We start from the raw sequence: 71,595 nt of genomic DNA, 5'->3' as shown, positions 1-71,595 counted from the left end.
TACTTGAATCATGAATACAACCTACTCTCGTGGTTACATAGCATAAAACAAGTGTTAAAGCATAATCACGATGACATAACATCCCTTGAACGGAAATTCCTATTCTCATGGCATTTCGGGTCAATCAAGCATAAAGGAGCTAACTCAAGTTCATCTCTCGATCCTTCGTTGAGAAAGCTTAGATAAATAGTTCTAGCAATGGCCATATACAAGAACTAAGCAATTAAACCACTTAAGCTCAACTAATTAACACCCAATAATTACCCAATTATGGCATGCAACAAGTAATTAGTGACTACATTGAGGGTTTTACCCAAACCCTAGAAATTAGACTACTCACAATCCATGGAGATTAAAGCAATTAGAGATTTCAAGCAATTCATGAACAAATTCAAACTAAGGATTAAGCTAATTAACAATCTAAACATGCAAGTACTAGCAAATAATTACCAACAAAGTAAAGAGAAATGGAAAAGCTGAGTAAGAAATGGTTACTATGAAGCTTTAAAGTGAGCAACAATGGTGGACTTTGTCTTCTACAATGATTGAAGTTGAATATTTCCAAGCTACAATTAAGAACTAACTAATGATTTTGAGAGTTTTGATGTTATAAAATTGCTAAACTAAGAGAAAGTACTAAAAACCTTCATTCCCCGTACAAATGAGCTCAAGGGGGGTATTTATAAGACCCCCAAATAAAAAGGACAGAGAAAACGAGGAAGGAGTTCGACTGTAGGTCTACACGGACATGCCAAATTTGGCACGGTCGTGTAAGGCTCAGCGCGGTCGTGCCAAGTTTCGCACGGACGTGCAGGAGGGCCAAAATGGAGGCAGAAGCTACTGCCAAGGTCTGCACGGACGTGCAGATTTTGGCACGGACATGCCATCATCTTGCACGACCGTGCAGAATGCCCTACCTAGACAGCTTAACTTTGGGAGGCTGTAACTTCTTTGTTTCTTTCCGAAAATGGACCTATGACCAGTCATTTGAAAGCTCTTGAGATGAACTTAAATCTCCAATTTGAATCACGTCAAAAGGTTGAGTAGATCAAAAGTTATGGTTGGTTGAAGTTGACGCTTATGCAAACAACCTTTCAAGGTTCTCCAAAAGCTTTTCATTTCCCTTTAAGGCATTCCTCCTTCTTCCTCCATGGCTCTATCAACCAAGCTTGCATGCTTGATCACATCCATAGTGCTAAAAATAGCTACATTACATCAAAAATACAAACAACTCGTGAAGCATGGATGGTACAAATTTTGCATAAAAATAGGTTAAAGAATGAACTTTGATGTCGATTAATAACGAAAACAAGGTTTAAAAGTACCCTTAAATCATGCCAAATAACAAGTTATCATCTGCCAATGAAGCTTATAATGATTTTATGATGGTAAACAACTTTCTGATGCATTGACCTTTATTGCAAGTGAAACAAATGCCAAGTTTTAATGATTGAGTAGCAAATCCTGATATAACTCAGCTGCTTTTAGTTTCCATCTTTAAGTTTCATCTTATGTTAAACCATGACTGACTGCTTTCTCACTTTACTACACTCATGTTTCTAGTGTTATATCAATCATTATAAGATTGTTTGAAATTTACTGGTTAGTAATCCTAAATTTCTTATCTAAGTGGATGGTTTGGGCCAGATTGTCAATGGCCAGGTTGTCAAGTTGTATAATCTAAATTTATTGTATTATAATCTCATTTTTATTTTCTTATTTTTTGTGTCTTGCTACTCATGTAATCTAATCTTGGTATATAGGATTTTGATAGTTTCTCTATGTAGCAATCAAGTGTGGCAATCAAATCTGAAATTGATATGTATTATGAGGAGCCCCTTATCCCTCGAGGCACCAACCTTGATATTATGTCTTATTGGAGAACTTGTTCGGTCCGTTATCCTATATTAGCTAAAATTGCTAAAGATATTCTTGTTGTCCCTGTATCAACCGTGGCCTCCAAATCAGCTTTTAGTACTGGAAGTCAGGTGCTTGATTGTTATAGAAGTTCTTTAAAATCAGAAACGGTGGAGGCTATCATTTGCTTAAGGGATTGGGACTTTGGGGAACGTAATAAATGACTTAATATACAAGTAATGAAGTAATACAATACTTCTAACTTTTATTTTAATACATGTCATATATTATTTTGTAATTTGCTATCTTTTTTCTTGTAGCAAATATGGATCCTCAAATGGAAATTCTAGGTGGATCAATTATGAAGCTTAAAGTGGGGGACAACGATGACACACCACGTACCTCGCCCGAACTTGAACAATTTGATGAGAATGCTTCTTTGAACATTGTTTGACTCATGAAGACTATGAAGTTTATTTAAAAACATTTATTTCTTTTTAATTGTGGTTTGTAATTTGTTAAGACTTTATCTTGTTATGTAATAGTTAATCAGGTTTTGTTAACTGTTAAGTAGTAAAAAACTCAAAATCAGGCTTAAAAATCAGGTTATTCAGGTAAAAAAAATATTAAAAAATAAGGTAAAATCAGGTCATTTTCGGGTTGACCCGAACCTGAAAATATCTGGTTCAGGTTGGGGTTTTCAACCCGAAAACTTAAATGGATCAGGTTCAGGTTCAGGTTGGGGGTTAGCTAACCCGAAACCCGAAAACCCGAACACGAATCCAACCTGACCTGATCCGTTTTCCACCCCTAGTATTAGAGAGGGGATTAGATGATGATTGTTGGTGATCAAGCTTGTTGATGATTGAAAAATGGGTGAAACGACCTCTATTTATAAGGGAAAAAGAGGGTCAAAGGATCAGACTAGAGTCAGAATCCGAATCGGAATAAAACAGGTTCCATCGTGGTGCGATAGACAACGGTTTTTGCGATTTTTGTTTTTATCATAACTTTTGATCCAGAAACCGAAATAAGATAAATAATATATCTTTGGAAATCTCTAGAGTTCTACTTTTTAGCCTAATTATAATTAGATTTATATCTTTTGTAAAATAAAAGATACGATCGAAATAATAGAACAGTGTCAGTTTTGGATAGAGTTTGGTATTTTAATCCTATCTGTTTCGTTTCTAATCGGAACTGGGATCATGATATATCATTGGAAAGATAAATTCAAGGGCTATCCAACCATCCAAGATTAGGATTATCAAAAAGAGGAGTTTTATTCAAAATCAAATTCTTTGATCTATATCTTTCGGAAAGGATATATTAGAATCTCTAGAGACTTCTAGAAGCTCCTAATGAATCCTAATTGGTTTAGGGTTGGAAATAAGGTATTTGGACCCTCACATGATCATTGGGTCGCAGGTAAGGCTTGGTTCAGGTTCAATTTAGAATTTTGGCCATAACTTGTTCGTTATAAGTTGGATTTGGGGTTATAATGTATCGTTGGAAAGCTTTTTTCAAGCCCCATCCAACTAAACAATAATTGGACCAGGATCATGGACCAAAATAATCTAGTTTGGACGTTTTTAAGGTTTGGACACGAAATCAATGATTTTGGGGACACGAAATCCATGATTTTGGTTTAAAACATTTAAAGAAAGGTTATTAATGGTCAAGGCTAAAGGAAAATTCACGAGACTCGTCAACTCTTCACCTAACTCGATAATCAAAGACGTGAAAGGTACTCATCACTGGGTTTGGTTTTTGGGGAGAAACAATCAGGTGTCTACAATTAGCTTCTTGTAGGAAACTTTTATCTCGCCCTATTGTAGGTCATGTTTTTAGGCATGCCGGCGATCCTAGGATAAAAGCTAGAGAAAGAGTCGCCAACAAGTTTTAGGATCTTGTAAACCGTTAACGATTATGAAGAATACACTCCATTCACAATCACAGAGGTTGGTATAATGGTCTAGAACCATGACTGGATGTTCGGGGATGCTTGTACGAACTTAACTTTCAAAGAGGTCAAATCCGCCCTAGAATAGGCCTCTACTTAATCTTAATTGGCGTTCATGCGCTTTTCGATCAATATGCATACATCAAATTAATCCTAAACCTATTTAATCATGTTGGTTAATTATTAATGCACAATTAAATCTAATACTTGTGATAACTTGAATTAAAATTATGTTAAACCTAAATCCAATTATAAATTATCTTATTAGGCATGATTTCAATTACAAATTCCCTTTAAACCTGCAAAAAGGGGCGTGATCAAGCAATAGCAACAAATTGTTGATAATCAAGCAACATATGATTATCATAATAATCATCATCATAAAAAAATATCGTTAGTAGTAAGACTCTAGGCATGATACAAAACATATTAATAACAATCCTAGCATGTTACTAAATAATTAAAAATATGGTTCTAAACATGATGCTAGTAATCAAAGCAATAAAAATTATTAAAGTAAATAAAAAAAGAATTAAATACTCACTCCGAATGTGCAACTTTGAATACTACATCATGAATAAATTGTTAGTAACTTCAATAAAAATAATATTTCACAAGAATTAAATTAAAGAGTTAGAGAAATTAATATTACCCTTGGGATTATACCTTCACGCCTTGGTCATAAAGGTAGAACCTTCAGATCTTGTTTTGACTTTGAATTACTTGAATAAGATTAGATATAAAGCTAAGAACAACATAAATTGCACATAGAAACTTTAAGTCTAAGCCTTTTGGGATTAGGGGTGGCAAACGGATCAGGTCAGGTCGGGTTCGTGTTCGGGATTTTGGGTTTCGGGTTAGCTAACCCCCAACCTACCTGATCCATTTAAGTTTTCGAGTTGAAAACCCCAACCTGAACCTGATATTTTCAGGTTCGGGTTAACCCGAAAACGACCTGATTTAACCTGATTTGACCTGATTTTTTATTTATTCTTTTAAAAAAAAATTACCTGAATAACCTGATTTTTTAAGGCTGATTTTGAGTTGTTTACTACTTAATAGTTAACAAAACCTGATTTTTTTTTTTACCTAATGTTTTCAAACATGATTTCCAAACTAAAGTTTTCAAGAAAACCCAATAAATTTTAACAAGTCTAAATGCCTAATTAACTATTACATAACAAAATAAAGTCTTAACAAATTACAAACCACAATTAAAAAGAAATAAATGTTTTTAAATAAACTACATTGTCTTCATAAGTCAAACAGTGTTCAAAGAAGCATTCTCATCAAATTGTTCAAGTTCAGGTGAGGTACGTGGTGTGTCATCGTTGTCCCCCACCTTAAGCTTCATAACTAATCCACATAGCATTTCCATTTGAGGATCCATATTTGCTACAAGAAAAAAGATAGCAAATTACAATCAATAATATATGATAGCCTCCACCGTTTCTGATTTTAAAGAACTTCTATAAGAATCATGCACCCGACTTCCAATACTAAAAGCTGCACTACTAGAAAACAGGCCATTTTCGACGGCGAAATTCCATCGGAAACACCCTGAAACCCGTCGGAAAAGGCCGTTTTCGACGGAAATTCCGTCGGAATCGGTTGTCGGAAACACTTTTGTAGGAAAAACGGCATTTTCCGTCGGAAATGACCTTTTCTGACGGAATTTCGACGGAATTTTTTCGTCGAAAGAGGATTTTTCGGAACCGAAAAGTCCGTCGAAAATTTCCGACGGAAATTCCGTTGGAAAATTTATTATAAAAAAAAAAAAAAAAACTCCACCCACCACCTTCACCACCATCCCACCCACTGCCACCATAACTCAAATCCCCACCCACCAGCCCACCCCCTACCCCCTGACTTACCCCCCTGCCCACCACCACCAGCCCACCCCACCCATGCCCCCTACTCCCCTGACTTACCCCCTCACCCACCCACACCACCACAAGCCCACCCCACCCCGGCCCTGCCCCCTACCCCCCTAACTTACCCAGACACCCTACCACACCAGCCCACCATAACCAAGACCACCGCAACACAAAAAAAAAAAAAAACGAAAATTCATAAAAAAAAAAACAAAATTGAATATACAAAAATTAAATTCAGCAAAACCAAACTCAGAAATTAGAAATAAAAGCAAAAAAAAAAAAAAACGAATCAAAAATAAACCCACAAATTCAAAATTCACTCACAATACTAAATAAAAATAAACATACCTTTTGAAATTTCATCTTTGTTGGGTTTAAATGGTCAAACTCGACCATGAAAATTCCAGATCTGGAATTTTCAAGGTCGAGTTTGAACAAAAAAAACCATAAACTTTGAATGAGAGGAGATAAATTTCGCGGTGGTGGTGTGTGGTGAGCAAAGTGTTGGTGGTGGTGTGCGGTGAGGATCGTGCTCGTGGGCGGAGGTGACGAAGAGAGGAGGGGAAGGGAAAGAGGAGAGGAGAAGGGTGAGGAGATGAGAGGAGGGAGAACGACGAGGAGATAAGAGGAGGGAGAAGGGAAAGAGGAGAGGAGGAAGAAGGAGAAAAGTGGCGGAATGGAGGAGTGAGAAAATGAGATCCGGTTTTAAATGTAGGGTTTTTTTTTAAAAAAAAAAAAAAAACCTGAATTCCGACGGAATTTTCCGTCGGAAGATAAATTTTCCGACGGATTTTATTTCCGTAGGAAGTTTGATATTCCGATGGAAAAATCCGTAGGAAGATTCCGACAGATTTTTTTCCGTAGGAAATTTAACGTTCCGACGGATATTCCGTCGGAAATCATTTATTTTTCCTACGGAAAATAATTCCGTCGGAAATTTCCTACAGAATTCATGTCCGTCGGAAACAGTCCGTCGAAAATAGACCTATTTCTAGTAGTGCAGATTTGGAGGCCACGGTTGATACGGGGACATCAAGAACATCCTTAGAAATTTTAGCTAATATAGGATAACGGACCGAACAAGTTCTCCAATAAGACAAAATATCAAGGTTGGTGCCTCGAGGGATAAGGGGCTCCTCATAATACATATCAATTTCAGATTTGATTGCCACACTTGATTGCTCCATAGAGAAACTATCAAAATCCTATATACCAAGATTAGATTACATGGTTAACATGACACAAAAAATCAGAAAATAAAAATGAGACTATAATACAATAAATTTAGATTATACAACTTGACAACCGAACCATTGACAATCTGGCCCAAACCATCCAGTTAGATCAGAAATTTAGGATTACTAACCAGTAAATTTCAAACAATCTTATAATGATTGATATAACACTAGAAACATGAGTGTAGTAAAGTAAGAAAGCAGTCAGTCATGGTTTAGCATAAGATGAAACTTAAAGATTCAAACTAAAAGCTGCTGAGTTATATCAAGATTTGCTACTCAATCATTATAACTTGGCATTTGTTTCACTTGCAATAAAGGTCAATGCATCAGAAAGTTGTTTACCATCATAAAATCATTAGAAGCTTCATTGGCAGCATTGGAAGCATTAGTAGTGTAAATAACTTTGCTTGATGAAGAATGAGAGGATTCATAAGCCTCATACAACCTTCGTAGAGCATCCTTAACCTTAAAGAACTCAAGCTCATATTTAATACTATGTTGACCATATATTCTCATGTAACCCCAATTGACACATTGCAATTATATCGTGGATCCAACACCACAGCAACAGCCATAAATGTACTAAATTCTGACCAATATTTTCCAAATTTCTCATACATCTTACAAGCCATTCTTTGCATAAAAAGATCTGAACTTTTCATTTCATTTTGTAACAACAACCTAACCTGCAAGACTCTATGAAAGTAGAGATTTGAAGTTGGATATTTTGTGCTGGAAAAGGCAAGTGTGACATCATGGAAAACTTTCTAAAACTTGCATATTTTCTCAACTCTACCCCATTCTTTCGCAGAAGGACAATGCACATATTTGGCATCAACTTTTTGAAAGTGAATTAAAGCTTTTTTAAAATACAAATCACAATTAGGCATCATGTAAGTTGCATTCCATCTAGTAAAAATATCTTGTTGTAAAATTCTAATAGATTGAATTTCAACATGTGATACACAACTTAAAAACCTTTGTTTCCTAGCTTGTGAACTCTTACAATACTTGGCACTCTCTCTAATCTTATACACAGCCTCATCAATCTCTTTTAAACCATCTTGAACAATTAAATTAAGAATGTGAGCACAACACCTTACATGAAAACATTTCCCACCACTAATCAACTCAAGTTCCCCTTTTAGATTTTCAGCGAAAACATCATTTGAAGAAGCATTATCTAATGTAATTGAAAAAATATTTTTCTAAATACCCCATTCCTTTAATAAACCATACACATGATCACATAAATGAATTCCTGTATGGGGAGGACTAATGTAAGAAAAGTTCAAGATCTTTTTTTGCAAACACCAAGACTTATAAACATAATGAGCTGTTAATGAAATATAACCATTGGTGGTTATAGAAGTCCAACAATCAGAAGTCAATGCAATTCTACTACAAGTTGAGCCCAATACCGCTTTTAATTTCTCTTTATCTCATTTATACATCTTAAGGACATCAGATTTGATAGTATTTCGCGTGACAGGTTTGAAATCAGGATGCAAATAATTAAAACATCTCCTAAAACTCTTGAACTCTACAAACTGAAATGGCATATCATGCTCCACAATAGCAAGAGATAATAATTCACAGAAATAATCAGCATCAAAATCAGGCAATCTATTTCCTAAACTAGAGGACGTTTTCTCTAATATCATTTGACCATTATCCCTAAAAGACCTTTGTTTACATTTTGTCAAATGACGATGAAGATTCCCAGCTCCATTCTTACTATCCATTAAAACGTAAACCACACTTTTTACATTTGCAAATCAGATTACCATTTTCATCAGGCTCGTACAAAAACTCAAAATGCACCCAAACACCAGATGAAAGCCGACGTTGACATTTTTTACCAGTAAGAATCACATGAGGTATATCAGAAGAAGTTTGCTGGTTTTTACCCCTTCCTTTGTCTTTTATTGTAGTGTCAATATCCTCCTCTTCCTCAGAAGAAAGCTGGTGAACATGGGTGTCCATTATTTCTGCCAAAATTATACAATAATTACATTCTCACAAACTTGCAAAATAATTGTACGCACTATAAATTAAACAACAAATCAACAACAACAAGGTAGGTTGTTATATGAACAAGAACAACAATATAAATTAAAAATTAAACCTAAAATCAAGAATGGAGAACATAAATTATATGAACAATATAAATTAAACCTAAAAATCAGAAATTATATGAACAAGAACAACAATATAAATTAAAAATTACATGAAAAACAATATAAATCAGAATTATATGAACAACAATATAAATCAGAAATAAAAATCAAAACAAATTTCACTTGCTAAATACCCTTTTCCGTGAAACAACAAATCAGCAACAGATGGTCTTACAGATCTACCCTTTCCCGTAAAAAAAACAAATCAACAATAGAAATTAACAACAAAAATTTTAGGCATATTAAGACTATTATCAAGCAAGAACAACAACAAAAATCAAATACAAAAACTGTGTTAAAAAAACGAAACGAAAACAAAAACAATTAATAGAAAATTACCTTTTAGATTTGACGGCTTGAAGGAGAGGAAGATTTGAAGATGGAGAACTGGAGATCGAAAGAAAAAATCGAGAAGAACTTCAGAACTTAGATATCGAAAAAAAAAAACGAAATGAAAACAAAAAAAATTAACAAAAAATTACCTTTGAGAGTTTGAGACGATAAGCTAATGAGCTTGACAGTTAAGAACTTGAGAGTTCTTATGAGATGAGAATGGAGAATTCAGAGAGATAGAGAAGATGAGAATACAAATGCAGAGAAGTGAGACTGTGAGAGAACGAAAGAATTGAGGAGAGAGAAAATGTGAAAAGGAGTGAAAACGGCTGTTTAAGTTTTTAGGGTTTTAAGTTTTCACTCTTTTCAGCTTTCAATTTGGGCTTGGGCCAATTTTTTTTTTTTTTTTTTGTTTAAATACTTTTTTCGGGTTATAAGGTGAGGTTCGGGTTGACCTGACTTGATTTTGACCCGAAAATAATTTCGGGTTATGTGGGTCATTTTCGGGTTGAAAATTTCAACCTTAACCGAACCCATTTAATTTTGGGTCAGGTTTGTGTCAACCCATTTAAGTTTTCGTGTCGAAATTCTCAACCCTAACCCGCTATTTTCGAGTTGGGTTCGTGTCAGGTTTTCGGGTCAGGCCAGTTTTTGCCACCCCTATTTGGGATAATTTGGTATTGATTAAATATTTGTGTGGTTGTCCCATTCTCCTCTAAAAATCATAAATAATGGTGGGATTTATAGCCTTAAAATCGGGTAAAGATAGATTTTTCAAAGAAGATAGATTTTCGAAAACGCGTAGCGAGGGAAATTAGTTTTGCGGTTTTTGTTTCTATCATAACTTTTGATCCATAAATCAGAATAAGATAAATAATATATCGTTGGAAATCTCAGAAAGTCTAATTTCTAACCCAATTAGAATCAGATTTATATTTTTTGTAGAATTTTAAATATGATCGAAATAGTGGAACGGTGTCAGTTTTGGATAGAGTTTGGTATTTTAATCATATCGTTTTTGTTTCTACTTGGAATTGGGCTTATGATATATCATTGGAAAGTTTATTTCAAGGGATATCTAACAATATAAGATTTGGATAAAAATTATGAGGCACATAATTTATTTTTGACCGATTTTGGGACTGGTGTTGTGAAAAGGGAAAATGGGCTAAGTTTGGGCTAACGAAATGGATAAAATGGCTTTAAAAATAATTTTGGGCTATAACAAAAGGACTACTCAAGTAATTTTTAGATAAATTACACAAATCGGACCAAATCAGACAATGAGAGGTTGTTTCATCATCGGGCTTTGGTCGGGGAGACATTTTTAGGTGTCTACAGAAGCCCCACTTTGACTGAGTTTAGAGAAACGTAAGTTTTGAAAAGATAGTCAAAGTATTCCGAAAGAGACAGAGGATGATCTAAGACGTTCTATGATCCCAGACCATTCTTTTAACGCCGATACCTGCAGAAAACGTTAGTTTTACAAATAAAGGAGTTAAGGGAGGGAAACGCGTGTCTGACACCGCCAAGCATGCTTTAGTGATGACAATCAACTTTAGGAACAGTTGTCAACATAATTCTAAATGATGAACAACAATTCGATTCAAGGAAAGTTGTCAATGCCACATAACAATCCATCATAATAAATGTTGCCATGATGAAATGACAATCCGCATCTCGAAAAAATTGCCAAAAGGAACACTCAACGACAATTTGATTTGGGAAAAGTTTCCAATATTGCATAACAATCCATCATAGGAAACATTACTACGATCGAAAATCCACACCTTGGAACATAACTCTTGAAAGAAAATCCATTTGCCAATGTTATGCGACAATCCATTTAGGAAAATATTGCCACAATCGACAATCCGCATTTTGGAACATTTGCTCCAAGAGCCGAACAACAACCCGCTTCGGGGAAATTTGTCACCACTGAAATGAATGACAATCCACGTCGAGGAACCTTTGCCAAAATATTAAATTGAATAACGACCCATGACAATCCTCTTTGGGAAACTTTACCATGGTGAACTCGGTGAATGACAATCTAATCTCGGAAAAATTGCCAAGGGATCTGATAAATTAATGACAATACAATCTTGGAAAAATTTTCAAGGGATCTGATAAATGTATGATAATCCAATCTCAGAAATATTGCCGAAAGAGATGACTTGTGACAATCCATTTTGGAAAAATTGCCAGATGAAGAAGATGTGTGACAATCCACTCTTGGAAATATTGCCAGAGGAGATGATACATGACAAATCAATCTTGGAAAATTTGCCAGATGAAGAATATGCGTGACAATCCAATCTTGGAAAAATTGCCGCATAGATGATGTACCTGAGCCTTGCAAAAAAATCAAACTTTGCCAAAGAACCTTGACAGTTGGTTGACTTGAGGTTGACTCAAGACTTGACGTACGTGACTCATTGTGTAACTCGATGTACTCAAATTGACTCGTTGTGATTTGTCACGACATAAATTAAAGTGCATGAATTATGTGTGCAGACTCAACTTGATGTGGTGACACAACATGACTCAATGTGCGTGACTTGTGTGTGCATTGTGTTGTTATTGTGCTCGTGCAACTCGAAAATGCAGAAAAGCAAAATATTTCTGTCATTTTTGTAGAGGGTATCGACTTTCTCCCGAAAGAAAGCTAGTAGAGTTAATGAGTGATTCTAAGATGACAAGGCGTGTTTCAGAGTCATATCAGGATTTCATGACAAAGGGTTCCTAAGGGAAGGATTATTTGGCTACGTATTTGTGATGTGTGTGAGGGTGACACTAAGGTTAGGCTGAAAAGGCTAAAGGTATGGAAAAATGTTTTGAGAAGAGCTAACTAATGGTGACTCTTAAGCTGTGTAGGCTAATGAAGTAGGGATCAAACCCCCAAGTCTAGCTCTAAATGCATAGGGGTGAGCATTGGAGATCCCTTGATATGATCATGCATGAATGTGAATGAACGTGATAATTAATTATTACGGCCGCACCCTAATGTGAGGTTGCCAACATATCCGTTAGGAATCAGGCTGAGCGTAGCTCTAACAGAACCTTGCACAAGTGAATGTACACCTCAAGGAGGTCTTTTAAGGGTTGTAACGAGGTTAGGCTATAGGTTGAAAAAGAAAGGGATAAAGGCTCAAGTCCCAAAATAAGCCCCCAATGTGTGCAACCTTACATTTGAGTCTTGGTACTTGTATGCTTAAGGTTTCTCACTTTTGAACTTGTTTTTTTGTTTTTGCATTTGAGATTTGGTTATGAATCTTCTTTGGATAAGTGTAGGCAATCCCGATCAAGCGGTCTATCACTCACTTGGCATTCATGTTTCTTAGGCACGGTGCCGAGCACTCGATAAGAGACATAATCTGAGACATGTTCATATCAAAGACATATTGGAACACTTTCCCATTTGCACACTTTTATTGCTTTTTGAACTTTCAAAATTTTGGGATTTTGGTAAAAATCACTCAAGCTTTTGTACTTGGCTTTAAAAATTGTATAAGTTGCACACCATCCCATCCCAAGGTCAGGTAGATGTGTAGTACCCCGTATTTTTTATACGTATATTAATTTAAAGGATTATTATGCGATATATTTAAATAATTTGAAATGAAATTATTTATGGTATTTTAATAATTTAAAAGGTTTATTTTAGTTGAAAACCCATTTTTATTTATTTATTTGGTTTTGAAAATATATTATTTTACTATTTAGAAACTTTGGGGCATATTTAATTTATAAAAGAATTTTAAAGTCAATGGAATTTTAAAGAAAGTCAAAATAATTTTTATTAAAGTCAAAATACCAATTTGAATGGGAATGGGAATCATTAAGGGTAAAAAGGGAAATTAAGTTAGGAGGGTTTTGAGAGGGGGTATAAATACCCATCTTATGAGCAAATTTAGACTTTGCTTAAGGTGGAGAATACCCAAAGGTAAACTCTCTCTCTATCTCCTCTTATTTTCTCTTCCCCTTAAATTTTCCCCCTCCCCTCACTCACATCTCACGACACACACACATACCCACCGTGAGTGGCCAGCTGCCACCACTACACCGGCCGGCCACCACCGGCCAACAACCACCAGCACTCGCCGGCAGCAGCAGCCGGCGGGAGGACGACTGGCAGCGGCAACCATCCTCCCCCTCCTTGTGTGCGTTCGTGGGTTTCGAACGAAAAAAAAAAACAATTCCTACTTCAATTTTTAATTAGGTTTGATGAATTATTATTATTATTTTGGGTGTTGCATAATGATTTTATGATGTTTTTGATGATATTTAACTTATATAGATTTCAGATTTGGTTTTTATATGAAAAAGCCCCGAATTGATAAACCCTAGGTTTCTAAATTGATGTTTATTGATGGAATTTAATGGTGGTTGATTAAAACTATTGAAATTAATGTTTTTAAACCAAATTACAAAAAGTTTAAGAGTTTTTATATAGCTGGAATTTTTATGTAGGGGCTAGAATAAAGTTTTCTTGAAAGAGTTTTAATTACCCGTTAGTTGGGAATAAAATTAAAGTAGGTGGTTTTAATTAATTTTCAACATGTTTTAGAAGGTTTAAAAGTATTTTAAAGAGTGTGTATATTGATGGAAATTTAATATGAATGGGTATTAATGTCTCTTTGTAATTGTGGGTTGTAGGAGACTTCCAAGTGAGTGATTTTGTGTAGTCGTGGCAATTTTGAGATCATATTCGAGGTACGTTCGCGTACTTGGTATTTATTAAAGCTTGTAGGAAAATGCTAGGATTTATTTTAGTTAATTCTAAATTAGTATCAAGCTAGGAATTGGTGATTTGAATTGGATTGATTGATTTGCAATGGTTTTGGTGAACTATTTGTGAAGCATGTTGGTTGAAATAGTTTATTTATTGGAGTTGGTGATTATGGAATATTGTTATTGAACCATACTTTTATTGTTGGCATGATTGAGAGCATGTTTATTTAAACTAATTGTTTAATTTGGTTGAGAATATAAAAAGGGAATTTTATTATGGTTCATATGATTTTTATTGATGTTATAAGCATGGGAAAGGAGCTATTTAAGTGTATACGTACACAAGGATTAATTTATATTTTGGTGCCTAAGTGCACTTAAGGTGTTCTAAACACCGAGGGATAGGATTTGTAGTGTATTATGTGTTTAAGGTGTTATTTAACGCCGAGGTAGTTTAAAAAAGATTCGACATTTAATTTTTTGTGATCACTAATTATTTAAGAGTTACATTGAAATGTTTGATTACTTGAATGAATTGTATGGATTGATTATGTTGTGGAATAAGAGTCATCACCAGGTCTAAAATATGTAAGTAACGTAAAGTAAAAGATATTACGCACCAAAACTCTTGGAACGTATATACCTTGAATATGAACATATGGGGGGAGTTATGTGACTTTATATTTGATCATAACTTCTACTGGGAGTACAAGACGTTGTATTTTTCTTTTTATTATGCGCAAGAATTCCGCTAAGTACGAGTGTTTTTTTTATACTGGCACGGTTAGCTCCCGTGTTAGTACCCCATTATTTTGGGGCAGATTAGGGGGGAAACCCGTTCGATGCGTATCAAATTAAATAAGGAATTTAATTTTCTAGTTGAATAAATTGTATGTTGTATGCTTGTAAACAGGTGCAACAAGGTAAGTTGTGTAATGCTAGGTTATATGCATGTTAGTGTGAATCATTTACGCTTATGTACTCAGCATTGCTGATTGTGTGTTTATTTGGCCTTGTCTTTATCTTGGTCCTACGACGACTCATTTCTAATAGCGAGTGGTGGAGACAAAGTAAAGAGAAGCTTTCAGGTGATGAAGCGTGTTTCGGGGTTTTCTGATGTCCTGCGGGAGAGTTACAATTCCGAGACTGGAACCGGACGCCTGTACCTGCAAAATAACGGAGACTCCTGAGAGCTCCGCCTCCAACGATCAAGTTAGTACCTGATTAAGGAGTAATCAATACAGAAATTAAAGTAATCAGATCTCTCTAGGTGAGAGTGCTTAGTGTTGGTAATCTGCGTTGTTAGCGAGATTAGCCGGTTGCTAATAAGTCTGTTCTTCTCTGCTTGATCTCTTAATTATTCGGTTCTTTTCTGTTGTTTGATTAATGAGGATTAATCGAGTATTTATAGCCTTGGGAAGCGTGCAACCCTTTAGGTTTAAGGTAAACCTAGGGCTGATCGGGCCTCTAGACTGAATTGGGCCTTGATGGCCGGTTGTCCCACTTGGCATGGGTGGACACGTGGCGTGTCTTAAGTGGTCCGTGGAGGACGTATCTGTGACTGACACGTGGCAAGCTCCTGTTGGCCTTCGTGAAGGACACGTGGCGGAACCTGGTTGGTCCACTTGTCAGACGGTGATTGGTGGATAAAAATCCCCTAATCATTTGCCCCTCACAGGTGGCACGCGACTGGTCACGTGTCGCCTGTGACAGGTGTCGCACGGTGACAGGCGACGGCCCGTTACAGGTGTCACCTTGTAGACGGCCGAGAGATTTTCCCGCCCAAATTTGAATTCGGAAGCGACCCTTCGCCTTCTCACTTTGCCTATAAAAGGAAGTGCTGACTTCGGTCATTTTCACATTTGAGAACTTTTGCGAGAACATTCGGACCCCTGAACTTGCTCTGACATTTTCGGACTTTTTCTGCCTACCGCCTGTTCTGACAAGCCGACTGATCCGAACTTCCAGGACTTCATCAACCGTCACCCGTTCAGGTAACTCAGTTCTCTTACTCTTAATTTTCTTTTTATTTTTTGAAATGGCACCATGGAAGCACACGACACGCCCTAAGTTAGTGATCAGCCGGTCACCGGGGACGGCTGAATCTAGGACTAGGAGTGCCGCCTGCCCTTTTCTGGACCCATCTTTGCCCTTTATACAAAGTCCGACTGAATCTGTGTCTATGCAGAACGTGATGGCCAGAACAAAAAAGACTGCTATGATATCAAACTCAGACGGCTCCTCCCAAAGGGTGCTCCTTAGCGAAACATCTGACCAGGCGCCAGATGTAGAACGAGGCGACTGTCAAGCTGACAGTTCTGAGAGAGGGACCAAGGTGTTCCCTTCTCATCTAACCGTGGACATGTCTAATTTTCCTTCTGCTCCTTCTAAGGGAGAGGAGGCGGGCCCCTCTAGGAGAGGGGAGGAGTCGTCCTCTTCGGACTCGTCAGGGGACGAGTCCGAATCCAGCTCTTCTGACCATAGTTCTTCTGGCTCAGAAGAAAAACATAGCCGCCTACAAGAGGCGAGAAGTTCTCATGCAGTGGAGAAGGGGGATAATTGGGCAGAGCCGTCCGCCTCTTACAGAGAGGAAAACGCCCCCTACTACTGCAGGGTGCCCCGGGGCCGGATTGCAACCATGCGAGACAACGTGGCGAGCTTTATTGCTAACCACAAAATGGGCCCGGAGTATTTACTGTTTGTGCCGGATCCAGAAGATACTGTCGTCTGGCCGGCTGGTACCAGCTATGGTGACGGCTGCTTTGGCTGCTATGTGGCGGCCATCAAAGCTGGACTGCGCTTCCCATTACATCCGGCTGTTCAGCGGATTTTAGATGGGTATGATCTGGGGTTATGGCAGTTAGCCCCCAATTCTTGGGTAAACGTACTCGGCTATGTGGCCGGGTGCGAATTGAACGGGGTGGAGCCAAGTTTTGAGGCTTTCGCCCATATGAACTATCTCAGCCGGACCCCTAAGTCGGGAGGTACCGGCTGGTATCAACTAACAAGCCATAGGGGTTACCTCATGACGAGAGGTAAGGCAAACAAATGGAAGGATTGGCGGAACACCTTCCTTATTATCGAGAGTTCAGACACGGAGCTGAACAAACGTTTTAACAAGTGGAACAGGGATCCGCCTCTTCTCGCAGGCGGCCGCAGCATGCCGCCTGTTTCCCAAAAGGCTAAAAAAGAGATCCTAGACAAAGGACTCTTCAAAGTAGAGACTAGGGTGAACTCTACTTCAGGGGTACGAGAGCAAGTACCCCTAAATTGCGTCCCGAGCTTCAAGTGGCTCTATGACGAGTACTTTTTGGCCGCCTGTGGCCTCGGCAGTCGGTGCTCTAGAGGTAGCCGGCCTGACGAATACTCTGTTTTTTCACGCCTTGTTTACTTGGGATTTTTACTAACTTTGCTGTTTATTTCTTTCAGCCGACGCCATGAGTAAAATAACAGCATCTAAGACTGCGGCGGCCATGCTGCGGGTCTCACTAATGAAGCAGTCGTATGTCGACTCCCCCAGCAAGGAGGCACCCTTGGTAGGCTTTGAAAACTCTTCTCCTTTTAGTTGTATTATACATATACTAACTCTTTTTGTTTTCAGTCTGGCACTCCAAGGGCTTCTTCCTCGCAACAGCCGGACCCCAAGGCCCGGAGGACGACTGTTGCCAGCTCTCCTGGGTCTTCCAGGAAAACAGTGGCGGCTGAGAAGCAGCCGGCCACTTCTTCAAAAACCCAGGCGGGGCCGCCTAGATGTATGGACCCTCACTTGTAAAAAACTCACCCTTGCTTCTTTCTTGATTAAGTCTAACTTGTTTTATCCTTTTACTTAATGCAGCCGGCCCCCAGGGTCTTGACTTGGTTGAGGTAGCCAAGTCAATGGTTAAAGTAGTTCCTCCCTCTGACAGGGAGGCGGTCAAGGGTGCCGGCACCCTTGACCTCGATGGAATTTCAGGGATCCTAGCTGAGGTATAACTTAGCACCTTTTTGAGCTTTTGAGTTCCAGGACGCCTGTTAACTCTTTTGATTGGAAACTGACGCCTGTTTTTCTTTGTACTTAGGCCCTGCTCCGAGTCAACAGCCTTCGCAAGCCGATTGATCGGAAAAACAAAGAGGTAAAGGCCGCAAAGGCTATGGCCGCCTCCAGCTGTGATAAGGCAATGTTTCAAATTGCCCAAAATGAAGTACTGACCATTGATCTTCTTTATTATCAGGCGCAGGCGACCGCCGCTGTTCGGGCTCAGCTAGAGGCGGCCCAAAAGAAGGTTGACGAGCTGGAGGGGACCGTCACCAAACTTAAAGCCGAGCTGAAACCCCTTCGCCAAAAAAATGCACTCTTACGAGGCCATGGAGAAATCTTTGGCTAACATAAAAGAACGCCTGGTGAACCAGGAGAAGAGTCTTACCCAAGAGCTCTCGGACAAGGCCGAGCAAGAGAAACAAGAGCTCGTCCGGGAGATGGTGGAAGACTCCGCCCAAATCCAACGCATGACCTGGGAACGACTGTTCCCCAGTGCCGACTTTGCCTCATGGGAAAGAACGTACCGCCAGTGTTCGGAAATATATAATCAACAGATCCTGGCGGCTGCTGAAGAAGAGGCGATGGACGTTGCGTTGGAGGAGGAAGAGCCGGTTGTGGCGCTTGTGCCACTTGGGGGTAAGGCATCAAAAGATGATGCAGCCAAGGCCGAGTCCAGCAAGAAGAGTGCTGACCAGGCGGCTGCTGCTGATACTGAACTGCCCCCTTCTTAAGCTTTAAGTATATTTTTCTTTTCACGGCCTGCGTGCCGTTTGCTTTGTAATTACCCGGCCAGGGGGCCGGGGTTTTGAATATTCTGCTGGCCTTTTATGGCCGGCTCATTTTAATCAAATATTTTGTTTTTGTTCAAATTTGTCTAAGTATTTGAAATTTGCTCACTTGACCGACTGTTGTGTATGGCCAAACGTTGAGACAGGTAAGTATGCCGCCTATGCCCCTGGACGACTGGTTGTCTGTTTCCAGGATAGATGATCAGTCGGCCATTTTATCAATCGGTATTCAAACTCTTTATTCAATTTGACCAAGTAAATAGAATTACCTAGTAGCCAAGGAATTTAAGTAGGAAAACAAGCGGCGGGTACCGGTTGTTTCCCTTTATTGCCAATGTTGGCTTTAAACTCGTTATTTTTTAACCTAGCAAGAGTATTGGTTGAGAGCCTTTGTTTATTAAAAACAAGTGGACGACTCATACCTTTTAGGCTTCATACTACGTTTGAGTGACTATTAAGTTAACATAGGAGTTACTTAGTCTTTGTCACAATCTTGATTGAGTAGTAGAGGTATCAGGCGGCGTAGGCCGGCTAGACCCCTTGATTCACCAATGTAAGCTATTAACTTAATAGGTTATCCAGTAGGAATAAGGGTTCGAGTGCCCTTGTTTGTTAAAAACAGGCGGACGACCCAAACTTTTTAGGTTCCATACCAAATTTGAAGGAGTGACTATGAGTTAACTTTGGAGTTACTCAGTCGCCGTCACTTTTGTTTGAGAAGTAGAGGTACCAGGCGGCGTACGCCGGCTAGACCCCTTGATTCGCCAATGTTTGTTGGCTATTAACTCAATAGGTACCCCCTGCATTTATCCCAAGTAATACAGGCGGTTATCTGACTCAGATGTCAACTGCTACCATTGGTTTGGTTAGTGATAGAGTTATCTTTGTCTCAAAAACGGCTACGTGGTTGCCCTTGGGGACAGTCGTATAGGTGCCGTGTAATTAGTTTATAGAACAATGTTCCACCCAAAAGGGAGCTGCTCTCTGCGACGAATTTCATCCGGAGGGATGCCGTCGGTCGCCTGCTATGATGTTGGGACAGGTCGAATTAGTTTTTTAGTTTTGATCAGGTGGCTTGGCGCCTGGTCTGATCATTCGGCCGGTGGCCTTGGTAAGTTCTTGGTGAACGTAGGTGCTAAGTAAAAGAAGGGTAGCCGCCTGTTAGGTACAGGATCGGCCAGGCCCTTATCTTTTTAGCTAAGTATTGTGAGTAAAATACTCGATGGAGAGTAGCCGACTGTAAAGGAACAGACGGCATGCCCCTCTAAAGATAGTGAAACTCAATGGAGAGTAGCCGACTGTAAAGGTACAGACGGCATGCCCCTCGTAATACAATATTGAATAGTAAGTGCAAACTTTATTAAGTAGCTCTTTACTTTACATCATTCAGAAGAAATATTTTTTAAGGTTATCTACATTCCAGGTTCGAGGCAACGGTTGTCCGTCTGGTGTTTCCAGACGGTAGGTACCGTCCCTGACTTCCGCATAGATTCGGTAGGGTCCTTCCCAGTTGGGAGTTAGTTTTCCAGACTCATTGGCCCTACCAACTGCTTCCATTTTTCTAAGTACAAAGTCCCCTACTTTGAGTGGACGCCTGTGTACTTTCTTGTTGTATGATCTAGTCATTCTTAGGCGATAGATCTCATGGCGCAAAACAACATTGCCCCTTTTTTCAGGAAGTGAGTCTAATGCCAGGCGCATAGCTTCCCAGTTTGCCTCTTCATCATATAGCATTACTCGAAGAGTCGGCTCGTAGTGTTCTATTGGAAGAACAGCTTCTGCACCATAAGTTAGGAGGAAGGGAGTTTCTCCAGTTGCCCCTTTTTCAGTCGTCCTAATGGCCCAAAGAACATGTGCTAGTTCATCTGCCCATAGGCCGCCTGCTCGTTCAATCTTTTTCTTGAGACCGTCTGAGATGATTTTATTAAAGGCTTCTACCTGGCCGTTTGCTTGTGGACGGCCGACAGATGCAAAGTAATGTGCAATTCCTTGGTCTCCCAACCAGCTTTTGAGAACAGGCGTCTCAAATTGGGGACCATTATCAAAAACCATAGACATGGGAACCCCGAACCGAGTGATGACGTTTTTCCAAATGAATGAAATTACATCTTTCGTCTTGATTCCCTTTACAGCATCCGCCTCTACCCATTTAGTGAAGTAGTCAACGGCAACAAGTATATACCTTCTGCCGCCTGTAGCAGGCGTATATGGCCCCAGAATGTCCATGCCCCACTTAGCAAACGGTAGTGGGCTGTGAATGGTAGTGAGGTCAGTAGCCGGACGGTGAATTAATTTGCCAAACCTTTGGCACTTGTCACATTTTTTCACCATCTCCATTGCATCTGCTTCCAAAGTAGGCCAAAAGTAGCCCTGCCGCCTTGCCCTTTGAGCAAGCATCCTACCACCTATATGGGAAGCACAGAAACCAGAGTGAAGATCATCTAGTATCTCTCGTCCCTTTTCAGGAGTAACACACTTTAAGAAGGGTTGAAGGTGCCCCCTCTTGTGAAGTTCTCCTTGTATCATTTCAAAACAGGAGGCTCGTTTTTTCAATGCTGCCGCCTGTTGAGGATCATCCGGCAGTGTACCGTTTGTTAGATATGCCCTGATTGAATCCATCCAGGTTGAGCTTCTGTCTAGAATTCCAATAGGATTTTCCTCGATGCTTCTCTTCTCCATTACTTCCCAAAACACAGTTCGAGGAGTATCGGAGGAGGCGGACGATGCTAATTTCGAAAGTGCATCTGCCTGGTTGTTTTCGGATCTTGGCACTTGGATCAGATGGAAATCCTCAAGGGAGCCGACTGCTTGTCGGACCGCCTGTAAATACTTGATCATGGCCGGATGTGTTGCTTCGTATTCGCCATTGTACTGACTCACTATCAGTTGTGAATCAGAACAGGCGTCTATTTTCCTTGCTCCGGCCGCCTTACACATGCGGATCCCGGCTAGTAAAGCTTCATATTCTGCCTCATTGTTTGAAGCCTGGAAACTGAAGCGTAGAGCATACTCGAACCTGTCGCCCTCTGGAGATTGACATACGACGCCTGCTCCACAACCGTTTGAAGTAGAGCTTCCGTCCACATATACCTTCCAGACTTGGTCTGGAACTTGAGAGTCTGGAGGACGAGTCATCTCTACAATAAAGTCAGCAAAGGCTTGCCCCTTCACTGCTTTTCTAGGCTCGAAAGTAACTTCGAGACTCTGCATTTCTATGGCCCATTTGATCATTCGTCCGGAGGACTCCATGGTGGTAAGGGGCCGCTTGATCGGTTGGTCGGTATACACGACGACTGCATGTGCCAGAAAGTAGGGCTTCAATTTTTTAACAGCCATGAAGAGTGCAAGACCAAATTTCTCCACTAGGGGATACCTCAACTCAGCATTTTTCAGTACGTGACTGACAAAGTAGACCGGAAGTTGACAGCCGTCCCTTTCAGCAAGGAGCACCGCGCTTAACGCATGATCAGAGACGGCCAGGTACATGTAGAGATTTTCTTTGGGCAAAGGGCTGACCAGCCTCGGCAAGGAATGCAAATGAACCTTTAATTTCTGGAAAGCGGCCTCAGCATCCGGCCCCCATTCAAACCTTGCCTTTTTCTTAATTGCCTGGAAAAAATATAGGCATTTGTCGCCTGATCGGCTTAGAAATCTTCCCAAGGCCGCCAGACAACCTGTTAACTTCTGAACCTCTCGGACGGTACGAGGCGACTGCATGTCAATGACCGCCTGTACCTTCTCAGGGTTCGCCTCTATTCCTCTCTGGTTGATAAGGAATCCGAGAAATTTCCCAGACTCAACTCCAAATACACATTTCTTGGGATTGAGCATGACATGGTGCCGCCTGAGTGTGGCGAAAGTTTCTCGGAGGTCCGTCAGATGATCTTTCTGAAGTTTAGTCTTGACAATCATATCATCAATGTATGCCTCGACGTTTCTCCCAATCTGATCAAAGAACACTGTGTTTATCATTCGTTGGAAGGTAGCCGGGGCATTCTTAAGACCAAACGGCATGACCGTGTAACAGTATAATCCCTGATCAGTGACGAAGGTCGTCTTCTCCTGATCTTTCTTCCATAAAGGAATTTGATGAAAACCAGAATAGGCGTCCATAAAACTCATCAAGGCATGGCCGGCTGTTGAGTCGACCAGGTTATCAATTTTAGGCAGAGGGTAACTGTCTTTGGGGCACGCCTTGTTCAAGTCTGTGTAGTCTACACACATTCGCCAGGTGCCATTCGGCTTTTTAACAAGTACCACATTTGCAACCCAATCTGGGAAGTAACATTGCCGAATGAACCCTGCATCAAGTAATTTTTTTGACTTCGGCGGCTGCCGCCTGACCTCTTTCTTCACCATGGTTCCGTTTCTTTTGTCGTACCGGCTTCTTTTTCGGATCCACAGCGAGTTTATGTACTGCCAGATCAGGACTAATGCCTGGCATTTCATGGACTTCAAATGCAAAGATGTCCTTGTATTCTTTCAACAAGTTGTGAAAGTCGTCCCCAAGGTTTCTCAGAGCAGTCGTCCCTACTTTGACTGTTCGGTCAGGATGGAAGTCGTCTAATATCAGGTCCGCATGCTCACCAGCCGGCTGAGGGCGGAACTCATCCGGCCGGTCCCCTGCCAATGATTGCTATTTTCTTGCTTTTCTTACGGACTCAGTCTGGGGCGCCTTTCTTTTTCTGTCGCTTGTTTCTTGAACAGGCGCACTTTCCTTGACATTGTCAAGGTCTGTTTTTTCTCCACTTGACCCAGTGGCCATAGCAGTGGGCTTGACATCCGAGAGATAGCACTCTCGGGCCATCCTCTGATCTCCCCTTAGGGAGCCGACTGTTCCATTGTCCCTTTCAAACTTAAGCAGCATAAGTGACGGGATTATAACAGCCTTGGAATTATTCAGGGTTGGTCGACCCAAAATCATGTTGTAGGCCGAGAGTTCCTCTACCACTAGGAACCGGACTACCATGTGTCGTCCTTCCCCTTTTTCGCCCAGGCGGACGGGTAGATCTACTCGTCCCAGTGGGTGGACGACTCCTCCTCCAAAACCTATTAAAGGGTGGGAGGCTGGATGTATGCAGTCCGTCTGATATTTCAGTTTTGACAGACATTTGCTGCTGATGAGATCTGAAGAGCTCCCGGTATCTATGAGGATTCGACCAACTCTCTGGTTGGCCACTTTACATTCAATTACGAGAGGGTCGTCATGCGGCCCCCTTATTCCTCCTAGATCCTCTTCAGTGATGACAATCTCAGGAAATGTATATTTAGACGGCCGTTCTTGGTGAACGGAATTTACATCTAAACGTCTTATATTATCTTTGTTGCCCCTAATAGTGGGGCCGCCTCCTGAGAAGCCGCCTGCGATGGTGTAGACGACTGCATCATCTGTATCGGAACTGTCGGCCTGTTGATTCTTTTTGGCCGACTGCTTTTTTGAGGAAGTATTCCCCGTAGATTTCTTGACATAAGTGTCAAGATCACCTTGCTCAGCCAGGCGGTCTAGGTACCGCATGAGACTGATGCAGTCATTGGTGTGATGACCAATGTCATCGTGATAAGCACAGATTTTGTCTTGGTTCCGGTTGCTCACAGAACCCTTCATGGGGAGCGGCTTCTCAATTGAGAGCCGTCCCTTTATTTCTTTTAGGATAAATTGGTTATCCTTGTTAAACACATACTTTGGGGAGTATGGTTTGAATTCTTTTTTCTTTTTCTGGGCCGGCCGTTTAGAGGAATCAGCCGCCCAGACCCCTTTTCTTTTTTCATCTTTGTTGGACGACTGTTTCTGTCGTCCTTCTCTATTGTCGAACCTCTTCCCGTCCGACTGTTTCATCGTACACAGATCAGTCGCCTGTACATAGGCTTCTGCTTCAATCAAGGCCTCTTGAAGAGTCGCCACCCTTTTTCGAACTAAATCAAATTTGAAGGTAGACCCGTCTTTGAGACCTCTAAAAAAGTCAGTATAAGCTACCTCATCCGGTAACCCTTGAATCTGTATTCTCATCAGGTTGAACCGCCTGATGTAGGAACGAAGCCCCTCCTTTTCACCCTGCTGAATTGTTCCCAAATCAAGGGTCGTTTTCTTCGCAGGGATATTCATAGCGAAGTTGGAGGCAAATAAGTAAGCAAGTGTCCTGAAGCTGTTTACACAACCAGTCGGCAGGTTGCCGAACCATTGCTGTGCAATTCCCTTGAGAGTCGCTGGGAAACACTTGCACCAAGTGGGATCATCCAACCCTTGAAGGTACATCAGATTGGTGAATGCCATCAGATGGTCTTCTGGGTTAGTAGTGCCGTCATAGGCGCCTACTAGAATATTTTTTACTTTGGCCGGCTGAGCGGCTTCAGTAATTTCCTTGGAGAAGGCCGTCGGCTGTTCACCAAGTCTAAGCAGCCGTAGCTGCCAGTCCATAGGTTGGACGTTTTTTGCTGCAGGTCCACCAAATGGAGGTGGCTGCATAAAATACTGTTGTTGCGGCACAAATGGTAAGTTTGGTACCGCCTGGGCACTATGAAAGCCGGACTGACGGGAGGTGCCGCCTGACTGACTCTCATGGTACGACTGAGTTGGCCTCATCGAGGCATTTCGCAAACTGTCCTGAAAATTTGAAGTAGAAGCCGACTCTGATAATCGGTCACTCTTCTTCTGCTCTAGCAGGTGCCGAGCATCTGTGAACGTTTGCTTTGACCCGTCCGCCTGAATATGACGAACCGGTTTTCTATTTCCAGTAGGATAACAGAGTTTTGTGAAATCAAGAGCAGACGGCTCCCGCTTCTTGTATTTGGGATGGGGAGTCGCCTCTTGCCCTTGAACTGGCTTCCTCTTTAGTGAAGTGGAAGGTTTCTTGGCCGACTGCTCTTTGACTGAAGCAGGCGGTTTTTTGTTGATCAACTCTTGGATCTCTCCCTTGAAGTCCCTCATGAAGGTCATGAGTTCGTTCCTTGTGATGGGAGCAGACCCATCAGTCGGCTGTTGCCGAGCAAGCGGTGCGCCTGCTGGCTCGCTTCCTGTTTGAAGATACTCCCGTTCCCTTATTTCAGTATGACGGGTACGGCGGGCCCTTAGGGTCCCGTCTGGAGCTGTAATGAGTTTCAACTTCAAATTCACTTTCGGTATCATGGTCCGACTGAACTTGAGGGTCGTCTAGGGGACGCCTCTCTTCTGGAGTCGGTACAGACTTGGATGCCATCTCTGAAGTACTCTCCCCACAGACGGCGCCAAATGTTTCGGGGTTTTCTGATGTCCTGCGGGAGAGTTACAATTCCGAGACTGGAACCGGACGCCTGTACCTGCAAAATAACGGAGACTCCTGAGAGCTCCGCCTCCAACGATCAAGTTAGTACCTGATTAAGGAGTAATCAATACAGAAATTAAAGTAATCAGATCTCTCTAGGTGAGAGTGCTTAGTGTTGGTAATCTGCGTTGTTAGCGAGATTAGCCGGTTGCTAATAAGTCTGTTCTTCTCTGCTTGATCTCTTAATTATTCGGTTCTTTTCTGTTGTTTGATTAATGAGGATTAATCGAGTATTTATAGCCTTGGGAAGCGTGCAACCCTTTAGGTTTAAGGTAAACCTAGGGCTGATCGGGCCTCTAGACTGAATTGGGCCTTGATGGCCGGTTGTCCCACTTGGCATGGGTGGACACGTGGCGTGTCTTAAGTGGTCCGTGGAGGACGTATCTGTGACTGACACGTGGCAAGCTCCTGTTGGCCTTCGTGAAGGACACGTGGCGGAACCTGGTTGGTCCACTTGTCAGACGGTGATTGGTGGATAAAAATCCCCTAATCAAAGCGTATTCATGATGGGCATGAGTGAAGAGCGAATCTTGTTTAGTTTCTAAAAGTATATGATGTGTTTTATTTGCTTTGATTATTATATATTTGCTTGTGAGACTAACGCAAATGGTTTTAAGTGTTTGTTGGATTCTAAAAAGGGCCTACAATGATTCCAAGTTGTAGGTTGACTTTGTTTGACTTTACTTTCATTTGGTTGGCTTTTGAAGTTAGTTTTATTTTGAATGGTTTTTAAAACAAGTCTTCCATTGTGCGTCTTTGATAATTTCCTTAGCCGTTATCACGGTGGCGGTAATGTCATAGAATTTCCTATTTCGTATTTTCATAGGGCAAAACTGGTATTTTAAAGGGAAGGAATTTCTAGGGTGTTACAAAGTGGTATTTGCGAGATTTGGTTGAGATTTATATTACCACTAAAGCCAAAAACGTGTTTAAAGTATTTTGTTTTAAACTTGGCCAATTGTTTATATAATGAGTTATTTTAAAACAAGTTGTTTTATTTTATTTTACTTTATTATTTTTAAGAGGACCGAAATTTTTTTTTAAAAAAATGAAAAATCCGAAATGTTTTATTTATTTGGGGTGTCCGAGTTTCTTTCTTCTTTTAAAGTTTTGGCGGAAATTTTTTGGCCTTATCTGGGTTAATTTTCAGAATTTTTTTTAAATAAAAGGGGAGTTTTTTAGTTTGTTCGTCTTACAGGGAAGCAAAGGATTTAGGTATGAATTGTGTGTTAAAAGTTTTTAATAACATGATTGTGAGCTTGGGTAGGAAAGAATTTGGGGCACATAAGTTAGAATTATTCATGTTCTTATATGCATTAATATTTTGGTTGTGGTGTTTGATCATGTGAATTGAATGATGTGGAAGCATGTAATTATGTGATTAGGAATAAGTAAGATTGTTTGATTGAACACTGAACCTAAATTCATGCAAGAACTGTGTTATTTTATTTTCTTTGGGAAGGGAATCTTTTCTAAACATTTTCCTCTACAGGATGCCAATCTTTCCTAACAAAAACTCATAAATTGGAACTCTAATTAAGAAAGACTATGAACATCCCTTTGATTATGTCAAGAAAATCCGCTTTTATTGTTCACACCTGAGTGATGTCCTAAGAGACAAACAGTATGATCTTCCTGATCGTGTTTCAGCCATGATAGTTCACTGTCTTCCTGATGAACCCCCATATCTTGCTGTCAAGTCAAAGTTGCTGATTTATACTTGCCTGGGGACATTCCCAATTACTCTAAATATAAAGACTATTATGGACAGTGGTACCTTGACTTCAGATACTTGATTTCTTACCTCGTTTAAATTGAAAAATATCACAGCAAACGCTTACAGATCTCATATCCAAATTATTATTATGATAACCAAGCAAGGAATAATTCCCCTTCTACCAGCAACCAATCAGGTTACACTTCCCCATCACAGGGGAATCAACCAGGAGCAATTGGAGGGCAAGAGGAATGAGAACTAATAGAGGAGAGTAATCATATTGTTGACAGTTCCATTATGGAAATCTCAAATCCAAATACACCCCCAACCCCAATCATTATTGAAATTTTCATCTGACGATGAGGAAGATGAAGATTTTATTCAAGTAGAGCAAAATCTAGAGACACCTGAACCAATGGAGGATGAGGATGACCTTGAATTCGATCCTGGAAGCTACAAAAAATCAAAGCACGAGAAGAATAATGTTCAAAAGGACTAGATATTTTGTAGTTTCACTTCTTTATAGGATTTCTAGTTTCTTTTCCACAGTCATAGTTATTTCATTACCAGTAAAGTAATAAGTGGCATGGCTACAGTGAGTCAATAAACCTATTGACTTGCGTAGGTTATTCGAATTCATTTTATTTTCCAGTCATTCCTTTATTCATCAATAAAATTTATATTCATTTCCTTGCCAAATGATCCATTTTACTGCCAAATAATTCATTTCGTTATCAAATCATTCATTTCATATCACTACTCCAATGAGCCATTTCTTACTCAAATGATCCAATAAGTCATTTCCAAACTCTGGCAAACCATGGAAATTATTTTTATTTATTATTGTGATGCTTTATTAAATGTATGGTTGGTAAGCAATCAAAAATGTGTTGATCAAGCTGCAAAATTTGGGAGTTGTAAATTTTGCAACTTCAATTTAGTAGCTTAAATTAAATATATATGTATGATTGGAACAAGTTAGTAGGATGGGTGTCTAACTTGAGAGCTGACCATGACCATAATTAATAAAAACCCCTTGATTTAAGAGGAGGAAGATGGCAGGAGGAAGTGGAAACAATAACGATGGAGGAGGTGAACTAAGTGAAGTTGTAAGGCAATTAGTCGTGGTCGCACAACAGTTAGCAAGGAACTCGAGCAACAATGGGGAAGCTCAAGGAGAATTGTTCAAAAAGGTGGCACTAAGAAAGCCACCAACCTATCAAGGCGAACCAAACCCAAATGTGTCAGAAAACTCGTTAAGGGAGTTTGAGAAATTTTTTAGGGCAGTAAGGTGCCCAGAAAATTCTAAAGTAGGTTGTGCTACCTATTACCTCAAGGGTGAAGCTGTCTTTGGTGTCAACAAAATGAAGCTACCATTTAAGGCACTACCAGGTTTCAACTAGATTATGTTTCAAGAAAGGTGAGGGATAAGTTTTACCCCAGTTTCCTACAAAAACAGAAAGCTGAAGAATTTTCAAACTTAGCAATGGGAGAAATGTCAGTAACTGAATATTAAATTATACCAAGTTTATTGAACTATCAAGGTTTGCCAAGAAATTTGTTGCTATAGAAAAGACGAAGGCTAGTAAGTTCGAGAGTGAATTGACCACTGATCTTTAACTAATGTTGTGTGGAAAAGTGTTTGAAACTTCGAATGAGGTTTATGGAAGGTCTACACACCTTTATGCTTTGGAGTTGAAGAAAAAGAAGGAGTTAGCTGAGGTGGAAAGTAAGGAAAAGAGAAAGGAGATAGAACAGGGCTCTGAAAACCATCAAGGTAACCAGAATAACTTCAAGAAGTAGAAATACCACCACAACAATGGAAATAACTTCAATAACAACAATAACTTCCACAATAGCAATCGTCAGGGTGGACGAAACTTCAATGGAGGGGCCAAGAACTCTAACCAGGGAAATAATAAGGAAATAAGGCGTTATTACTGTAAGAGGTGTACAAATAATCACCCTGGTAGAGACTGCGAGGGTAACTTGGTTACTTGTCGTGCTTGTAACAAGTTGAGACAATACATAGGGAATATGAGTGCTTCTCCAAGGATCCTAACCGAAACAAGCAGGGCAACAATCAAGGACGGGATCAAAGGAACATTCAAGGAAGCAACAATTATGCAGGAAACAAAGGGTCATAGCAAAATGGGGTGAAAAGCAACAATAATGGGAATGGTTAGGTGAAAGGTGGAACTATAGGGAAACTGAATGTGATAAGTAGGTACGAAATTGATACCACAAAGGATGTTATTACTGGTACTTTTTCTATTAACTCTATTCCTGTTAAAGCTTTGTTTGATTCTGGTGCAACTTTTTCTTTCATTTCAAAAGTCATTGTTTCAAACCTATCGCATTGTTTGAAAACCATAGATGTTATAAGGTATACCTATAGTTATTCCTAGGGAGGGCTAGTGCATTGTACCAAAACCCTTAAGGATGTGCCATTGGATATCAAGGGAAAGGTGTTTTTGTCTGGCGTGGCCTTATCGAGTTTGGTTTAAGCGACTTTGATATCATCTTGGGAATGGATTGGTTAAGCAAGTATTAAGGCAGAGATTCGTTGTCGATCATAGAAAGTACAGTTAAGTACAACTGAGGATTAATTGGTAACACATTGGAGGCATGGAGAAAAAAAGTGTCCAAGGATCACCTCTATGATGAAATTGGCTAAGTACATTAAGAAGGGACATCCATTATATTTCTATAGTGTAGGAATCTTAGGTCATGAGGAGACGGATAAGCTAGAAAACATAGAAGTGGTGAATAAGTTCCTAGATGTGTTCCCGGAAGAAATTCCAAGGATGCCACTTAAGAGGGTGATTGACTTCACAATAGAATTGATCCCAGAGACAACACCAATTTCTAAAGCAGCATATCGAATGGCACCTGCAGAAATGAGTGAAACGAAGGAGCAACTGCAGGATTTGCTAGAAAAAGGGTGTATTAGACCAAGTGCATTGCCTTGGGGAGCTCCAGTGTTGTTTGTTAAGAAGAAAGATGGAAGTATGAGATTGTGTATTGACTACATGGATTTGAATAAGGTCACCATAAAGAACAAGTATCCATTACCAAGGATTGACGACCTGTTCGACCAATTGAGGGGCACGTCTGTGTTTTTCAAGATTGATTTGAGGTCTAGATACCATCAGTTGAGAATTGCAGACAAAGATATCCCTAAGACAAAATCTACGACAAGGTATGGGCATTACAAGTTCATAGTAATGCCATTCGGACTGAAGAATGCTCTAGCAATCTTTATGGACTTGATGAACAGGGTGTTCCATCCATTTATGGACAAGTTTGTCGTAGTGTTCATAGATGATATACTGGTGTATTCAAAGAATAAGGAGGAACATGTAGAACATTTGAGGGCAGTTTTACAGACATTAAGGGAGAATAAGCTCTATGCAAAGTTTTCCACGCGTGAGTTCTAGGTCATTTCGTATCCAAGGATGGGGTAGGGGTAGATCAAGCAAATATTGAAGCAGTAAAAGGATGGCCTATGCCAAAGACATTGTCTAATATTAGGAGTTTCTTGAGATTAGCAGGGTATTATAAGCGCTTTGTGAAGGACTTTTCTAAGATTGCTAAGCATATGGCCTCTCTAATGAAGAAAGACAAAAAGTTTGAGTGGGATGAAAAGTGTGAGGAAACGTTTTAGATTTTGAAACAAAAGTTTATTACAGCACCAGTGTTGACATTGCGAGATGATAGTGGATTCTATGACGTATATAGTGATGCATCCAAAAGTAGTCTGGGATGTGTGCTTATGCAAAATGGAAAGGTAATCGCATATGCATGCATCGAGACAATTGAAACCTCACGAGGTAAACTACCCTACTCATGATCTAGAATTAGCTGCAATCATTTTTGCACTAAAGATATGGAGGTATTACTTGTATGGGGTGAAGTGTAGGATCGATACAGACCACAAAACTTTAAAATACATCTTCACCCAAAGTGATCTAAACTCACGCCAAAGAAGATGGTTAGAATTTGCAATAGACTACGACTTAGACATACAGTATCATGAAGGGAAGGCACATGTAGTCGCATATGCTCTAAATCGTAAGACCAGCCATGGACTGAACACTTTGGTAGTGGCTGATGAATTATGCAGGGAGATGAGAAAAATGAACTTAGAAGTGGTAGAATGGGGATGCAAGCAGGAATACTTGCGAATTTAAGCATTAACCAATAACATTTGATGAGATAAGAGAAAATCAGATAGGGTATGTAAAGTTGGATAGGATTCGTGAGGAAATAAAGAAAGGAAAAGCTACAAATTTCAAAATTCATGAATATAGGAGTTTGAGGTATAAAGGTAGACGGTGTGTACCACAAAAATGTGAGGAACTAAAGAGGAAATTGATGGAAGAAGGGCGCAATACACCATATTCAGTACACCCTGGAGGGGACAAGTTATACAAGGACTTGAAGAAAATGTATTTGTGGCCCAGGATGAAGAATGAAGTTGCAAAATTTGTAGCAAAATGTGTAACCTATCAAAAAGTGAAAATAGAACACAAGAGACCACAAGGAACCATGCAATCGTTAGAGGTCCCTGGATGGAAGTGGGATTGCATTTCAATGGACTTTGTGACTTGCCTCCCAAAGTCAAAGAGTGGAAATGATAACATTTGGGTCGTGGTGGATAGACTTACCAAATCCGCGGTGTTCATACCAATGAAAGAGACTTGGAAGATGTAGCAACTTGCAAAAGCTTACACTAAGAATGTTGTGAGGTTACATGGAGTTTCAAAAGCTATTGTGTCTGACAGAAATTCTAGGTTTCTTTCAAAGTTCTGAAAGAGTGTCTAGGAAAACTTTGGTACAACACTAAAGATGAGTACAACATTTCACCCTAATAAAGATGGACAAACTGAGAGAACTATTCAAACCTTGAAGATATGCTGAGATCTTGTGTTATAGACTTCCAAGAAGGATGGGAAAATAGCTTGGACTTAATTAAATTTTCTTATAACAATAGTTACCATACGAGCATTGGTATAACTCCATTTGAGGCATTATATGGAAGAAAGTGTCGTACCCCTGTGTGGTGGAATGACATAAGCGAAACAATGATTTAGGACCTCAAATGATTGAAGACACAGTCATGCAAGTGAAGGAGATTCAAGCTAAATTCAAGCAGCATGCACAGGACCGTCAAAAGTGTTATGCAGATGTGAAGCAAAGAGAAGAAGAGTTTGAAGTTGGTGATAAAGTATTGTTGAAAGTGTCACCAATGAAAGGTGTCATGAGATTTGGGAAGAAAGAAAAACTTAGCCCAAAGTATATTAGACCTTTCATTGGTGACACTTTCAACGACAAACTTGTCCATGAATGAATGGAACACCCTGTTCATCAAGTCATTGCTAGAGCATTCGTCAACTCAAATGGCATTAATGTGAACTCATAATGCAATACCTTGTCCTAAATGTTGTCTTAGGGATATCTTCGTCTGCGATTCTCAACAGATGGTATCCAGACCTCAAATCAATCTTGGAAAACATATATGTGCCCCTCAATTGGTCAAACAGGACATCAATCCTTGGTAATGGGTACTTGTTCTTTATGGTGACCTTATTCAACTCCCTGTAGTCAATACACAACCTCATACCTCCATCTTTCTTCTTAACAAACAACACTAAAGCTCCCAAGGCGATGCACTTGGTCTAGTATACCCCTTTTCTAACAAATCCTGCAATTGCTCTATCAATTCACTTAATTCTGTAGGTGCCATTCAATATCGTGCCTTGGAAATTGGTGTTGTACCTGGGACCAATTCTATTGTGAAGTCAATCGCCTTCTTAGGTGGCATCCCTGGAATTTCTTCAAGGAATACATCCAGAAACTCATTCACAACTTCTATGTTTTCTGGCTTATTTGTCTCTTCATGGTCCAAGTTCCTTAATTGCCAACTGTTGTGCGACCACGGCCAACTGCCTTACCACTTCACTTAATTCACCTCCTCCATCGTTATTGTTTCCACTACCTCCTGCCATTTTCCTTCTCCTGAATTAAAACAAGGGTCTTTATTAATTAAGGTCATAGTTACTTCTCAAGTTAGACACCCATCCCATTACCCCGTACCAATCATACATACACATTTAAGTTAAACTAAATTGAGGTTGCAAAAATTACAACTCTCCAAGTTTTGCAGCTTAATTGATCAACACATTCTTGATTGCTAAGCAACCATACATTTAATAAAGCATCACAATAATAAATAAAAATAATTCCCATGGTTTCCTATAGTTTGGAAATGATTTATTGGAACATTTGATTAAGAAATGGCTTATTAGAGTAGTGATATGAAATGAAATGAATGATTTGATAACAAAATGAATTATTTGGTAGTGAAATGGATCATTTGGCAAGGAACTGAATATAAATTTTATTTATGAATAAAGGAATAATTGGAAAAATAAAATGAATTCGAATAACCTACGCAAATCAATAGGTTTATTGACTCATTGCGGCCATGCCACTTATTATTGTACTGGAAAAGAAATAACGATGACTGCGGAAAAGAAACTAGAAATCCTATAAAGAAGTGAACTACAAAAATCTAGTCCCTTAAAACATCATCCTTCTTGTCCTTTGATTGTTTGTAGCTTCCAGGATCGAATTTAGAGTCATCCTCCTCCTCCATTGGTTTAGGTTTCTCTGGATTTTGCTCTACTTGAATAAACTCTTCATCATTCTCATCCTCAGATGAAATGTCAATAGTGATTGGGTTGGGGTGGATTTGGATAAATTTCCATAATGGAATTGCCAACAGTATGGTTACTCTCCTCCATTAATTATCCTTCCTCTTGCCCTCCATTTTCTCCTGGTTGATTGCCCTGAGATGGGGAAGTGTTTCCTGATTGGCTGCTCATATAAGGGAAATTATTCCCTACTGGGTTATCATAATAATAATTTGGATATGGAATCTGTAAGCGTTTGCAGTGATATTTCTCAACTCAAACGAGGTAAGAATTCAAGTATCTATAGTCAAGGCACCACTATCCATAATAGTCTTTATATTTGGAGTAATTAGGAATGTCCCCATGCAAGTAAAAATCAGAAAACTTTGTCTTGATAGCAAGATATGGGGGTACATCAGGAAGACAGTGAATTATCATCATGGCTGAAACACGATCTGCTCAGGTGTGAAAAATAAAAGCGGATTTTCTTGACATAGTCAAAGGGATGTTCATAGTCTTTCTAAATTAGTGTTCCAATTTGTGAGTTTTTGTTAGGAAAGATTGACATCATGTAAAGGAAAAGGTTCAAAAAAGGATTCCCTTCCCAAAAAAGGATTCAAGAAAATAAAATAACACAGTTCTTGCATGAATTTAGGTTCAATGTTCAATCAAACAATCTTACTTATTCCTAATCACATAATTACATGCTTCCACACCATCCAATTCACATGATCAAACATCACAACCTAAACATTAATGCATACAAGAGCATGAATAATTCTAACTTATATGCCTCAAATTCTTTCCTACCCAAGCTCACGATCATGCTATTAAAAACTTTTAACACATAATTCATATTAATCCTTCGCTTCCCTACAAGACGAACAAACTAAAAACATATTTTTTTCTTGATATTTTAAAATTTTCGAAAATTAGCCAAAATCAGGCAAACACTTTCGGTCAAACCGAAAAAAAAAATAAAAAAAAAATAAAAAAAAAATATTGGACATCCAATTTAAAAAAAAAATCGGATTTCTCCAAAAAAAATTCAGACCTTCCCTCTAAAAAAAAACCGGTCCTCTAAAAAAAATTAAGTAAAATAAAATAAACAACTTACTTTGTTTCTTTTTTTTTATAATAACTCATTAAATAAACACTTGGCCAAGTTTAAAACAAAATACTTTAAACACGTTTTTGGCTTAAGTGGTAATAAAAATCTTAACCTAAGCTCCCAGATAATTAACTCATTAAATAAATAAAACACTTGGCCAAGTTTAAAACCAGTTTTTGGCTTAAGTGGTAATAAAAATCTGAACCTAAGCTCCCAGATACTACTTTGTAACACCTTAGAAATACCTTTCCTTTAAAATACCTGTTTTGCCTTTTTAAAATACGAATTAGGAAATTCTAAGACATTCCGCCACCGTAATAACGGCTAAGGCAATTATCAAAGACACACAGCGGAAGACTTGTTTTAAGAACCATTCAAAATAAAACTAACTTCAAAAGTGAACCAAATGAAAGTAAAGTCAAACCAAAGTCAAACAAAGTCAACCTACAACTTGGAACCATTCTAGGCCCTTTTAAAACCAAATAAATGCTTAAAACCATTGCGTTAGTCTCACAAGCAAATATTTATAATAATTAAAGCAAATAAACACATCATATCCTTATAGAAACTAAAGAAGATTCGCTCTTCACTCATCATGCCCATCATGAATATGCTTCATCACCTAAAAGCTTCTCTTTACTTTGTTCCCACTACTCGCCATTAGAAACGGGTCGTCGTAGGGTCAAGATAAAGACAAGGCCAAAAAAACAAGCAAACACACAATCAGCAATGCTGAGTACATAAGCGTAAACGAATCACACTAACATGCTTTCATCCTAACATCATAAACTTACCTTTTTGCACTTGTTTACAAGCATACAACACAATAGACCTGGCAATCCTGACCCAGACCCGATGACCCGACCCATGACCCGAAATTGACCCAAAAACATTGACCCAAAAATGACCCGAAACCCAAAAATGACTCGACCCATACCCGACCCGAAAATGGAGTTGACCCGAACCTGACCCGACACCCGAATTGACCAGACCCGAAGTTGACCCAACCCGAAATTGACACAAAGTGTTTGACCCGAATAGACCCGATACCCAAAATTGACCCAAACAGACCCGATACCCGACATATCCCGAACTAAAATTACTTTATAATTGAACTTAAAATGTCTTGTACTAAAAGTAACTCAAATTGTTCATCTTCAACCGTAACTAAGCTCATAAACTGAATTGATAGTTTTTATTATAACAATAACAAAATATATAATCTGTATAAAATTATTCATTTGAGCTTGATTCACATACAAATAAAAAAAACCCGAACATGACCCGATCTGATTTTGACCTGACCCGAATATGACCCGAACATACTTGACCCGAAATTGACCCGACCCGAACTTGTCCCGATACCTGACTCGAAGTTGACCCGAAACCCAAATCGACCCGACCCATACCCGACCCGAATGTTAACCGACCCGAAAGTGACCCGACCCAGACCCGACCTGAATGACCCATTTGCCAGGTCTACAACACAATCAATGAACAATTAAATTGCTTATTTAATTTGATTACGCATCGAAAGAGTTTCCCACCAAATCCCTGGTAAACTACTCCTGGAGCTAACCGGGTAGGCATAAATGTCACATGAAGTGACTGGACGTCCTGCGCATAAAAATTAAAAGGAAAACACAACGTCATGTACTCCCAGTAGAAGCTATGGTTAAATATAAAACCCCATAACTCACCCATATGTTCATACTCGAGGTATATACGTTCCAAGATTTTTGATGCGTAATCTCTTTCACTTTACGTTGTTTACATATTTTAGACTTGATGATGACTCTCAATCCACAGCACACTCAATCAACATAAATTATTCAAATAATCAAACATTCCAATTCAATTCTTGAATATTTAATGATCACATATAATTAATGTTGATCCCTGTTTTAAACTACCTCGATGTTGAAACACCTTAAGCGCATAAAGCACTGCAAATTTTATCTCTCGGTGTTTAGAGCACCTTAAGTGCACTAAGGCACCACATTTCCTTTTATTCCTATGTACTAAGACACTTAATAGCTCCAACTCCCATACTTATAGCATTAATAAAAATTATATGAACCATAATAAAATTCTCTTTTTATATTCCCAACCAAATTAAACATTTAGTTTAATTAAAAAAACCTTGAAACATGCCAATAATAAAAGTATGGTTCAATAACTATATTTCAATATCACCAATTCCAATAAATAAATTACTTCAACCAATCATGCTTCACAAATATTTCACCAAAACCATTCAAATTCAATCAATCCAATTCAATTCACCGATTCCAACCAATACCTAGCATGATACTAATTTAGATTCAACTAAAATAAATCCTAGCATGCTTCTACACGCTTAAATAATATCAAGTACGCGTACGTACCTCGAATATGATCTCAAAATCGCCACGACTACACGAATCACTCATTTGGAAGTCTCCTACAACCCAGAATTTCAAAGAGACATTAATATTTACTCATATTGAATTTCCAGCAATATATACTCTCTAAAACACTTTTAAACCTTTTTAGATATGCTGAAAATTATTTTAAACCATCTACATATATTCCCAAATAAATGGGTTATTAAATCCCTTCAAGAAAACTTTATTCTAGCCTCTACATAAAAATTCCAGCAATATAACAACTCTTAAACTTGCTATAATTTAGTTTAAAAACACTTATTCAATAGTTTAAATCAACCACCATTAAATTCCATCAATAAACATCAATTTAGAAACCTAGGGTTTATCAATTTAAGGTTTTTTCATATAAAAATCAAATATGAAAATCATGTGAATTAAACATCATTAACAATATTATAAAATCATCACACAATACCCAAGACAATAATTAATCAAAACTAATTAAAAATTGAAGCAGAATTTTTTTTTCTTTTGTTTGAACCCGCCCGCACAAGAGGGGGGAAGACGGCTTCTTCTGCCTCCCACTGGCTGTTGCTGCCTGCGTGTGCTGGTGGTGGCCAGCCGGTGGTGGTGGTGTTAGCCAGCCGGTGATGGTGGTGGTGATAGTCGGCCACCCTTGTGGTGGTTATGCATGTGTGTGTGTGTCGTGCATAGTGAGAACGGGAAGGGGAAAGAAAATAAGAGGAGAGAGAAAGAGAGTTTACTTTTGGGTATTCTCCACCTTGGGAAAAGTCTAATTTGCTCATAAGGTGGGTATTTATACTCTCTCTCAAAACCCTCCTAACTTGATTTTCCTTTTTAACCTTAATGATTCTCATTCCCATTCAACTTGGTACTTGTCTTTCTTTAAAATTTCATTGACTTTAAAAAAATTCTTTTCTAAATTAAATATGGCTCAAAGTTTCTAAATAATGAAATAAAATATTTCCAAAACCAAATAAATAAATAGAAATGGGTTTTTTTTAATTAAAATAAACCTTTCAAATTATTAAAATACTATAAATAATTCATTTCAAATTATTTAAATACGTCGTATAATAATACTTTAAATTAATATACGTATAAAATTACGGGGTATTACAGCCAACCCCAAGAACCTTAGGTGCTTTGGATACTTGTCTGAAGGTTTTTTATGAACATTCGCACAGAGTCCTTTTCGTCTGGGCCTTAATCATCTTAGCGGAAGCTTCCTTCTACCTAGTATAGAATTTGGATATTACTTGTGTATCTGTCTATGAAGGTCTGCATAATATCGTCCCAAGTGGAAGTCCTCTTGAAGTCTTCGAAAAAGAACCATTGTTGACACACCGGTTCTAATGAAAGAGAGAAAATAGAAGGGAAGAGTTGCTTGTCAATCCCCTTGATTTCCATGACTGTTTTGAAAGCTTTCAAGTGAAAGTAAGGGTTATTTGTGGGCTTGAACTTAGGAATGTCAGAACTTGTTCGAGAGAAGTTCCTTAGTGAGATTCCCTTGGTACTCATATCAAGATACTTATAGTCATTGAAAATTTGGCTTAGTTTCTCTTGGATGCGCTTGATAGTCTCAGGCAGAATCTGTTCATCGGTATATTCAACTTTCTCCACTCGAGTGGAAAGGCCCTTAACATGATCAGCAAGAGTATCAATGGATTTTTGGAGAGTCTCGATATCTTCCTTAGTGGAAATAGGTTGTTTCTTCTTTCTTTGAGCCGTGCTTTCAAAGAAGATCTCGCGAATATAGGAATTGTTTAGAACTAATCGACCCTCTTTCCTTGACCAAAGGTTGTAGAAAGGGAAACCATGGACATTTCTTGTCAATCACATGACCCGAACTCATTTTAACATGCATAGATAAGGAAATTCCTGTAAGAGCATAGTGTATGAGGAAGAATGACATGTATGGGGAAAGCATGTAGGAGGAAAGTATGCAGGAAGGTATATGTGTATAAGGAAAGTATGTGAATGTGGAAAGTGTCTATGAAGGAAGGTGCATTTATGGTAAGGTATGTAATGTATTGAAAGTCATGTAAAGGAAAAGGATGTATTTGTGGAAAGGAATGGAATTTTCTGAGAATTGGGCAGACCCTCAACTCAAGTGACAAAAAATATGACTCTTGCATGTATCTAAGACATTATCATGTCAGACAATATATGCAAGGTGTATGTGAAGACTTGTGGGTGTAAGTGATATTTACAAGACTTGTGTCATGACTATGTGACTAGACATGTGGGAAGATTTATGCAAGACCAAGGAAAAGACCGTATACTGACATTAAAACTAGTTAACCATAGTAGTGGGACTCGATTTAAAGACTCTGAAAGAAAGACGGAATCGTCGCGTGGCGATGGTCTGTCGCGTGATGATGGCTTCCTCGCGACGCGACAAGCTTATTGCAGCACGATGGTTACCATCGTCAAGCGCCACAAATCTAAAGTGGTGCGCCAATATTGAAGCATCACAGTGACTTATTTCCAGTCGTTCTTTCGAAGGTTTAGGCCTAAAGTATTCTAGGTCGAGCATATTTATATTTAATGGGTTCATTTTAATTAACCAAATTAATTAAGCAACATCCTTTTAGCCTTTGGGTTAGTATGTATAGGCATATGTACAAGAAACAAGTCAAAGCAAAGGGTTAGTTTAATCACATACAAGGTATGCACAAGTAGTCACAACATGATGCAAGGAGTTTGCAACCTAACCATAGCTCTAGTTCTCTAAGGTCAAAGATTTTGGTTTCCAAGAGGGTCCATAATTAAGAGTTCAGATGCATCACATGGAAGCCTTACCTTAAAAGGGTTGGTGCAATGGATGGGACCCCGCGAGTTAAACTCGACTCCATGGTTTGGTGAATTCAACAAACTCGGATGAACCGTTTTTGCACGGAGCGTTTATTAGGGTTGATGGAGCATGAATTCCCAAGGGCTAAAACCACATGTAAAACACATATGGGTTTAGAAAGGTCAAAAAAACTTAATCAGGAAGTAAAATCGTTGAGACAGTACGAGAATCAGACAAAACGCAAAGACGGAGGACTGACGCTGAATCGCTAGATCTTGTCACAAGACGGCAGTATTCATCGTCTGACGACAACCCTGTCGCGACGCAACAGGGTTGTCGTCCGGCGTTGACCATTGTCGCCTCGCGACAATTCTGGTCTCTGCGGCAGACTCGATCTTTGATATTTTTTCCGATTTTCGCAGCATCTTCCCGATTTTAGTTGTGAAAAATATTTCCGGCCTTTCTAACGTGTATTCCTATGTTTCGACGTATTACATAAGGTCTTTCCAATGCGTACCTTTTTATGCTTATGCCACAATGCTAATCAAAATTACACGCATGAACATCAAGAATCTTTCAAGTCTCATCCACTCATTCTAATTAATTGCCAAACAAATTAGGAATTAACTAAATCCTCCCCACTGGAGTCATCAAAAACTGTAGGGAGTTTTTATCTCGCCCTACTGTGGGTCATGTTTTTAGGCATGCCCGCGATCCTAGGAAAAAGGTTAGAGAAAGAGAGTCACCAACATGTTTTAGGAACTTGTAAACCGTTCACGATTATGAAGGTTACACCCCATTCACAATCACAGAGGTTGCTAACTCCATAGTGGTCTGCAACCATGAATGGATGTTCGGGGATGATGGTACGAAATTGACTTTCAAAGAGGTCAAACCCGCCCTAGAATAGGCCTCTACTTGATTCTTATTGACGTTCATGTGCGCTTCTCGATCAACATACATACATCAAATTAATCCTAAACCTGTTTAATCTATGTTGGTTGATTATTAATGCACAATTAAATCTAATACTTGTGATCACTTGAATTAAAATCATGTTAAACCCAAATCCAATTATTAATTATCTTATTAGGCGTGATTTCAATTTCAATTTCCCTTTAAATCTCCAAAAAGGGGCGTGATCAAGCAATAACAACAAATCATTGATAATCAAGCAACATCTAATTATCATAATAATCATCATCATAAAAAATATCGTTAGTAGTAAGATTCTAGGCATAATACTAAACAGATTAATAAAATCCTAGCATGTTACTAAAAAATTAAAAATACGACTCTAAACATATGCTAGTAATCAAAGCAATATAAAGGCCAAATTAGAAAATAACACCTGCTAAAAACCCCGATTTTGATAATAACACCTGTTGAAAAAAAAAGTTTTATTATAACACCTACAAAAATCCCAAAATTTTGGTTTCACCACCCACTAACGGACTTTTGGATGGAAACCGTTAGTGGGGCTCGCCATGTACACGTGTCAATAAGGTATTGGTTTAAAAAAAAGATAAATAAAAAAAAGTAAAATTAAAAAAAAAAAAAAAGAAAAACCCCTAAACCCTAACCCAGCCACCACCGGCAGCCGTCACTCCACCGCCAAAGACCCCCACTGCCGCCGGAAACCCTTCCTTCACTAGCGGAATCACCAGCCATCACCCCCACCGACATTAGCACCCCCGCATATCCCCTTCCCCCTTCCCTCTCCCCGAAAAATCACCCCCACCCACCACAGCCCCCCCACGAAAACCACCTAGCCCCTTCGCCCCCTCGTCGAAAACCACCTAGCCCCTTCGCCGAAAACCACCCTTGGAATTATCCTTCACCTTCAAACCGGCCGAAATCGACCTTAGAAGCCCCAAATCTGTCGATTTCGTGGTGGAGGCGAACGAAATTGGCTGTTTAGGGGAATGCCAGTGTTAGGGGAGGAGGTTTGGGGTTATCAGTGTTAGGGGAGGGGATATCGGGCGATGCCGGCGTTAGGGAAGGGTTGTCGGTGTTAGGGGAGGGGATATCGGGCGATGCCGGCGTTAGGGAAGGGTTGTCGGTGTTAGGGGAGGAGGTTTCTGGGGCTGGCTAGGTGTTAAGAGGGTTCCGGCGGCCGGCTTGGCTGGGGTAGGTGTTGCCGGTGGTGGGGCTGGCTGGGTTAGGTTTTTTTTTTAAAAAAAAAAAATTCTTTTTTTTAAACCAATACACAGCTGATACGTGTACATGGCGGGCCCCACTAATGGTTTCCATCCAAAAGTCCGTTAGTGGGTGGTGAAACCAAAATTTTGGGATTTTTGTAGGTGTTATAATAAAACTTTTTTTTCAACAGGTGTTATTATCAAAATCGGGGTTTTTAATAGGTGTTATTTTCTAATTTGGCCCAATATAAATAATTAGAGTAAATAAAACAAAGAACTAAATACTCACTCCAAATGTACAACTTTGAATACTATATCATGAATAAATTGTTAACTTCAATAAAAAAATATAATTCACAAGAATTAAATTAAAGAGTTAGAGAAATTAATATATCACCCTCGGGATTATACCTTCACGCCTTGGTCAAAAAGGTAGAACCTCCGGATCTTGTTTTGGACTTTGAATTACTTGAATAAGATTAGAAATAAAGCTAAGAACAATAGAAATTGTACGTCGAAGCTTTAAGTCTAATCCTTTTGGGATGATTTGGGATTGATAAAATATTTATATGGTTGTCCCATTCTCCTCTAAAAATCAGAAATAATGGTTGTATTTATAGGCATAAAATTGGGTGAAGATAGATTTTTGAAAGAAGATAGATTTTCGAAAACGCGTAGCAAGGGACAACAGTTTTACGGTTTTTGTTTTTATCATAACTTTTGATCCAGAAATTGGAAAAAGATAAATAATATATCGTTGAAAATATCTAAAAGTCTACTTTTCAACCCAATTGGAATAAGATTGATATCTTTTGTATAATTTGATATATGATCGAAATAGTGGAACGGTGCCAGTTTTGGATAGAGTTTGGTAATTTAATCATATCTTTTTTGTTTCTAATCGGAATTGGGCGTATGATATATCATTGGAAATATTATTTCAAGGGCTATCCAAAAATCCAAGATTTGGATAAAAATTATGATGCACGAAATTCAGTTTTGACCGATTTTGGGAGTGGAGTTGTGAAAAGGGAAAATGGGCTAAGTTTGGGCTAACGAAATGGATAAATGGCTTTAAAAATAATTTTGGCCTATAACTAAAGGATTTTTCAAGTAATTTTTAGATCCATTACACGAACCGGACCAAATTAGGCAATGAGAGGTTGTTTCGTCATCGGGCTTTGGTCGGGGAGACATTTTTAGGTGTTTACACTCCTACTAAGACAAGGTCTCCTTTTGTTCTTTTTTAATTAAGTCATCCTAATTTAACAATATCCTAAAATAAAGTGTACCAAGAAATGTCTTTTACATGGGACAAAAGACTAAGTGCTTTTTAAAAGACAACATAAGGGGTTAACTTTAAAGTGCAAATGTGACACCTAATGTGTAACTCTTTCAATTGCAAGAGTTCATTTGGTCATCAATTCTTTCTATTTTCCCCATCTTTTCCTAAAGTTGTCAAATTAAAGCTCAAAAAACTTGATAACCCGATGTGTACTAGCAGCAGCTCATTCCCGACCTATATTTGAATAACTAGTGATACTAGTGACCTGTAACTTAAAATCAACTTAATTGATAACTGACAATTAATTTGACCCAATACTCTATAATATATGCATGCACTCGGGTATTCAACCTAGTATTAATTGACAACCGATTTAACCCAAATTGACAATTACCCAAACCCTATGGTGACTTGTAACCAATTTTATCTAACTCTTCGCTACATAGACCTGCCATTAGTTAAACCACAAAACTTACATAAAACTAGAAGTCAATACCATCTTATTTAATACCCAAACTGGAACAAGTTGAAGTAAAACCAATCATTTTCATTGATCAATCATCTAATTTCAAAGCTATAATCGTTCAAGTTGTAAAACTTGAATACACTACAAAAAATTGAATTCATAAGGCATAAATAAAGATAATCGAAAATTGTGAAAACTCACATAATATAAATTGAACAGTTTTTGCAATCTTTATCAAAAAGATTTTTCTGATTCAAACTTTGACTCTACTTAATGTTGAGTTAGACTTGTTAGTTATTAGTCTCAAACATGATCTTAATTTGAATTTACTTGACAACTTGACACAATTCATACTCGAAATGGAACCAAGCCCATCATGTATTTAAAAGAATATACGACCTCGCATAATCTTAACCAGAATCGTTATGAGTCTAGGTCATTCTAATATAGGCTAGTGAGTTTGGATAGGCAAGGCTCGAGCCGAACACAAAAATGGTATGCTCGTGCAACACTAGATCAAGCCTGTTGGCTACTCCCAAGGAACATGCACTTTTCAATTTTTCATGCCAAGTCGTACCCAAAAGGGCAAAAACCAATAAGCTCATGCTAGGTTGCTCTTTTGCTATGCGACTATGGTTTCTTTTCTTGTACATCTTTGCCCCAAATTCCACTCCTCACTTCTCCTTTACTGCTAAAATCTTCAGGTATACTTCGTATTATACATTTGAACTTTGTTCTAGCTTATCCTACTATATATTTTTATGGCATTATATGTTTATTTGAATCAAATCAATTATTCTTTTCAATTAAATTGCTCTATTTCTCAATGTATGACTTTTTGTACCTGAATTGAAAGGAGCGGTATTTTATATACTGAATTCTATTAATTATTGATTGAAAATAGGAGAATTTTGCTGTTATAGCTGTAAATGAAAATTGTTTGCTTTTTTCACAACTTTGGAATTTGTAGACTTGAAACTATGATAAACTAATACTCTATTGTTTTCAAACAATTTTGGTTAGATTTAATTCCTGCCACTTACTTAATTTTCTGAATAGGTCAGCAATGGCTTCAGACTTGTGAGGGTTACTAGATATTAGAAAAAATGCGAGCACGGTTAGAAAGAGTTCTGTATTGCCCATCTCGATTGGCAATTTGTTGGGGAAGACCCATGTGTTATTTCGTGTCGAAAAACTATAGTGCTGAATATCCTGACATTCGTAGTTGGAACAAGCGCATATCTCAACTTATCCGATTAGGTCAGTTCAGTGAAGCGCGATCACTGTTTGATAGAATGTCTGAAAGAAATACCATAACATGGAATTCAATGATGAGTGGATATGTTAAGAATAGAGAGGTTTTAAAAGCGCGCAAGTTGTTTGATGAAATGCCTGAAAGAGCGAGAGATGTTGTGTCATGGAACTTGATGATCTCAGGTTATGTTTCTTGCCGTGGGGGTGGGATGAGATATGTTGAGGAGGGTAAGCAATTGTTTGATCAGATGCCTAAGAGAGATATGGTTTCTTGGAATACAATGATCAGTGGTTATGCTCGGGTTGGGAGAATGGATGATGCTATATGCCTTTTTAACAGAATGGCCGAGAGGGATGTTATCACTTGGAATGCAATGGTGACTGGTTTTCTACATAATGGTGATGCTGGTAGAGCTATTGAGTGGTTTAGGGCAATGCCGAATAGGGATGCCTCTTCATTTAGTGCACTTATATCAGGGTTGATTCGTATTGATGAGTGGGACAAGGCAAAGGAAATTTTGCTTGAATGTGGAAAAGAAGTTGGCGAAGAGAGGGGAGATCTTGTCCCGGCTTATAATACTTTGATTGCAGGATATGGGCAAAAGGGAAGAGTTAATGAAGCACGAAGTCTTTTTGATCAATTGTCATATTGCCCAAATGGAGGAATGAGAGAAAGTATGGGATTTGAGAGGAATGTGTTGTCATGGAATGCTATGATTATGGCTTATATAAAAGTGGGTGACGTCATTTCTGCTAGAAAACTTTTTGATCAAATGGTAGACCGGGATACATTTTCGTGGAATACGATGATTAGTGGTTATGTTCAAGCTTCAGATATGAAACAAGCAGCACAACTCTTTTCACAAATGCCAAACACTGATATAATGTCATGGAATATGATGGTGTCAGGCTATGCCCAAAATGGGAACTTAGAATCTGCTCTTGATTTCTTCAGCAGGGCTCCACAGAGAAATCTTGTCTCTTGGAATTCTGTAATTGCAGGATGTGATAAGAATGGAGACTATGAAGGTGCAATCAAGTTGTTCATACAAATGCAGGCTGAGGAGGTGAGGCCTGATAGGCACACTCTATCATCAGTTCTTAGTGTCTGTACTGGCCTTGCTGCCCTGGATTTGGGCAGGCAGATCCATCAGCTGATTACCAAAATACTTATTGCAGATGTACCTATCAATAATTCACTTGTTACTATGTACTCAAGGTGTGGGGCAATAACAGAGGCCAAGATCATGTTTAATGAGATGGGGATGCAGAAGGATGTAATCTCTTGGAATGCAATTATAGGTGGATATGCATCTCATGGATACGCAGTAGCAGCTTTAGAGATTTTTGAGGAAATGAAGAGGCTAAAAGTGCTTCCCACTGTTATTACATTTGTATCAGTCTTGAATGCTTGTGCACATGCTGGCTTACTGAAAGAAGGCCACAAGTATTTTGAGTCTATGCTTTTGGATTATGGAATTGAACCCAAGATCGAACATTATGCTGCACTAGTCGACATTGTGGCTCGTCATGGCAATCTACAAGAGGCCATGGATTTGATTTATAGCATGCCCCACAAGCCTGATAAAACCATATGGGGTGCTCTGCTAGGAGCTTGTAGGATACATAACAATGTAGAGCTGGCTCAAGTTGCTTCAGAGGCTCTATCAAAGCTTGAACCCGAAAGTTCAGCATCCTATGTGTTGCTTCACAACATGTATGCTGATGTGGAACAATGGGAGGATGCAAAAAAGGTCAGAAATACAATGGAAATAAACAATATTAGAAAAGGACGAGCATCTAGCTGGTTAATCACATAACATCGGGATAATGTTGCTAGTTTGCTACTAACTGTTGACTTGTTGAGAATATCCTAAAAGATTTTTTTAAAGATGCAGTCGCAGATTTGAGCTGTTGCCTCTAAAGTAATGCAGGTAATTAAGGTGCTGATGACTTTATTTTAGGTGGCAGACTGGCAGTAGTCATGTTGAAGACCATTTTGGGTGATATGACTGTTAGATAGTATTAGAAATTCTCCTTTATACAATTTATCTTGGGATACTTTGTTTAAGCCTAGATCTTCAGGTAAACCTGAATTTGGGGGACAAAGCTGCTATCACCAAACTTCTGTGGGCTTAAGCTTTTGAAAAACATAAGCTTTAGGTTAGATGGGTTGATATCTGCTGTATCAAAAGACGAGGTTTGCTATAAGCTTACTGATCTGGATAGTAAAGAAAGTACGAGCGTTAGAGGTCTTATGCAGCAGTAATGGCTGGGATCCAGTTCTGAGCAAAGGAAGTTTCTAAAATCAACAAGCAGTACAACTTGCTTCTAGGGGATTTCCCCAAAGTATCATGGTGGGGAACATCATCTGCAATAGTTGAACCACACTCTAGGCTTTAAAGTGTTCTATTGCCTATTAAGCTCTTCATACAGGTGAAGCCCAGCAGATAGGTTAAATAATTGGAATTTTTCCTGTAATCAGGCCACAAAGAGTATGCAAAATCTGCTCTTAGTATGTTACTCTACTGCTATTCGCCAATTCGGGGGTAGATTTACCGTTGTTGGGGATCCAGAGGAGAGCGGCAAGTTTTGGTGTGGAAATGGCAGCAGCGATAAAAATTGTAAGGAAGAAAATTCAAAGACTGCTCAATGTTGACATTGTAAGGTATTTAATTTTCACTGAGGTCTTATATCTTTGGCTCCAGTGATATAGTTTAATTTTTGGCAAATGTGTAAGCCAAACAGTTTAGTTTATAGAGAAATGTTCTTCAGAGCTTCCTGTTGAAATTCTGAGAGTATGAGGTTATCTTTGATCTTATGAACTCTGTGCAAACGAAGAGTTTTCCCCTCTCAATCCTTTCTAGAAGGTGAGGGTGCTGATGCAAATATCAAAGTTTAAATACTTTAATGTCAGAGGTTTGTACATATAAAAAATGTAAAGTCCTTTGGTGATCTATTCATCCCATTTAATTGCTGAAAAAAATAAAAATCAGTTACATGAATGTAGAGACATCTATTAGGTATCAACTACATGCATTTTTATCCAGCTGAAGAAGGCTGATGTCTTCCTGGGAACATAGATTCATCTTTGTGGGTAATTAGCAAAAAGGGTCAGCACTGTTACAAAATGCTGCTCTTGGTACATAATTATTGCATTTTATGCATTTAGGTTTAAGGATTATAAATTTCCTTTTGAACAGCTTCACAAAGGATTTTGGATTTGATGGACAAGTTTTATAAATATCTGACTTTGTCTTAAATCTTAGGTTTTGCATTTTTAAATCTGTTTAGAGTATCAGTTAATTTTATTCCGTACAATTATTGCATTTTTATGCATTTAGGTTTAAGGATTATAATTTTTTTTTTATATTGCAATTTTGTTGGATTTAGGGGCTTTTTCTCTTATTTGTTTTGTTTCAAGGAATTTCTTTTTACCAGCTGGATATGCAATGTTTTAACTATTTTATTGTTTTATTATTGGATTTAGGTGCTCTTGAGTTCAGAATCAGCGCTTACTCGCTTAGCAACCCCAAGTTCCTCAAAACCAAAATCGATTGCATTTGATTTCACTGCCAAATTCTAGGTACTTCTTGATTTTGTCAGGTTTTAAATAATCTGTTGGGACATTCTGCATCAATCTCACTTGCATGCCAAAAAGTACACATAGCATGAAGAAAAGTTACACACTTTTCTGATTGTATCTTTGTTGGTTTCATAGGTGGATTTGGTAGAAGAGAATTGATAAAAACAATGTGAAAAAATAACTTCAATTATTTGTGTCATGAATCTTAAGATAATGTAGTTGTAAATTTGAATCTATCTTCAGGATTTTGGTTCTTTTGAAGAGTCTAAGGACAACAGCCAATCTTTGTTGAAAAGGAAATGTGACCATGGTTTATTTAAAAATGTAAGCTGAAAGCACTGCAAAAGCCCTTCAGAAAATGAGTTACCATACAATCAGTAACCAAACTTAGGGTTATACACAGTTTGGTCTGAACCTTAACCAAATCGGACCAAACCGTATTTTAGCGTTTTGGTTTGGTTTGCGGTTTATAAAAATACGGTTTAGTTTAGGATTTTTTGTAAATATGGTTTACGGTTTGGTTTTGTTTTTCAAAAATTATAAACCAAACCAAACCATAAAGCAGTAAACCGTATTTTAATATATATATATATATATATAATTTTTAAATAAATTAAAATAAACCAAACCGCACCAAACCGTATTATTACGGTTTGGTTTGGTCCGGTTTGGATACTAATACGGTTTGGTTTGGTTTGAAAAATTGACCAAACCGTATTTTGCGATTTGGTTTGATTTGGTACTCAAACCGGACCGTGTTCATCTCTAACCAAACTGTTTGTTTTATTGTATATCCATAACATACTGCATTTGCATGTTGTTATTGAAGTTAATCACATTTCGCTTAAAAATTAATATCACCTTGATAAAAACACGTTCATTTAATCCTGCAAAAAAAAAAAAAAAAAAAAAAAAAAAAAAAAAAAAAACACATTCATTTAATAATGAAAAGCATATTAAGATCTTGTCATATGCAAGGCAGAAACTATTTCATTAGATAAAGATAAATTGAGTATATAATATGAATGAAATGTCAACATTCTGGATCTTGCAAGACAGGGCACGAAATGTGTATGAGGTGTGTTGGGGAAAGTATTAAGGCAAGGATGGTTATTCACTGTACATTAATGAATCGAGTCATGTTCTCTTGATTTTATGTTTATCTATTTCTGCCTCGTCTGTGCAATACTGCAATAGTTAACATGGACCTGTATATATACATACATTACAATATTGAGTGTATAAGTTGAATTGTATTTGGATACATACTACATTGGATGAATGAGTAATTGTGATAAGCCTTGTTAACCTAAAGCCCTCTCTTGATGTAATTGGGATCAGATACTATCGTGTCTTACACCATAGAAAAAATCTGTTGTCACTCAGTACCGAGTAAAATTTGTCACAGGATGACAGGAATAAGGAACTGCAACCTTTGGTTTATCTGAACATCTGATAAATCAAAAGTTATTCTGATTTTCCGCTTATGCTGAGCAATCAATATGATTCAATATCTTATTGCATTCATAATGGTGTCAGTGTGTCAATGTAAAGAATCCATGTTAAAGTACTATGCTAAGGCCTAAAGGTTAATGGGTAGAATGACTGTTTAGTGACTATGCCTTTATGAGAGATTAAAAATAAATGTAAATTTACAAGAGAAGTTTGAACTTGTCTAAATTGATTGGCTCATTGCATAATATAGTGAAAAGTTCTCTGTTGCTTGATTGTCTGTTGTACCACGACAGCCAAGACCACAAGGGATTCTTGAAGCAATTTTTTTTTTTGGTGGGAATTGGATGGAAAATTGTTACCTTAGCATTAAGTTATGAATACTAGCATCTTAATTGATTCCTGTCAGCTTCATCTTAAAATAGAGGTTCATTAGAAGATTCTTTTGGTTCATCACAAAGAGAGTTGCAGTGTTTATCTTGAATAGTTAGATTAAATTGATCACTTTATAATTCATGTTGAAAATGATAAGCTTTGGAACTTCTTATTTGACATCCTTGTGGACCATAAACTAGAGCTGGAATAACATTCTCCATATCAAATTTATCATGGTGAGCGTGGCCGCATGGGTGTCTAAGTGATGTTGTGTGATTTTCAAGTCTTCAATTTGAGACACTAACAACCTTTAAGTCAGTCATTTTTTTTCTTGTTTAATGTTTGTATCGTTGCCCATCTTCTTTGAGTCTTTCTGAGGCCTTTCTACCCCAATATAATTGTTTACTGCACCCCATTGTCTAATATTTTCAGTTAATAATGGCTCTTGATGTTCGTATTCTGGTGACTACTTGCAGCTGAATTGAAGAAGAAAGATAACAAGCCTAAGAGGCCGTCAATCAAGCAACTCTTTGGTAAGTTTGTCCTTGGGGTTCTGGTCTTGAGCTCATGTTTACCCAGCCACATTTTGCATTATGTCATTCCATAGGACCTTGGCTTAGAAGTCTGAATATTGTGAAACTTCTATTGAAGTTTTATAGGAATGTTGCTTTGCTCCTGCATGCAACTGATAAAACAATATTCCGCTTATAGACTTAGTTTGAATGATTTCTCTACATAGGTGTTGTGTCAGCAGATCCCTTCAAGCAGTATTCCAAATCTCTCTGTTTTTTTTCTTCTGCTTCCCCCCTTGCTTTTTAAACATCACCTTTTAAAATAAAGATCTTGAGTCAAAGAAAAACCCAGATATGATCAAATATTCGGATATGTTATTCTACGTAGTTATCATTCAATCCATTTTTTTTAAAGTGAAATTGAGCAGTGGCCACCTTATGTACTCAGCATCACTGGTCACTAATTTGTTATTTTTGTTAAAGACATGAGTTTTAAGTATTTGTTTTTATAATTAATTTCCTACAATCGTTCCATGATAAAGCAAATTATTTTTTGACTTTATTGATGATAGTGTCAGAATTATATTACAGAAATTAATTTCATGGAGCAATTTGTGCGATTGCTACTTTTACAGATCTACATATATTCTACAAGTAATACTGAGTACCAGGGATATTCAATAGCCTGTTGAATTTCACAGACATATTAAAGGAGGGATCATTTTTTATTCATTTGGCCTGGTATACTAGACAACAATGCCATCAAGAAGAGTGGTAGCAGACTAGCAGTCAAAGTACTTGGTGGCTACGTCTGTTGAACACTTTCTCTTTGTTAATTGTTATTGTATCTTTGCTCAACTCACTGTCACTCATAAAGTCATAATATGTCGCAGTCTCAGTTTTGCTTAATCATGTGTCCGCCTAGTGGCTGCTTATTTAGAGTACTTTAGGTGTTGCCAATTTTTTTTGGCCTTTTCATGAATGATACGGAGTTCTATCTAAATGAATAAGATGATATTAGCTAATCTGAACTATTTCTGTTAATTTGCATGTATATGCACTTCTCTGAGTACCAGGGGGTTGGGGGGTAGTGGGTGTTTTTTTTCTTATTTAAGGGAAGAAGAATGCACCCTATCGGATCAATACCTCTCATGGATCAACCTGGCTTGTGTTAACGGGGGTGATAGTGTGAATCGTGTGATGCAATATGCATATTGAGTTGGTATTGTTACTACTACGACTAGATATTTATATCCACACTATGATTTATGACATTACTATGATTTAGAAATGTTGTTAGTCTTTCAATATTCAAGTTTGTCATTGTTTATATATTCCTTATATAGATTTAGGATATATTGCAACTCTTATATATTGATTAGTGGAATACACTCGATCTGACGAGCTTTACAATCTAACAAATTTTGAGAAGTTGAAACGACCATTTCCGAGAGGACAAATATCTTGTCCAAGTGAGAGTAATTATTGGTAAGTTGGGAAGCAAAATTCAAATGGAAAGCAAACAAATCGAAAAGCTGTGGTTAGGTAGCAGATTACGACCATAGACGATACTCCGTACTTTAGAATAATTGTAATTGGGCATCAAATCTAGGATACTCGGTACTTCTCTTTTTTTGATGCCTCAGATATTTAAACCCACTGATTTTTATTTCTGGTAAAACTTTGTAGAGGTTGATGAATTATTAGTACTTCAAACTTTGATACATGTTCGTACTATTCAAGGACAATTTTCTTCTTGATCGTTGTAGTTCTACATCTTTACGTTTTGTTCTGCATTGTTTTTTGGTCTTTTGCTTACTCCTATCAATTAATAACTTGAATTAAAACCTAAGTAATCATATGCTATAATATTATGTGACATTAAGGGCATGCTTCGATTGGGGGAGATGTATCACTAGGGTAATAAAAGTCAAAATAAACAAAATGAAAATGAAAATAGAAAAGGAGGAAATAGTGATGGTATGATTGTAAGGAAAACTATGTAGTAATAGTGTGGTATAAGGTGAAAAAAGAGGAACTAATACCCTCATTTTGGGGGTAATAGTAACACTAAGGGGAGGATGGGTAACTATTACCTTCATTATGAGGGTAATAATTCCTTCATCTCTCTCTTTTCCTCATGGCACAATTACTTTATTTCATTTGTAAACACCATGCCTCCTACAACACCTCTAATCACTTGTGTGTTTACAAGTTTGACTTTTATTATCCCCTTAATATATTACCCCAATTCAAGCAAGGCCTAAGAGTAATTTTTGGTCTTTTGCTTATTTCGTAGTGTATAAGATTTTGTATCTGATAACATTTACGGTGTGTTTGGATCGAAGGAAATGGAGGGAAAGGAAGGGAAGAAAAATGAAGAGATGGGATATCTTTCATTTGGATAATAAATGAGGAAGAAAAGGAATTGAAGGGGAGAGAAATGGAGGGATTAAATTGTAGGAAATTAATCCCTCCAACAATGAAGAGATTTGGAAGGAAGACTCACCATTCTTCCCTTCCCTCCCTTTCCCTCCCCTCCTCTTCTCCTTCCTCCCCTTCTTTTCCTTCCCCTTTCTATATCCAAACATACTGTTAGAGTTTCTTTGCATGTTCACAATGTTTACAGTGCAAAATAATACTCATATGACACAAAGTATGCAAGATGCGTTATTTTATTTTAGCTATTAATTATGATGTAAGCCAAATTTGATATCATAATAGCGTACGGTATATTTTTCCTAAATAGCTAAGCTCAATGCCATTAATGGCGACTTCAGTATGGATTCAATGGGTTCAGTTTAATCCATTTTGGATCCAAATCTAAATAATCTAATTAGTGTTTTATTTTACAATATTTAGTTAAAATCAATATAACGCGTTCCATACCTAACAATTTTGTCATCGGTCTAACAGTATGAAGTATGCTATTTATATACCAAAGGCCACAAATTCAAGTGTGTCTTATTACCGAGAGATTGTTATATACACTCGGGTGCACGGTACACTAATAAGAATTTTGTTCTCATTTGAGGATAGTTTTTCATTTAATAATCAAATAAAGAGCAAAAACTAACTTTGGGTTAGTTGGATGCACGGTATACTTGGGTATGTATAAAATATTTCACTCATTACCTAATACACCAATCCATCACCTAAAACCCATGAAATGATTAGTAATATTTATTCAGAAAAAGATTCCGACAATAATCTAATGAATGATACACTTAACATATTGACTTAAAATGAATTAATGAAGTTTTATAAGTATAAATGTATAATACGAAGTAATATATTAACTGTATTTGTAACTTTGTAAGAGGTCAACTAGTTGATTAAATATATTGATATGCTTACGAACCTCATTAATTTTGTTTTTAACCTTTTGGATGCTTGAAATGTCATGAACTCAAATATAAATTGACCATCGAAAACGACCGTCAATCCGACTTTTTTTTTTTTTTTTGGAAAGACGCTTGTTATTTTCTTATATATTTAATCAATGAAGTTGATGATAATGTCAACATATGCAATATCTTACCCATAGAAGAAAAATAGAGGAGGGGGGTTCAACATTTCTTTGGGCTCTTTTATCGTTTTAGTTTTAACATAAAGTACTCATGGAAATCTCTCTCGCTAAACCATTTCTAATAGTTATAGTTAGAGATTACTTGGATTTTGTAGGTAATTCGCATGATTTTTGTGGTCTTAAGTATAAACAATTGATCTTTTAATTAGGAGTTATAAATCCAGATTCACATATGTATCTTCTTATATGTTGATCAATAGATTGTTATATTCTATTTGCATGAAAATTTATGTGATAAAGTTTTAAGATCTTGCATAACAAGGTATAAATAATGATTACTAATTCAATTTATCAAAAATCACATATATTCCAACCAATACATTGTTGTGGAAACAAAAATTCAAAGGGTAATCATTATAATTATAAGTGTGATACCTTAGGCATCCCTGGCTAAAAGTGTTCAAATAATCAATTTAGACTGAAAATTGGATCTTATTGGATCGAAGAGAACAAGCCTAATTCGCTTTGGATTCAATCGGTTTGTAGTTTAAAATTATACATTTTGTTTGGTTGAATGTTAGTAAAGGAAGGGAATGGAAAGGAAAATAAAGGAAGAGAAGGGAAAGGAAAGAAACCATATTTTCCAATGTTTGGTTTGATGGAAAGATTGTGAAAGGAATCCAATGTTTTCTCTTTCCCGTCAATTTCCTCCAATTTTGGGAGGAAAGGAGAGTGAATATTTTAATTAAGGGAGCTTTCCATCCAATTCCTTTCATTTCCAATCAATTCTGTATAATATTTTGAACCAAATAAAGGAACAATCAATTTTCCTTTCCTTTACTTTCCTTTCCACCCAATTCCCCCTAACCAAAAGGCCCTAAAAGAAGGGAAAGAAAGAGAGGGAAAGGAAAGAAAATATATCATCCAATGTTTGGTTTGATATTAGTAAAAGAAGGAAATTGAGAGGAATCTATTGTTTGGTATGACATTAGTAAAGGAAAGAAAGAGAAGAGAAAACTAATTTTAAGTTTAATAAATTTAATTTCTTTCTTTCCTCTTGAAATTCCTCCAATTTTGGGAGGAAAGAAAAGGGAAGATTTTGTGAAGGGACCTTTCCTTCCATTTCCTATCAAATCCAATTTAATTTTTAAAACCAAATATAAGAATCTATATTCTTCCTTTCCTTTCTTTTCTTTTCCTCCCAATTCCTCCCAACCAAAAAGAGCCTAAAACTAGTAAATAATTAATTTTCTCCTTGGTCACTTTAACATTACTTTCTTATCGGTATTATATTAAAAAAAAATATTACTCCCTCTATCCCTTATTTACATGTCTATTTCTTTTTATTATGTGAGTAATAAATGTTAGAAATAGACATACAAATAAGAGACAAAGAGAGTAATAACATAGAAAAAAAAATTCTAAGTCTAAGTTTGGATCAATGAAAAACCCTCGCACTAAATTTTCTTAAATAATTAATTAAAGGGTCAAAAATGACGAGGACATCAATTATTACCAGATGGCGTCTGTATAATGATTCTTAATTTCTTAAAGAATTCAATAATTTGCTTTTAATAATGTTTGTGGATCTCTTAATCAGCTGACCATTTTCACATTAATACTGGCATTATTCTCTTCCGATTGCGAAAGCAGTTTGCATAATTTAAAAGCAGACAATTTTTTTTTTCATATAATTTTTCTTTTTGAAAGTATTCGAAGACAGTGGTTGAAAATATACGAGTACGGAGTAGTATTTAATAATTTATATTATACGAGTAGTTGAATTAAAATAATTCAAAGCTCTAATCACTATGGCATATTATTAGCATGGCATGGACATGGCAGCACCATATTTTCTTACGCTGCATTGCACGCTTTAATCAAAATCAATAATACATGTTACTCTATGTCGTTTTCTATAGAACTATAGGAGTATGTATATTTAATTAAGTGTTGATAAGAGAGGAAAAAATTAACGGGACAAACTCGAAGGGAGAACATGTTAAATTCGAGTCCGGGATGTACCGCTGTACTCGTTATTAAGAAAGAATTCACTTCATAAGTCTAAGAAGATTTCATTTCAAAATTATATGGCTAGCTAGAAGAAATTATATGGCTAGCTAGAAGAGGAGTAGCCCTTTAGTTTTATAAAGTTTTTGACTCTCACTTCTTTTATTACTAATGTGGGATACTTATATGTATTGTTTGGAAAATTTACACTTCAACAACACAAAAGAAAAGTGAAGTTTTTTTTAAGGGACAAAGAAAATACTAATAGTTAATATGGGCTTGTTTGGTTGAACGCATGAATTGCAAATTCCTTGGAAATTTGATTTCCCATGAAATTGAACTTTCTAGGAAATTCTAAAAAGTGTTTGGTTAATTAAAGGAAGTGGAAAGTCTCATGGAAAATTCCACTTACCTAGGTCCCCCTAAGTAATTTACTTCCTCCATTTTGTGGGAAGTGGGAATTCATGGGAATTTCTACTTCCCATGAATTTGTCAACCAAACAACTCCAAACAATTTCAATTCCTAGGAATTTCAACTTTCCATGTTTTTATTTGTCAACCAAACAACACCTATAATCAAGCTAGAGTTAGTCCAAAGTTTAAGAGAAAGATTTGCTTTATCCTATCATACCCTCCTCACTTATTTTATTGACAAAGTAGACTTGGTAAAAGATATTATAATATTAAGTGATTTTCCATGATCAATATTATTGAAACAAAATAAATTCCCATTATGCACCAATTTAAAAACAAATTCCCAAAGTACCGTTCAGGTAAGATTGGTGTTTGATTTGGCTTAAATATGCTAATGTTGTCAACGGTTTTATGTTAAAACATGTTAAAACCGCAAACAAGCGGTTTTGTATTTTTTTTTTGTAAAAAGGCAAAAAGACTTGTTATTACTGAAAGTTGGTCTCTTTGAACTTAGCAATAGCCTTGGCGCTCTTGTAGGTGCTTTAAGTAAGGAGGAAAAGAGACCTCCTTTTACCATTAACAGCTCTCTTTTCCTCCGTATTGACCTTAACAAAGTAAGGAAGAAAAGAGAGCTGTTAATAGTAAAAGGCGGTCTCTTTTCTGAAACCGCTAATACTATTAGCAGTTTTAAAGTTATAACTGCTAATAATGTTAGCGGTTTTAAGCTGAACTAAATCAAAAAAATTGACACCCAACACCGATCCTACGTGGATGGTATTTGGAGAATTTGTTTTTAAACCGACGCACAAAAGGAATTTTTTTTTTTTTTTAACAATATTGTGGGAAATCGCTCTTTAGTACTTCCTCCATTTCTTTAATCACGTTTGCCAATGCACAAATTTAACCTTTTATATCTTTAATTACCGATAAGCAAAAATTATGAAAAGTTGATATTTTGAAAATATATATCATGACGAATTCAACAAGATCCCACGTAACTATATTTTTTATTACGTATAGAGCACAAAACACGATCAAGAAGGAGTGTATGAATAGTGCTAAAGTCAAAACGTGTTAACTAAAAAAAACGGAGATAGTATTTATTAAGAATGTGAGATAATGTGAAACCCTAATTATTTTGTCGCAAAAACATATACTCCGTACATAGTAATAAAATATTGGGGTCTTTGCTAAAATAAAGTGTGCAAATTAATCCCAAACTAATAGTTAGAGCACGCACGTTCTTTTCATATGAACTTATATGAATTAAATTATTTAGTCTTAATTGGAGCACATCATCCATATTCACCTCATGTTCACAGTACACCTAAAGGTAACCTGGTTGTGAGCCATGTCGAGTCGTGCCTAGTGTTGAGCTTGAGCCCATGGGCGCGTTGGTTCTTGGTTTAGCTATGATCAACCCAAGAGCTACATGTCATGGCGAAAATTTCAAAACGTTGATCCATGAACAACTCAAACCCATGTGCCATCGTACCATGACTTAGTACTCTAAGGTGGTGCTTGTGTGCATGTCTAAGCGAAATTTCAATAAATTAAGCTTTGTCGTGTCGGGTTGTGACTTGTTGTGCAAAGACAACCCATGTCTATTCCACGCCCCGACATTCATCACACGGGCATAAAAACAAGTCAAAGTATTTTAAAGCAATTTTGTGAGCAAGATTGAGATGGAAATAGGAACGGGCCAACACAAGGGTTGGTTAGGCATGACACGAAAATGGTCCAACCTAACACAAGCCCGACATGGCACAAGAGACACGCCAGTGGGTTGGGGTTGGGCCATGGGCTGTGCATGAGCTTCAGTTTACAAATTTAGCACAAACCCAGGGGTGTCTCGTGTTTTGGTCCGCTTATATTTGACTAATTTATCAAAAAATATAAAAACTATTATGTAGTCCGTTGACACGACATGCGGGTCAAGCTATACATAGGCTCCATTTTAAAAAGGTCTTACTATTTTTTTTGACTCGTTTTAGACAAGACCAACTTGATCACGAGACACGTTAGCATGACATGTGAGGCTATACGGTGTCTGTGCCCATCTATAAGCATTTAAGCAAGATCTTAAAACCCAAAATTTCAAGCAAGAAATGAGGTCATAATGTGAAAACCCCCACCATGCAAGAAAAACCAAAAGAATATGAAAATTCCAATATAATTTCATCTCATAAAAATTTCTTGATGAACAATTAACCCAATCTGAGACGTACAAAAACCAACGGTCACGATCAATCAAAAAGCTAAAATAGTTTGATAGACGAACACTTCCTCGACTGAGTTGGGCTTTATAAAAGGTGTCTCCTTCTCAACATCTCTACCCAATTTCTCTCTCCTCTCCACCAACCGTCTTCTTCCTCTCTCTCACTCTCTCATTCTTCTCACAGATCGATTAATTTTCAGCCATGGTTGCCATCAAGTCCATCAAAGCTAGGCAGATCTTTGACAGCCGTGGTAATCCTACCGTTGAGGTATCATCTCTCTTTCTCTCTCCTCTTTTTCTCTCTCCTTTTTTCTTCTACCTCGTTATCATCGATAATCGTCGGAATTCGATCTATTAATCGATGTTTGATTTTGGTTAATCTAATGTTTTTTTCATGATTTATTTTGCATAATTTCATCCATTTTTAATTGATTTGTTTTCCGATGTTGTTTGTTGTGTTATGACTGCTGAAAATTTGAAGTGATGAATTTGTTGTGATGTTATTTGAGTTAAGAAATTGGATTTTGCTTCGATTTATCATCATTGTTGTTTAATCGACGTAATATTTCATAATATCCATAATCGACGTGATATTTCGCATTAAATGAGTGTTTTCATAAATTTCAGTAATTTTTAACTGTATTTTGAATTCTGGATTAAAATCCTTGTAAAAATGATAAAAAAAAAAAAATTAACCGTGTTTGTTGTATAATAACTGTTGAAATGATTTGTTGATTGGAAAAAAAAATTCAACGATGTTTTACTTGTTTGAGATACGGAGTAAAGGTGGAATATTTTGGTTGAATTTGTTATTTTCTGACGTTAGATTTCGCATATAGTATTGTTTTCATGATTTCTATTCGTATTTTCATTCTTTTAAGTTGATAATTTGATTGAAATTTTTGATTAAATTACTGAGATTACATTTATGTTTGTATTATTATTGCTACTAGTATGATCTACTGATAGTTTTATATTGATATTGGTTGAAGTACGGAGTGAAAAGTTTTGTGCTCTGCATAGATTAATTAATTATTGCCTCTGTTTTATGGATTAACATATTGTATAATCATTACTCGAATTACTATTATCATTATTTTGATAAATGGTTCATGTTTCCGTAATCGACACAATAATTTGCTTAAAGTGATGTTATTTGAAAATTTTATTCAGGATTCAAGCTGAGTTTTGGACTGAAGTTTTCAAAATGGTTGAGATTACATGTATTTTAGTGTTATTTTAGCTTCTTAAATGAATTTCTAGCTGTTTCTGGATGATTGAATTTGCTAGAATAAAATTGAAGGGAGTTTATAGTTGTTTGATAAAACCACAGAAGAACTGTTTGTGTTGATTAAACTGGTAAAAACAAGTGATTTCATTCTTTGATCTTTTTAAAGCGTCGAGCTATTACATGACATTCTTGTGCTGATTTATTCAAGTGAATTTTTTGTAATTAATAGTCTGAAAGTAGATGGTGTGTTAACTTAATGAATTTTAAGTGATTGATTTGTTGACTTATGTTGTATGGATATATTTTTGTGAAGGCTGATATTCATCTAGATGATGGAACCTTTGCCAGAGCTGCTGTTCCAAGTGGTGCATCCACTGGTGAGTTCTCCTTCTCTATAGCTGCGACTTCTTAAAGTTTATTTACCAGTTGTAGAATCAATAAACTGTATTGCCAGCTGATTGGTTATCGTTTTCGAAGTTACACATGTTTTGACAACTTATGCTTGTGAATTATCAGGAGTCTACGAAGCCCTTGAACTCAGGGATGGAGGTAAAGACTACATGGGAAAGGGTGTTTCTAAGGTTAGTGTTAATTTCGGTTTGGCGGTAGTGATAACAGCTTCCTTTCGATTCTCAAATTATGTTTTGCTCATAATGGTTGTTGTATATGTGTAGGCTGTTCAAAATGTGAATGAGATTATTGGCCCTGCTTTGGTTGGCAAGGTATGCTTAATGATGAGAATCTATTAATGTTCGATCTTCACTTTTTTCTATTGAACTCAGTAAAAAAAGTTTTTGGATGAAATCTTTTTATTGATTGTGTTACAAAACAGGACTGTGTATTCTACTGCATTTCGATTCAGGCTTTTTTATGTTGATTTCTACTAATAGTTCTTAATTTCATCATATAGGACCCAACCGCACAGACTGACATTGACAACTTCATGGTTCAACAACTTGATGGAACTGTCAACGAATGGGGTTGGTGCAAACAAAAGGTTTTTACTCAATCTTATTCTTGTATGGTTTGCTGTTTTGCGGGTTGCAAGTAGGACCCATGTTGAGAGTTAGGATTGAGTTATCTTCTTAAAAATTAGCTTTTGTTTCTTTAATGTACTTGATTTCCTTCATGTTTTGGAGCTTCTTTCCTAATTGAAACTTTTTGCCACTGGCAGTTGGGAGCAAATGCCATCTTGGCTGTTTCTCTTGCTGTCTGCAAGGCTGGAGCCCAGGCCAAGAAAATTCCTCTATACCAGGTACGGTGATTAGTTCTTTGGTGAGTACAGTATCTTTTCGTATTGCTTTCCTGACAGTGTGCTAACGTTCTTTCTACTCCAATTTCAGCACATTGCAGAGGTTGCTGGTAACCCTCAGATGGTTTTGCCGGTCCCCGCCTTCAATGTCATCAATGGTGGATCCCATGCTGGAAACAAGCTTGCAATGCAGGAGTTCATGATTCTGCCTACTGGAGCTTCCTCATTCAAGGAGGCAATGAAGATGGGTAGTGAAGTGTACCACCACTTGAAGGTAGTATATACCTTATCTAATGCAGTAATGCGTCATACTTTTGACCTCTGCCTTAGCTGTAAATACTTATTTCCTTTTTCCCGTTTCTGTGAATCCAGAGTGTGATCAAGAAGAAGTATGGTCAAGATGCAACCAATGTTGGTGATGAGGGTGGCTTTGCTCCTAACATCCAGGTGACCAACAAGATTCAGTATCTAGTCCATCTACATACTAGTGTATGTGGATAAGTTTGTAGGGCTATTTATTAATGTTTTACCTTTGCATTTACAGGAGAACAAGGAGGGTCTTGAATTACTAAAGACTGCCATTGAGAAGGCTGGATACACCGGCAAGGTGGTCATTGGAATGGATGTTGCTGCATCTGAGTTCTACAACGAGGACAAGACCTATGACTTAAACTTCAAAGAAGAGGTATGCTTGTTTTTCGTTTGATTTTGTAAAGATTGATAACATAATGGAGTAGTCTGTAGGCTTTATTCCCTATCTGAAGTTTTTTGGATCCTTGTCTTGTTTTGCTTGAAATGCTGATCGCTTTGATTATATTGCAGAACAATGATGGATCAAAAAAGATCTCTGGGGTTGCCCTTAAGGATCTTTACAAGTCATTTACATCCGAATACCCCATTGTATCAATTGAAGATCCCTTTGACCAAGATGACTGGGAGCACTATGCCAAGATGACCGCAGAAGTGGGAGAGCAAGTACAAATTGTTGGAGATGATCTTTTGGTCACCAACCCTAAGGTTAGCATGATTGTATTCTCTTGACTGCTAGAATTTCGTATTGTAGGATTAGCTTGAAGCTGCCTAGTTTAGTCCTTATTTAACTAAATAATATTCAATCTTTGCAGAGGGTTGAGAAGGCCATCAATGAAAAGTCCTGCAATGCTCTTCTTCTAAAGGTATGCTGATACCCTTCCATACTTTTTCTGTAATTAAGCTTATTGTATTTCTTCTATCAATTATAGAACCATGTACCAACAAAGTGTTGGGTCACTTGTTAAGGTTCCTCAAATCTTAGAGGTTTGAGATTCAAATCCTACCAAGTGAGGGTGCTTGGGGGTAGGGGATTCCTTACCCTCCTTTCTATTCCAAGTGCTTGTCCCGCAAATACTAGACCAAATAACTGAGAGGGTTGTGGTCTAGTTAGGGTCTCTTACCATTTGAAAAGAAAAAAGTTATAAAACCATGTAATGAACATGTATTTGACCCTTTATTTTCATTTTGGACCAGGTCAACCAAATTGGATCTGTGACTGAGAGTATTGAGGCTGTGAAGATGTCCAAACATGCTGGGTGGGGAGTGATGACCAGCCACCGCAGGTTTGTGTATAAACAATTGCAAATGTCCATATTCTTTTGCTACATTTCGGATGGTTGATCTTATGATTTACTTTCATTGGCTGCAGTGGTGAAACCGAAGATACTTTCATCGCTGACCTTGCTGTTGGTCTTTCTACGGTATTACACTTGTGCTAATTTTGAGACCTTTAATAGAGTCAATATGCAGTTCTTCGTCATGACATGTTTCCTATTTATTTCTTTTGTCAATAGGGTCAGATCAAGACCGGAGCTCCATGTAGATCTGAGCGCCTTGCCAAATACAACCAGGTCAGTTGTAGCCCCAATATTTTTACCAATGTCATACACACTTCTTTACGGATGTGTTTCTACTTTAGGTAGTTTGGGCAGCGAGACATGAGCAGTTTTGCTACAGCATGAAACAACGGGTGGGGTTTTTGGGGCATAGATTTATTGATGTATCCTAATGCTCCATCTTTGTTATGTACAGCTTTTGCGTATTGAAGAGGAGCTTGGTGACAAAGCTGTTTATGCCGGACTTAACTTCCGCGTGCCTGTTAAACCCTACTAAGGAGTAGAATTTGCAGTCAAGAGAGTTACTGGTTTTTGAGAAAAAAGCTTTGTTTACTATCCGTTAATAACAGACCAGAGCCTAGAGTGTTGCGGAGCAACTTTGTTAAAAGTTTTGTTGAGAGCTTTAACACTAATTAGCGTTAAATGTTTTGGAATCTGGCGGTTGCTTTGGTTTTATGTTTTTTTTATTTTATTATCTAGTAGTGAATGAATGTTTAGCTTGAGTCTTTCTAATGTTCTTTGCATAGCTCAAGTTTGCTGCCTGCGCTTCCCATTAACTGATAGGGTCATGTTCTTCTGTTTAAGATGCTTTTTTCCCTTTGCTTAACAGTGAGTGACATTGTGAATGAACATGACCACCTTCGAATGCAAAAGGCGCGACACATTGCAAATGCATCTGTAATGCCCTCCTAACAGATGAGAAAACCACTACTTACAAAGATTTGTTGCATATTCCGTGTCTCATATGACGGTAATTAATTGAAGTAAGCATGCATATAGACTATACACTAATTCTTATAGGCGGCTACTTATTATACGAATTGCATATTTAGTAGTATTTAATTTAAAGGGTTAAACATGTAGAATTAATTAAACATAAAGATTAATATTCAACTAGCATCACAAATTCACAACACTTTGATTACCTTGCAACTAGCATCACAACTAGAGCGTTAGTAAAATTCAATAAAATTATTAATCAAAGTAAATTAATTAAAACTTCAATAAAATTAATAAATCAAAGTAGATTAATTAATTAATTAATTAAATCAAATAAAGAATACGGATTGGACACCCTCTTAAATTAATTATCAAAATAGAAGGGAGAAGAATGTTGGTTTCCAATGGTCAAATGACAACATTAAAGACTTTGGAACACATAAATGGCAACACATTGTAAAAGAGAAGGCTTATGTAATGACCTATATGTACTATAAACTTCTCACAGTTTCTTTATTAAGTAAACTAGTATTTAGCCTGTCGATGCACGGGTTACTCTTGTTGGCTAAATACAAATTATATGTTTTTCAATTAAAGAATTTTACTATTGTGTATTTAATTGTGAACTGCTAAACGTCGCTCTCAATTTACCAGGCGTCGCTCCCATTTTGACATGAAAGGACCATATTGCCCTTTTCATAACTTGGACTATATAAGGCTCCACCACTTGGTTAAAAAATTCCCGAGCATTTTAATATTATTCCCGAGCACATTCGATCTACCACTTGGTTAAAAAATTTCCCGATCCCACGACATCCAACCCAAAATTCCCGAGCCCACCACCAAAAATCCCATTTTTTTTGTAAAAAATTTATTAAGCTTTAGCGACGGGTTTAGAATGATGGATGACGACAACGATCGTATACCGGAGGCATCGTCAGAGGATTCGTAAGTCCTCGAATTTTTTTTTTATTATTTTTGAAAAGCGTACATCCGCCTAAAATTTCTAGATCCACCATGGAAGATTCGGAAATTTTAGGCGGATGTAATGGAGGATCTGCCTAGAATTTTCGGATCTTTCATGGTGGATCTGGAAATTCTAGGCGGATCCACCATGGAGGATCCAGATTCTTTAGGCAAATGTCCAATTTTTTTTTATTTTTTTTTTTGAAATTAATTAATCAAATCTATTAATGTAATTTTTGTATGATAATTATAATTTTTATTGTGATTATTATTATTTTTGTGATAATTTGAATAATTAGTATTAGTATTATTAGTTAATATTAGTTATTTTTGTGAATTTTATGTGTTTTTTTTTAAAAATTTCAGATTTTTAAGTTTATCGAGCGTGAAATGTGTTGTAAGTGTCGTGAGTATTTATATACGAAGGGTAAATACGGAATTTCAAGGAAAAAATGCGAGCGACGCCTAGTAATTTGGGAGCGACGTTTAACAACCCCCATTTAATTTGTTCTTAGGTTGTTTTAAAATCAAAACATGTGTAAATATAAATTGCATTATGTTAGTAACATAATAGACTACGTAAATGTAATAAGGCAATATATTCTAATCCAAAAAAAAAAAAAAAAACCATTTACTAATACAGGTTTAACACAAACCCAACATACATGTGATGGAAAACATTAGCCTAACTACATAAGGATGCATTAAATGATAAATTATAAAATACAAAATAATTTACAATAAAATCATTAAACTTTAATCAAACACTATTACTTCTGTTAAGATTTTTATTATTAATGTTTCTTTAGTTCATCAATAAACAGTATTCTTTCAAAAAAGAAACACTATGAGAGTACAATGAAAATAAAATTATTTGTACAAAACTAATTGATTAGGGGATTTTTATCCACCAATCACCGTCTGACAAGTGGACCAACCAGGTTCCGCCACGTGTCCTTCACGAAGGCCAATAGGAGCCTGCCACGTGTCAATCACAGATACGTCCTCTACGGACCAATCGAGGCACGCCACGTGTCCACCCATGCCAAATGGGAAAACCGGCCAACAAGGCCCAATCCAGTCTAGAGGCCCGGTCAGCCCTAGGTTTACCCTAAACCTAGAGAGTGGCACGCTTCTCAAGGCTATAAATACTTAATTAATCCTCATTAATTAGGCAGATCAAGAAATCAAGAGAAGAACAGAAACATTACGGAACACTAATAACCGGCTAATCTCGCTAACGACGCAGATTACCAACATTAAACACTCTCACCTAGAGAGATCTTATTACTTTAATTTCCGTATTAATCACTCCTTAATCAGGTACTAACTTGACCGTTGGAGGCGGAGCTCTCAGGAGTCTCCGTTATTTTGCAGGTACAGGCGTCCGGTTCCAGTCTCGGAATTGTAACTCTCCCGCAGGACATCAGAAAACCCCGAAACATTTGGCGCCGTCTGTGGGGAGAGTACTTCAGAGATGGCATCCAAGTCTGTACCGACTCCTGAAGAGAGGCGTCCCCTAGACGACCCTCAAGTTCAGTCGGACCATGATACCGAAAGTGAATTTGAAGTGGAAACTCATACAGCTCCAGACGGGACCCTAAGGGCCCGACGTACCCGTCATACCGAAAGGAGGGAACGGGAGCATCTTCAAACAGGAAGCGAGCCAGCAGGCGCACCGCCTGCTCGGCAACAGCCGACTGATGGGTCTGCTCCCATCACAAGGAACGAACTCATGACCTTCATGAGGGACTTCAAGGGAGAGATTCAAGAGTTGATCAACAAAAAGCCGCCTGCTTCAGTCAAAGAGCAGTCGGCCAAAAAACCTTCCACTTCACTGAAGAGGAAGCCAGTTCAAGGGCGAGAGGCGACTCCTCATCCTAAATCCAAGAAGCGGGAGCCACCTGCTCTTGATTTCACAAAACTCCGTTATCCTACGGGAAATAGGAAACCGGTTCGTCATATTCAGGCGGACGGGTCAAAGCAAACGTTCACAGATGCTCGGCTACTGCTAGAGCAGAAGAAGAGTGACCGATTGTCAGAATCGGCTTCTACTTCAAATTTTCAAGACAGTTTGCGAAATGCCTCGATGAGGCATACTCAGTCGTACCATGAGAGTCAGTCAGGCGGCACCTCCCATCAGTCCGGCTTTCATAGTGCCCAGGCGGTACCAAACTTACCATTTGTGCCGCAACAACAGTATTTTATGCAGCCACCTCCATTTGGTGGACCTGCAGCAAAAAACGTCCAACCTATGGACTGGCAGCTACGGTTGCTAAGACTTGGTGAACAGCCGTCTGCCTTCTCCAAGGAAATTACTGAAGCCGCTCAGCCAGCCAAAGTAAAAAATGTACTAGTAGGCGCCTATGACGGCACTACTAACCCAGAAGACCATCTGATGGCATTCACCAACCTGATGTACCTTCAAGGGTTGGATGATCCCACTTGGTGCAAGTGTTTCCCAGCGACTCTCAAGGGAATCGCACAGCAATGGTTCGGCAACCTGCCGACTGGTTGTGTAAACAGCTTCAGGACGCTTGCTTACTTATTTGCCTCCAACTTCGCCATGAACATCCCTGCGAAGAAAACGACCCTTGATTTGGGAACAATTCAGCAGGGCGAAAAGGAGGGGCTTCGTTCTTACATCAGGCGGTTCAACCTGATGAGAATACAGATTCAAGGGTTACCGGATGAGGTAGCTTATACTGACTTTTTTAGAGGTCTCAAAGACGGGTCTACCTTCAAATTTGATTTAGTTCGAAAAAGGGTGGCGACTCTTCAAGAGGCCTTGATTGAAGCAGAAGCCTATATACAGGCGACTGATCTGTGTACGATAAAACAGTCGGACGGGAAAAGATTCGACAAAAGAGACGGACGACAGAAACAGTCGTCTAACAAAGATGAGAAAAGAAAAGAGGTCTGGGCGGTTGATTCCTCTAAAATGCCGTCCCAGAAAAAGAAAAAAGAATTCAAACCATACTCCCCAAAGTATGTGTTTAACAAGGATAACCAGTTTATCCTAAAAGAAATAAAGGGACGGTTCTCAATTGAGAAGCCGGTCCCCATGAAGGGTTCTGCAAACAACCGGAACCAAGACAAAATCTGTGCTTATCATGATGACGTTGGTCATCACACCAATGACTGCATCAGTCTCATGCGGTACCTAGACCGCTTGGCTGAGCAAGGTGATCTTGACACTTATGTCAAGAAATCTACGGGGAACACTTCCTCAAAAAAGCAGTCGGCCAAAAAGAATCAACAGGCCGACAGTTCCGATACAGATGATGCAGTCATCTACACCATTGCAGGCGGCTTCTCAGGAGGCGGCCCCACTATTAGGGGCAACAAAGATAATATAAGGCGGTTAGATGTAAATTCCGTTCACCAAGAACGGCCGTCCAAATATACATTTCCTGAGATTGTCATCACTGAAGAGGATCTAGGAGGGGTAAGGGGGCCGCATGACGACCCTCTCGTTATTGAATGTAAAGTGGCCAACCAGAGAGTTGGCCGAATCCTCATAGATACCGGGAGCTCCTCAGATCTCATCAGCAGCAAATGTCTGTCAAAACTGAAATATCAGACGGACTGCATACATCCGGCCTCCCACCCTTTAATAGGGTTTGGAGGAGGAGTCGTCCACCCACTGGGACGAGTAGATTTACCCATTCGCCTGGGCGAAAAAGGGGAAGGACGACACATGGTAGTCCGGTTCCTAGTAGTAGAGGAACTCTCGGCCTACAACATGATTCTGGGTCGACCAACCCTGAATAATTCCAAGGCTGTTATAATCCCGTCTCTTATGCTGCTTAAGTTTGAGAGGGATAATGGAACAGACGGCTCCTTAAGGGGAGATCAGAGGATGGCCCGAGAGTGCTATCTCTCGGATGTCAAGCCCACTGTTATGGCCACTGGGTCAAGTGGAGAAAAAACAGACCTTGACAATGTCAAGGAGAGTGCGCCTGTTCAAGAAACAGGCGACAAAAAGAGAAAGGCGTCCCAGACAGAGTCCGCAAGAAAAGCAAGAAAATAGCAATCATTGGCAGAGGAGCGGCCGGATGAGTTCCGCCCTCAGCCGGCTGGTGAGCATGCGGACCTTATCTTAGACGACTCACGTCCTGACCGAACAGTCAAAGTTGGGACGACTGCTCTGAGAAACCTTGGTGACGACTTTCACAATCTATTGAAAGAATACAAGGACATCTTTGCATTTGAAGTCCATGAAATGCCAGGCATTAGTCCTGATCTGGCAGTACATAAACTCGCTGTGGATCCGAAAAAGAAGCCGGTACGGCAAAAGAAGCGGAACCATGGCGAAGAAAGAAGTCAGGCGGCAGCCGCCGAAGTTAAAAAATTACTTGATGCAGGGTTCATTCGGCAATGTTACTTCCCAGACTGGGTTGCAAATGTGGTGCTTGTTAAAAAGCCGAATGGCACCTGGCGAATGTGTGTAGACTACACAGACTTAAACAAGGCGTGCCCCAAAGACAGTTACCCTCTGCCTAAAATTGATAATCTGGTGGACTCAACAGCAGGTCATGCCTTGATGAGTTTTATGGACGCCTATTCTGGTTTCCATCAAATTCCTTTATGGAAGAAAGATCAGGAGAAGACGGCCTTCGTCACTGATCAGGGGTTATACTGTTACACGGTCATGCCGTTTGGTCTTAAGAATGCCCCGGCTACCTTCCAACGAATGATAAACACAATGTTCTTTGATCAGATTGGGAGAAACGTCGAGGCATATATTGATGATATGATTGTCAAGACTAAACTTCAGAAAGATCATCTGACGGACCTCCGAGAAACTTTCGCCACACTCAGGCGGCACCATGTCATGCTCAATCCCAAGAAATGTGTATTTGGAGTTGAGTTTGGGAAATTTCTCGGATTCCTTATCAATCAGAGAGGAATAGAGGCGAACCCTGAGAAGGTGCAGGCGGTCATTGACATGCAGTCGCCTCGTACCATCCGAGAGGTTCAGAAGTTAACAGGTTGTCTGGCGGCCTTGGGGAGATTCCTAAGCCGATCAGGCGACAAATGCCTATACTTTTTCCAGGCAATTAAGAAAAAGGCAAGGTTTGAATGGGGGCCGGATGCTGAGGCCGCCTTCCAGAAGTTAAAAGTTCACTTGCATTCCTTGCCGAGGCTGGTCAGCCCTTTGCCCAAAGAGGATCTCTACATGTACCTGGCCGTCTCTGATCATGCGTTAAGCGCTGTGCTCCTTGCTGAAAGGGACGGCTGTCAGCTCCCGGTCTACTTTGTCAGTCACGTACTGAAAAATGCCGAGTTGAGGTATCCCCTAGTGGAGAAATTT

General features: G+C 38.2%; 2 protein-coding genes across 3 annotated transcripts; both read left to right on the top strand.

The window, feature by feature from the left end:
* The first annotated feature begins 45,433 nt into the window (after positions 1-45,433).
* LOC110729396 (pentatricopeptide repeat-containing protein At1g62260, mitochondrial-like) lies at positions 45,434-53,097 on the top strand. 2 transcript variants are annotated; one of them, XM_021909140.1, is made up of 5 exons: positions 45,434-45,595; positions 45,951-48,808; positions 49,636-49,731; positions 52,035-52,091; positions 52,706-53,097. In XM_021909140.1, the coding sequence occupies exon 2, from the start codon at positions 45,998-46,000 to the stop codon at positions 47,963-47,965; it is 1,968 nt and encodes a 655-aa protein (XP_021764832.1). In that variant the 5' UTR covers positions 45,434-45,595; positions 45,951-45,997; the 3' UTR covers positions 47,966-48,808; positions 49,636-49,731; positions 52,035-52,091; positions 52,706-53,097. The 2 variants fall into 2 exon arrangements, with proteins under 2 accessions (XP_021764832.1, XP_021764831.1); XM_021909139.1 differs by having other exon boundaries at positions 45,951-48,813.
* Positions 53,098-60,346: 7,249 nt separating this feature from the next.
* On the top strand, positions 60,347-65,149 carry LOC110729395 (enolase-like). Its single transcript, XM_021909138.1, has 15 exons — positions 60,347-60,509; positions 61,786-61,849; positions 61,989-62,053; positions 62,147-62,194; positions 62,383-62,469; positions 62,647-62,727; positions 62,816-62,998; positions 63,097-63,171; positions 63,269-63,409; positions 63,547-63,741; positions 63,849-63,899; positions 64,231-64,319; positions 64,406-64,457; positions 64,551-64,607; positions 64,789-65,149. The coding sequence occupies exons 1-15, from the start codon at positions 60,444-60,446 to the stop codon at positions 64,867-64,869; spliced, it is 1,335 nt and encodes a 444-aa protein (XP_021764830.1). The 5' UTR covers positions 60,347-60,443; the 3' UTR covers positions 64,870-65,149.
* The last annotated feature ends 6,446 nt before the right edge of the window (positions 65,150-71,595 follow it).

This window comes from Chenopodium quinoa, unplaced genomic scaffold (genome assembly GCF_001683475.1).
Source record: "Chenopodium quinoa cultivar QQ74 unplaced genomic scaffold, ASM168347v1, whole genome shotgun sequence".
NCBI lineage: Eukaryota > Viridiplantae > Streptophyta > Magnoliopsida > Caryophyllales > Amaranthaceae > Chenopodium > Chenopodium quinoa.
The sequence above is the reverse complement of the archived record's forward strand: the minus strand, read 5'-3'. Positions and strand labels throughout refer to the sequence as shown.

What these genes read in the sequence shown, in the direction of transcription:
- LOC110729395 (XM_021909138.1), top strand. Translation starts at nt 60,444, where the DNA reads ATGGTTGCCATCAAGTCCATCAAAGCTAGGCAGATCTTTGACAGCCGT. An exon ending in AAGTGTACCACCACTTGAAG is followed by an intron (nt 62,999 to 63,096) that starts GTAGTATATACC and finishes CTGTGAATCCAG; the next exon opens with AGTGTGATCAAGAAGAAGTA. An exon ending in GCAATGCTCTTCTTCTAAAG is followed by an intron (nt 63,900 to 64,230) that starts GTATGCTGATAC and finishes ATTTTGGACCAG; the next exon opens with GTCAACCAAATTGGATCTGT.
- LOC110729396 (XM_021909140.1), top strand. Translation starts at nt 45,998, where the DNA reads ATGCGAGCACGGTTAGAAAGAGTTCTGTATTGCCCATCTCGATTGGCA.